Source organism: Ovis aries, chromosome 2 (assembly GCF_016772045.2).
Source record: "Ovis aries strain OAR_USU_Benz2616 breed Rambouillet chromosome 2, ARS-UI_Ramb_v3.0, whole genome shotgun sequence".
Classification (NCBI taxonomy): domain Eukaryota; kingdom Metazoa; phylum Chordata; class Mammalia; order Artiodactyla; family Bovidae; genus Ovis; species Ovis aries.
The window spans coordinates 20,164,445-20,236,533 of NC_056055.1; the positions used below are offsets into that span (position 1 = coordinate 20,164,445).

The 72,089-nt window shown below is 36.6% G+C and overlaps 1 protein-coding gene and 1 non-coding gene across 2 annotated transcripts; one reads left to right on the forward strand and one right to left on the reverse strand.

Moving 5' to 3' along the window:
* The first annotated feature begins 11,085 nt into the window (after positions 1-11,085).
* On the forward strand, positions 11,086-11,189 carry LOC114113308 (U6 spliceosomal RNA). Its single transcript, XR_003588369.1, has one exon. It is a non-coding gene; the product is annotated as a U6 spliceosomal RNA (small nuclear RNA).
* A 20,943-nt stretch (positions 11,190-32,132) lies between these two features.
* On the reverse strand, positions 32,133-50,392 carry CYLC2 (cylicin 2). Its single transcript, XM_060411548.1, has 4 exons — positions 50,388-50,392; positions 42,937-42,977; positions 34,964-35,085; positions 32,133-33,308 (listed from the first exon to the last, which is right to left on the reverse strand). Exons 1-4 carry the CDS (start codon positions 50,390-50,392, stop codon positions 32,133-32,135), a joined length of 1,344 nt encoding a protein of 447 aa, XP_060267531.1.
* Between the last annotated feature and the right edge of the window lie 21,697 nt (positions 50,393-72,089).

The window sequence follows — 72,089 nt, forward strand, 5'->3', positions numbered from 1 at the left end:
TTTCTCAAGACTGCTTTTGTTATTTGGGGTCTTTTGTGAAACCATATGAATTGTGAAATTTTTTATTATAGTTCTGTGAAAAATGTCTTTGGTAATTTGATAGGGATCACATTGAATCTGCAGATTGCATTTGATAATATGGTCATTTTCACAATATTGATTCTTCCTACCCAGGAACATGGAATATCTCTCCTGTTATGTATTCTTTGATTTCTTTCATCAGTGTCTTTTAATTTACTGTGTACAGTTCTTTTGTCTCCTTCAGTTCAGTTCAGTTCAGTTCAGTTCAGTTGCTCAGTCGTGTTCGACTCCTTGAGACCCCATGAATTGCAGCACTCCAGGCCTCCCTGTCCATCACCAACTCCCAGAGTTCACTTAGGTAAGTTTATTTCCAGATATTTAACTCTTTTTGGTGTGATGGTGAATGGGGTTGATTCCTTAATTGCTCTTTCTGATTTTTCATTTTTAGTATACAGAAATGCAAGTGATTTTTGTGTATTGATTTTGTATCCTGCACTTTTGCTAATTTCACTAATTAGCTCTACCAATTTTCTGATGCTATTTTTAGAGTTTTCTGTGTACAGTATCATGTCATCTGCAAACAGTGAAAGCTTTAATTCTTTTCCAATATGGATTCCTTATATTTATTTTTTTATTCTCTGATTGCTGCAGCTAGGACTTCCAGAACTATTCTAAATAATAGTGGTGAAAGTGGACACCTTTGTCTTGTTCCTGATCTTAGGGGGAATGCTTTCAGTTTTTCACCATTGAGAATAATGCTTGTTGTAAGCTTATCATATATAGCTTTTACTATGTTGAGGTAGGTTCCCTGTATGTTCATTTTTTGAAGAGTTTTAATCATAAATGGTGCTGAAATTTGTCAAAGGCTTTTTCTGCATCTTTTGAAATTATCATATGGTTTTTATCTTTTAATTTCTTAATATGGTGCATCACACTCTTTGATTGGCATATATGGAAGAATCCTTGCATTCCTGAAATAAATCCAACTTGATCATGGTGTATGAGCTTTTTGATGTGTCGCTGAATTCTGTTTGCTAAAATTTTGTTAGAGATTTTTGCATCTGTGTTCATCAGTGGCATTGGCCTGCAGTTTTCTTTTTGTGTGTTGTCTTTGTCTGGTTTTGGTATCAGAGTTATGGTGGCCTCATAGAATGAGTTTGGAAGTGTTCCTTCCTCTGTAATTTTTTGAAAGAGTTTTAGAATAGGCATTAGTTCTTCTCTAAATGTTTGATGGAATTCTCCTGTGAAGACATCTGGCCCTGGACTTTTGTATTTTGGGAAATTTTTCATCACAGCTTCAATTTCAGTGCTTATAATTGGATTGGTCATAATTTCTATTTCTTCCAGGTTCAGTCTTGGAAGATTGAACTTTTCTAAGACTACGTCCATTTTTTCCAGGTTATCCATTTGCGTGCTAGTTGTTCATGATAATCTCTTATAATCCTTTGTATTTTTGCATTGCCTGTTGTAACCTCTTCTTTTTCAATTCTAATTTTGTTGATTTGATTCTTCTCTCTTTTTTTCTTGATGAATCTGGCTAAAAGTTTGTAAATTTTGTTTATCTTCTCAAAGAACCAGATTTAGTTTTATTAATCTTTACTATTGTTTCTTTCATTTCTTTTTCATTTATTTCTGCTTAGATCGTTTTTATTTCTTTTCTTCTACTAATTTTGTTGTTGTTGTCATTGTTGTTGTTCTTTTTCCAGTTGTATTAGGTATAAAATTATGTTGTCTATTCAATGTTTTTCTTGTTTCTTGAGGTAAGATTGTATTGCTACAAACTACCCTCTTAGAACTGTTTTTGCTGCATCTCATAGGTTTTGAGTTCTCATGTTTTCAATGTCATTTTTTTCTAGAAGTTTTTTGATTTCCCATTTGATTTCTTCAGTAACCTATTGGTCATTTAGAAATGTGTTGTTAATCTCCATGTGTTTGTGTTTCTTACATTTGTTGTTGTTGTAATTAATATCTAATCTCATAGCATTGTGGTCGGAGAAGATGATTGATGTAATTTCAATTTTTTTTTTTTTTTTTAATTTACTGAGGCTTGATTTGTGACCCAAGATGTGATCTATCCTGGAGAATATTCCATGTGCACTTCAGAAGGTGTATTCTTCTGCATTAAGATGGAATGTCCTGAAGATGTCAATGAGATCCATATCATCTAATGTATCATTTAAGATTTATGTTTCTTTATGAATATTCTGTTTTGGTCATCTGTCCATTGGTGTGTGTGGGGTGTTAAAGTCTCCTACTATTATTGTGTTACTGTCAATTTCTCCTTTTATGTCTGTTAGTGTTTGTCTTACTTATTGAGGTGCTTCTCTGTTGGGTGCAAGGATATTTGCAATTGTTATTCCTTCCTCTAATATAGATCCCTTGATTATAATGTAGTGTCCTTCCTTATCTCTTTAATATTTTTTTCCATTAATATAATTTTATTTATTTATTTTTAATAAAAATTTATTTATTTTAATTGGAGGTTAATTACTTTACAATATTTTATTGGTTTTGCCATACATCAACATGAATCTGCCACAGGTATACACGTGTTCCCCATCGTGAACCGCCCTCCCTCTTCCCTTCCTCTTTCAGTTCAGTTCAGTCACTCAGTCGTGTCCGACTCTTTGCGACCCCATGAATGGCAGCACCCCAGGCCTCCCTGTCCATCACCATCTCACAGAGTTCACTCAGATTCACGTCCATCGAGTCAGTGATGCCATCCAGCTATCTCATCCTCTGTCGTCCCCTTCTCCTCCTGACCCCAATCCCTCCCAGTATCAGAGTCTTTTCCAATAAGTCAACTCTTTGCATGAGGTGGCCAAAGTACTGGAGTTTCAGCTTTAGCATCATTCCTTCCAAAGAAATCCCAGGGCTGATCTCCTTCAGAACAGACTGGTTGGATCTCCTTGCAGTTCAAGGGACTCTCAAGAGTCTTCTCCAATACCACAGTTCAAAAGCATCAATTCTTCGGCATTCAGCTTTCTTCACAGTCCAACTCTCACACCCATACATGACTAGAAAAACCATAGCCTTGACCAGACGGACCTTAGTCAGCAAAGTAATATCTCTGCGTTTGAATATGCTATTTAGGTTGGTCATAACTTTCCCTCCAAGGAGCAAGCGTATTTTAATTTCATGGCTGTAATCACCATCTGCAGTGATTTTGGAGCCCCAAAAAATAAAGTCTGACACTGTTTCCACTGTTTCCCCATCTATTTCCCATGAAGTGATGGGATCGGATGCCATGATCTTCATTTTCTGAATGTTGAGCTTTAAGCCAACTTATTCACTCTCCTCTTTCACTTTCACCAACAGACTTTTTAGTTCCTGTTCACTTTCTTCCATAAGAGTGGTGTCATCTTCATCTGAGGTTATTGATATTTCTCCTGGCAATCTTGATTCCAGCTTGTGTTTCTTCCAGTCCAGCGTTTCTCATGATGTACTCTGCATAGAAGTTAAATAAGCAGGGTGACAATATATAGCCTTGACGTGCTCCTTTTCCTATTTGGAACCAGTCTGTTGTTCCATGTCCAGTTCTAGCTGTTGCTTCCTGACCTGCATGCAGACTTCTCAAGAGGCAGGTCAGGTGGTCTGTATTCCCATCTCTCTCAGAATTTTACACAGTTTATTGTGATCCACACAGTCAAAGGCTTTGGCATAGTCAATAAAGCAGAAATAGATGTTTTTCTGGAACTCTCTTGCTTTTTCCATGATCCAGCGGATGTTGGCAATTTGATCTCTGGTTCCTCTGCCTTTTCTAAAAGCAGCTTGAACATCAGGGAGTTCACGGTTCACGTATTGCTGAAGACTGGCTTGGAGAATTTTGAGCATTACTTTACTAGCATGTGAGATGAGTGCAATTGTGCAGTAGTTTGAGCATTCTTTGACATTGCCTTTCTTTGGGATTGGATGAAAACTTACCTTTTCCAGTCCTGTGGCTGCTGCTGAGTTTTCCAAATTTGCTGGCATATTGAGTGCAGCACTTTCACAGCATCATCTTTCAGGATTTGAAATAGCTCCACTGGAATTCCATTACCTCCACTAGCTTTGTTTGTAGTAATGTTTTCTAAGGCCCACTTGACTTCACATTCCAGGATGTCTGGCTCTAGATGAGTGATCACACCATCATGATTATCCGGGTCGTGAAGATCTTTTTTGTGCAGTTCTGTGTATTCTTGCCACCTCTTCTTAATATCTTCTGTTTCTGTTATGTCCATACCATTTCTGTCCTTTATCAAGCCCATCTTTGCATGAAATGTTCCCTTGGTATCTCTAATTTTCTTGAAGAGATCTCTAGTCTTTCACGTTCTGTTCTTTTCCTCTATTTCTTTGCATATATCGCTTAAGAAGGCTTTCTTATCTCTTTTTGCTATTCTTTGAAATTCTGCATGCAGATGCTTGTATCTTTCATTTTCTCCTTTGCTTTTTGCTTCTCTTCTTTTCAAAGTTATTTGTACCATCCTTCTAATCTTTATTTTAAGCTATTTTGTCTGATATGAGAATTGCTACTCCAGTTTTCATTTGCTTCCCATTTTCATGGAATATATTTTTTCTCTCACTTTCATTCTATATGTGTTTTTTGGTCTGAAGCGGGTTTCTTGTAGATGGTATATATATGGGTCTTGCTTTTGTATTCATTCAGCCAGCCTGGGTCTTTTGATTGGAACAGTTAATTCATTTACATTTAAATTAATTATTGATATATATGTTCCTACTGCCATTTTCTTAATTGTTTCATGTAGATTTTGTAGATGTTTTTCTTCTCTTATATATCATGGCTGTATAAGTCCTTATAACATTTGTTGTAAAGCTGGTTTGGTGGTCCTGAATTCTTTTAACTTTTGCTCATCTGAAAAGCTTTTTATTTCTCCATCAATTTTGAATGAGATCCTTGCTGTGTACTGTAATCTTGGTTGTAGGTTTTTCTCTTCCAACACTCTAAATATATCCTGCCATTCTCTTTTGGGCTGCAGAGTTTCTGCTGAAAGATCAGCTATTAAGTGTATGGGATTTCCCTTGTATGTTACTTGTTTCTTTTCCCTTACTGCTTTTGATACTGTTTCTTTGTATTTAGTCTTTCTTAGTTTGATTAGTATGTGTCTTGGCAAGTTTCTCCTTGGGTTTATCCTGTATGAGACTCTTTGTGCCTCTTGGATTTCATTGATTATTTCCTTCTCCATGTTGGGGAAATTTTCAACTATAATATCTTCAAAAAATTTTTCATACCCTTTCTGTTTTTCTTCTTCTTCTGGGAGCTCTATAATTTGAATGTTGGTGTGTTTGATATTGTCCCAGAAGTCTCTGAGACTATCCTCAGTTCTTTTTGTTCTACTTTATTCTGTTCTTCAGAAGTTATTTCCACCATTTTATCTTTCAGCTTACTGATTCATTCTTCTGCTTCATATATTCTGCTATTGATTCCTTCTAAAGTATTTTTTATTTCAGTAATTGTGCTGTTTTTCTATGTATGCTTATTCTTTAATTCTTCTATAACATTGTTAATTGATTAATTTTCCCCATTTTGTTTTCAAGGTTTTTGATCATCTTTACTATCATTATTCTGAATTCTTTTTCCAGTAGTTTACCTATTTCCTCTTCATCTATTTGGACTTCTGTGTTTCTAGTTTGTTCCTTCATTTGTGTATTTCTCTGCCTTTTAATTATATATATATATATATATATATTGACTTATCGTGTATGAGGTTTCCTTTTCCTAGGCTTCAAGGTTGAATTCTTTCTTCCTTTTGGTTTCTGCCCTCCCAAGGTTGGTCCAGTGGTTTGTGCAGGCTTTGTATAGGGTGAGACTTATCCTGAAGTTTTGTTTGTTTTTCCTTTAATGGGTAAGGCTGAGTGATGTGGTAATCCTGTCTGCTGATGATTAAGTTTGTATTTTTGCTGTTGTTTAGATAAAGCATCCTGCACAGCATGCTACTGGTGGTTGGATGATGCTGGGTCTTGTATTCTAGTCGTTTCCATTGTGTGAGTTCTCTTTGATACTCCCTAGAGCTAGTTCTCTGGTAGTCTAGGGTCTTGGAGTCAGTGCTTCCACTCCAAAGCCTCAGAGCTTGATATCTTGAAGCCAGAGTGAATCTTGAATGCCCTGGATCCAGATCATGTTCCTTGGTACTAGGCTTCCTTCATACTTCCCTAGTTATCTGTGTTGTAGGAAAACTGTCTGAAGCAAGTTCATGGAGTGACAGCTCACTGAGTGGGGCCTTAACTTTTTAAAATTGTGAATCACTATTTTACACACTTGAAACTTGTATAATAGTATAAATCAATTATACTTTAGTTAAAAAAATCTCTAAAGAGAAATCTTGTGATGTAGAGGTTAAACGCATAGACTCTAATTGGAGAGTCATGACACAATCCTGACTGTTAAACTTGTAATCAATTTGAAAGAGTGCAAATCACCTTTCTGTCCCTTAATTTCCTTATCTATCTAATGATGATATCTGCTTCAGAGTAGTTTTATGTTGAATAAAAAATTGTCTCTTACACATTTAATGCTAAGTGTTTGAGATTATTTTTGTGCCAGTTAGTTTTTATCCTTTTTCTCTCCAGCAGAAGGAGAATAGAAAATTCACATATCTGAGTTGAGTTCTTATACCTACTGAATCAGCACAATAGTTGGAACACCCTATTCTTATGGGTTATCCCTGTTTTGCACCATGGTGCACTTCTCCAGTAGATTTCCCTTTACTTAGTTGCTCTTCCCAAAATTATTGTTCAAGCCTGTACTTTATTTTTATTGACCATTGGGAGATATTTTATTGAACAGTACTATATGCTGTTGTTATTATTTAGTCATTGAGTTGAGTCCAACTATTTTGCCAGTCCTTGGACTGTATCCCACCAGGCTCCTCTGTTCATGAACTTTCCCAGGCAAGAATATTGGAGTGGGTTGCCATTTTCTTCCCCAGGGGATCTTCCCAACCCAGGAATATAACCTGCTTCTCCTGTGCTGGCAGGTGGATTCTTTGCCACTGAGCCACCAGGGAAGCCTTAATATATGCCATTACTATTCAACAAAAAGTTCTTCAAATGTCTCTGAGTAATTCTCACTAACTATTAATAATCATGATGTGTTAATTATATCATTTTCTGTCTTTGATTCCCACCCCCCCTTCTTTTTTTTCCCACCCCCCCCCCTTCTAAGGGCTATATTTACTTTCCTTAGGTGTTCCTGTAAAATCTAAATTTCTCACTTAATTTTTAAAATTAATTTTTGTGTGTGTGTCAGTGTTTTTATTTCCAGGCCATGCCCTGTGTGATATATTTTAGGAGTTATTTAGCAACTCAATGTGCTTTTCTGAGTTAATAATAGAAGATAATTGCTTTACAGTAAAAAAGTAATTAAAATTTACTGAGCATCTGTCAATAGTTCATTTCAGATTTAAACAAACAAAAATAAGGAAAAAATATGATATTTGGAAGCCAAGTAATATTGCAAGAATAAACATCTAAAAAGTGGTGGGTCCAAAGTCAGGACACACAGTTTATATATTGCACTATGTTTAAATCTCCCTTTGTTACTTCTATACATATAACTTTTTTCTCAAAATATTCCTTTATACTATATCTATATCTATATCTACATATATATCATACCTTCAGAGCTGTCTTAGTTTGACATGATAATACTGTGTATTGAAACCATTCAGGAGAAAAAAAAAGATATATATATATAATCAGTGGCTGTGGAGTGACTTTATCCCTCTGTGTTTCTCTTGTTTAATTTTAAATGTTGAACTGTGTGAGTGGCAGTGTGAGAAGGAGCTTCACTTACCTCAGAATAATTGGTATGGAGTGGTTCTTTGCTCATTCATTGGAGGTATTCATTGTAATTCATTGGAGGCATGACTTACTACATAACGTGAGGGACCCAAGCCAAAAAAAAAAAAAAAGGAAGGCTCTGGCTGGGGGCAAGACATCAGTTTCCTTTTCCCTAGACTCCACCACCCTGATACTTTCAGTCTCAGAAATGGATTGCAACATCCATGAGGGATGTACTAAGTGTCTGGATAGGGATTAGGAGAAAAGCCCTCATTAAGTCCCCCTTGAAATCACCATGGAGCTGTCTGGACTAGTCAGGGATGGGCAGCAACTTATCTAGGCCCAGATGCTGCAGGGCTCTCATTTAAATTTGACCCTTCCCACTCCCATTCTGCATTTTTTGATAGGATTTATTTATAAAACACACAAAGACAAAATTTCAAAACAATGATTACAGAATATTCAACTCCAAGTACAGCACACAATTTTGAGTGCTAAACGCTATGCAAGTTCACTGGTCCATGAAGCCAAATTTGATGAGAAGAATTTATGGAGTTAAACACTGTTCTTTGGACCAATTATACTGCTATCCATAACTTACCCTGATTTTTGCTTATGAAAATTAAGAGAGCTCAATATTTCTTTAGTATACACCCACCTGGGGCCTTAAGCTCAGATTATAGGACTGGAAACTTGTTGTGAAGATAACTGCTTAAATAGGAACACTGGAGGATACTAAGAAAAAAAAAAAAAAAAAGGACAGAAACAGTGAAAGAAAATGATATTCTAGGTCAAGTCAATAGCATGATAAAAACACCAAGAAAGGAAATGTAAACCATATTTTGAGGGTAAAAAGAACATTGACATATCTTGTTGAATTAAGGAAGAGAGGTAAAATAATAGTATCAAATTGAAAAAATAAATTGCTTTGGTTATAAATCATTTTTACTCAAAGACTATATGAAACTCAAAAGTGATCTACTAAAGGGAATTATATGGCCTGATATTAATTGGTTGATAGAGATTTCAGTTTTATTGATAAGATCTGGTGTTTTGTTTTGTTTTCTCTCTTAGCCTATATTAATAACTACCACTGTGGCTGGACTGACCTTATCGTTCTCATTATGATTTCAAGACACCCTTCAGTAACATCATCAAGAAACTTTGAAAAACTAAAGGTTGATTAATTATAATGAAAGTGAAAGTCATTCAGTTGTGTCTGATTCTGCAACATGAGCCCACCAGATTCCTCTGTCCATGGAATTCTCCAGGCAAGAATACTGGAGTATGTAGACCATTTCCTTCTCCAAGGTATCTTCCCAACCTAGGGATTGAATTCAGGTTTCCCACATTTCAGGTAGATTCTTTACCACTGAGCCACCAGGGAAGCCCAAAGTGTTAGTCAGTCAGTCGTGTCCAACTCTTTGAAATCCCTTGGACTGTGGCCCACCAGGCTCCTCTATCCATGGAATTCTCCAGGAAAGAATAATAGAGTGAGTAGCCCTTCCCTTCTCCAGGAATCTTCCTGACCCCGGAATCAAACTCAGGTCTCCCACATTGCAGGCAGACTCTTTACCATTGAGGCACCAAGGAAATCCTGATTAATTATAAGACCTAGAAAATACACAGTGCAACTGGATGCCGGGAGCCGGTGTGAGGAATCCCGCCCGTGACAAGGTCATGAGGAAGGAAGCTGACATACACAAGGCGTGCTCAGACTTCAGGGACCCCTCTGGAAATTCCTAAGCATGTACCCCAACAAAAATCTGCCCGTTTTTGTGCTCTGCTTTTCCACTCTTCTGACATTTTCTGGAAAAAGTCAATTCAGGGGTTTAGTCTTCCACATTTGAAAGAGTGTTTCAATTCAAATACCCCTCTGATGGCTTTCTAGCCTGCCTGCAGGACTCTTACAGCTGCGAGTGTGATTGTTTGAGGCCTCCTGACCGCAGGAGGCACAGGAAGCTTAAAACATCCTAGGAATGTAGGGGCTTCCGAGGAGTCAAAATCTTTAGAATAGGACTGATTAAAGGTTTCATTTGTTGAGTCAATACCTGCTGCCAAATTTTCATATCCTTTATTTTTAAATATAGTTGGTATATAGAAAAACAAGTAGTAGACCTTGTATTAGCAACATTAGATCTTTAAGTACCTTCTTTGTTATATCCCACTGCACCTTTGTTCTATAGAGATGTAACTTTAATGCTTTAAGGAGATGTAGATTAAAGAAAAACACTTCAGGGGAAACAAAATTAACATTCATTAAGGAAGCGAGCCAAAAAGTGTTAACAAGCCTCTTGGCCAGAAGATAATGTAAATCACCTGAGACCTTTTGTATACAAAATGATGTATAGAAAGAGTCTGAGCTACATAATTTTGTGTTACCCATTGATCTCCATGTTTTATCAAAAGTATAAAAGGCCTTCTGAACAATAAAGGATGGGGCCAGCTTCTCGGACCAGTTTCTCGAACTAGTCTCTCGGCCTGGTTTCTTGGGACTCTGGCTCCCCCCATGTCTTTCTCTCTCTTTCTTCTTCTCTCCTTTCCCTCTCTCTGCTCTTTACTTTAACTTCAGGCTGAATCTCCACCTGGGGCGCGGAGGCTCGCCAGGTCTACTTACTTGCCCTGGCTGTTAAGACTCGCACGAAAGGGAGCTTAAGGCGAGGCACCCTTAGATATTCAAGCGGGCACCGGTGGCCCAACGTAGATGGCGCAAATTCCTTGTCTGGAATTGGCTATTCAGCCCTCTTCCTCCACTTAATCTTCTTACTACACTATAGTTTCCTAATCTAATCTTATATTAATAAATAAGTCTTTCCACGCCAAGGCTGTCCACCCTTCGAATTCCCTGGATCCACCAGGGCTGGACCCCGGCAACTGGAGTCACACAACAGGGAGCTGGGAATGGGAAATGTGGAGAGTGACGGAGAATCAGAGCTAGGGCAGGTAAAAGAGTGCACTAGTCTGAGGTTCTGCTTTTACTGAGGATGAAGGTAATAGTCTAGTTTTGTGGGCTTACTATTGCTGAATTTAAAACAAAAGTGGTAATTGAAAGTGTAGGGGGAAAATAAAAAGTGGCCCAAATGATCAGTTATGGAAATCAACCAGGATTTATTAAAAAAATAAGCCTCATTGCTGAGAGGTGGCCTGGTATTTTATTTAGTCAAGTTTCTGGGGATGTAGATATTTATTCTAGATAGCTGACTTTGGAGTAGATAACCCTTGAAATGTTTGTCTCAACAATCAAAGTTTAAGCTAGGCACTTGCATCAAAAGAAAAGAAAAGAAAATGCTCGTTTTGGCAGCACATATACTAAAATTGGAATGATACAGAGATTAGCATGGCCCCTGTTCTAGGATGAAGCACAAATTCATGAATCGTTTCATATTTTTTCAAGGCAAGATCCTCTATGACCCACCTCCTAGAGTAACGCAAATAAAAACAAAAGTAAATGAATGGGACCAGAATTAAACTTAAACACTTTTGCACAGCAAAGGAAACTATAGTGAAGTCACTCGGTCATGTCCAACTGTTTGTGATCCCATGGACTATAGTCTCCCAGGCTTCTCTGTCCATGGGATTTTCCAGGCAAGAGTACTGGAGTGAGTTGCCATTTCCTTCTCCAGAGGATCTTCCTGGCCCAGAGATTGAACCCAGGTCTCCTGCACTGCAGGCAGATGCTTTGCCCTCTGAGTCACCAGGGAAGCAAGGTGAAAAGACAACCCTCAGGATGGGAGAAAATAATAGTAAATGAAACAACTGACAAAGGATTAATTTCCAAAATATATAAGCAGCTCATACAACTCAATACCAGAAAAACAAACAACCCAATCAAAAAGTGGGAAAAATACCTAAACAGACATTTCTTTAAAGAAGACATTCAGATGGCTAACAAACACCTGAAAGGATCCTCAACATCACTCATTATTAGAGAAATGAAAATCAAAACTACAATGAGATATCACCTCACACTGGTCAGAAAGGCCATCATAAAAAATCTGCAAACAATAAATGCTGGAGAAGGTATGGAGAAAAGGGAACACTCTTGCACTGTTAATGGAAATGTAAATTGATACAGCCACTATAGAAGATGGTATCAAGATTCCTTAAAAAACTAGGAATAAAACTACCACGTGACCCAGCAATCCCAGTCCTAGGCATATACTCTGAAGAGACCAAAATTGAAAAAGACATATGTATCCCATTGTTCATTGCAGCACTATTTACAATAGCTAGAACATGGAAGCAACTTAGATGTCCATTAATAGATGAATGGATAAAGAAGTGGTGGCATATATACCCAATGGAATATTACTCAGCAATAAGAAGGAACACATTTGAGTCAGTTCTAATGAGGTGGATGAACCTAGAACCTATTATACAGAGTGAAGTGAGTCAGAAACAGAAAGATAAATACCGTATGACAACACATATGTATGGAATCTAGAAAAATGGTACTGAAGAATTTATTTACAGGGCAGCAATGGAGAAACAGCCATAAAGAATATATTTATGGACATGTGGAGAGAGGAGGAGAGGGTGAAATGTATGAAAAATGTAACATGGAAACTTATATTACCATATGTAAAATAGATAGCCAATGGAAATTTGCTGTATGGCTCAGGAAAACTCAAACAGGCACTCTGTATCAACCTAGAGGGCTGGGATGGGGAGGGAGATAGAAGGGATATTCAGGAAGGAGGGTATATATGTATACCTATGGCAGATTCATGTTGAGGTTTGACAGCAAAGAACAAAATTCCGTAAAGCAATTATCCTTCAATAAAAAACAATTAATTTAAAAAATACATGATTTACATTCTACTAATAATGGTTTGAGACTTCCTTGGTGGCTCAGATGATAAAGAATCTGCCTGCACTGCAGGAGATGTGGGTTTGATCCTTGGATTGTCAAGATCCCCTGGATAAGGGAATGGCAACCCACTCTAGTATTCTTGTCTGGGAAATCATATAGATATAGGAGCCTGGCGGGCTACAGTCCATGTGATCACAAGGGATCAGACATGACTTAGCAACTAACACAACAAAAAATGATAATTTTGAGTTAACTCTGAAGGGTTACATGTCACAAAACTCATTAGCTAAATTTCAAACTGTAAGTTATGTGTTAGAGGTGGGTAAACTAGAAATTAAGAACCTGAGTACTAGCATTTTGAGAAGGTGGGAATCCCTAAATTCCCAACTAGAAATAAGCCTTGTGGATGGGAATTTTGTAAAAGAATAAAAGTGTAAATTTTCAAATTTATGGGAACTGACACAAATTACGTGAGGAAAAAAATGACAAATTCAGTGCTGAAATTAGAGAATGTGTTGAGAATAAAGTCAAACACATAACTGCAAATTTTGAAGGACATCTTGAAACTTCTGACAGGAATCATATGGTGAAGGAGATCAGGATCCATTCATATCTGAGTCTTGATGAGCAAATGCTGACGGCAAAGTCAAGGTAGACCAGTAGGAAAAAAAAAAAAAAACAGATAATTTTAAGTAAGACTGGTTTAATAGTTTGGCAAAACAGAAACCACATGAAGCTGTGTGCAAGTAGTTGTAAGTTTCATCAGAACACACAGGGAAATAGGGAAATAGACACACATAGTACAGAAAGTAGATTTTTTTTAAGTTGATATATTCACCATCGTGGTCAGTGTGTTCTTTGAAAATTAGAGCTGGCAAATCACCAAATGAGTGGGGTATTAGACTCTTCCAGTGTGGTAGAACTTTCAATACATCTTCATGGCAGTCCTGAAATATAAGACCAGAATCTAGTAAGATACTAAAGTTTATCTCCAGGGGCAACAATTTATACCAAAAGAATAAGTACAAATTCCTCTACTGCAGTTGTAAGTTCCAAACTTCCTGACTTATGGATCTGAGTGATTAAAACTATTAAATGAGTTAGTCTTATATATCCACTTTCATGGGCCAAGCTATGTCTTCCGAAACTCATGTGTTGAAATCCCTGTCCCCAGTACTTCAGAATGTGGTTTGGAGATAAAGGACATTAAATAGATGATTATGATTATATGAGGTCATTAAGGTGGCCCCAATCCAATATGAATGATATTCCTATAAAAGGAGGTTAGGACACACACATACACAGAGGGAAGACCATATGAAGAAAGAGGGAGATGACTCAGAAGAAATCAACTATGCAGAAAACCTGCTCTCAGACTTCCAGCTTCCAGAACTGTAGGAACATAAATTGATGTTGACTAGGCTACCTAGTATGTGGTACTTTACTATGGAAGCCGTAAAGACAAATATATCCTTCCTATATAAATTCTAAGAAAGAGTTATCAATTATATCTAGAAAAGTTAAAGGAGGGTCCAACTGATATTTGGTTATGCCAGTTTAGGAAAATGCATGTTTTGAATATATTTCAGTTCAGTTCAGTTCAGTCGCTCAGTCATGTCTGACTCTTTGCAGCCTCATGAACTGCAGCATGCCAGGCCTCCCTGTCCATCACCAACTCCCAGAGTCCACCCAAACCCATATCCATCTAGTTGGTGATGCCACCCAGCCATCTCGTCTTCTGTCATCCCCTTCTCCTCTTGCCCCCAATCCTTCCCAGCATTAGGGTTTTTCCAATGAGTCAACTCTTCACATGGAGTGGCCAAAGTACTGGAGTTTCAGCTTTAGCATCATTCCTTCAAAAGAAATCCCAGGGCTGATCTCCTTTAGAATGGATTGGTTGGATCTCCTTGCAGTCCGAGGGACTCTCAAGAGTCTTCTGCAACACCACAGTTCAAAAGAATCAATTCTTCGGTGCTCAGCTTTCTTCACAGTCCAATTCTCATGTCCATCCATGACTAGAAAAACCATAGCCTTGAATGTATGGAACTTTGTTGGCAAAATAATGTCTCTGTTTTCAACATGCTATCTAGGTTGGTCATAACTTTCCTTCCAAGGAGCAACTGTCTTTTAATTTCATGGCTACAATCACCATCTGCAGTGATTTTGGAGCCTAAAAAAATAAAGTCTGACACTGTTTCCACTGTTTCCCCATCTATTTCCCATGAAGTGATGGGACCAGATGCCATAATCTTAGTTTTCTGACCGTTAAGCTTTAAGCCAACTTTTTCACTCTCCTCTCGCTTTCATCAAGAGGCTTTTTAGCTCCTCTTCACTTTCTACAATAAGGGTGGTGTTGTCTGCATATCTGAGAATATTGATATTTCTCCCTGTAATCTTGATTCCAGCTTATGCTTCTTCCAGCCCAGCATTTCTCATGATGTACTCTGCATAGAAGTTAAATAAGCAGTGTGACAAATACAGCCTTGATGTACTCCTTTTCCTATTTGGAACCAGTCTGTTGTTCCATGTCCATGTTCAATGTTGCTTTCTGACCTGCATACAGGTTTCTCAAGAGACAGGTCAGATGGTCTGGTATGTCCATCTCTTTAAGAATTTTCCACAGTTTATTGGGATCCACACAGTCAAAGTCTTTGGCATAGTCAATAAAGCAGAAATTGATGTTTTTCTGGAACTCTCTTGCTTTTTCAAATATACTTACTTACATTCAAATATGTATAAATAGAAGAAAATGCCATGAAAGAGAAGTTTCTGAATAGATAAGCAGAATATATAATTGATGACTCTATTTTTTTCAGATCAACTCGTTATTTAAATTAGAGGCAACAGCTAAAGAATGCTTTCCTTAAAAATTAAATAACTGTTTATGAAATAAATATATTTCTGATGACACCAAACCTTAAGCAATCTGTCTATATCCTTTATGTCTTAATAAGAAACCTATAACTATACTCACATGAACCCTAAGATTTTCTAACTCTGTAATATTAGTTTGACTTTTAGGAGTTTTTCAGTATTAATAGAAAATATTTTAATAGTTCATTTTTAAACTTGTTTCACAGCTGCTGCCCACTTTACATTTAATTTTAAAAAATCTTTCTCTGTTCTCCTTATTATTTCCTAACATTTCATTTATTCTCCATAAATATTATTAAAACAAGTATAATGGTAGAAATTATTTTTATTGCAGATATAGGACAACAGATGATGACAATAGATATGGCAAGGAAAAAAAAACATACTAAACATGATTGTCTTAAAATTAGATCTTCATTACACATAAAGGGTAATTTAATATTTTTCCTGGTTTTCTTCTGTCTTTTTTTGCTACTTTACCCTTAGCCACTTAGGATAACTTTAGCACTAGCTGCCAGCTTCCCTCCCTCCATCTCAAACAACAACAAGGACAATGATTTCCTTTTTATTTCTTATGTAGAGGAATTGACTTTTCTAATGTAAATATCTTTTATCTGGGCTATGCTTAGAAGACCTCATCTCTCATGCTTAATTATCTTATTATTCTATTTCAAGGTATTTTATTTAAGATAAAGAAAACTTTTCCTCTTAATTCAACTAAATCAACTAAATCAATCAGCATGCAGCTTTTTTCACTTGATAACAAGAAAATTATTTATAATCAATAATTACTGAGAAGCTGGGTGTGTGCCAAGTTGCTTCAGTCAGGTCTTTAACTGGAGACTGAAAAGATAATAGAATAATCTAAAACAAAAAGCAAAGAAAGTCTTAAACTACAATGCAATGTCCTTAGAAGTAGTAAAAGCAGAAAGTGTAACAATAATGGGGTGACTGGGTAGCACATACAAAAATTCTATTAAAATTCTGAAGGGAAGGATAAATGAATAGCATGAATAAGAATAATATAATTGATAAGAATGCACTGATTTAAGATTTAATACACTTCACCCAGTTCATGATAGGGCTCCCGATGGATGGAGACTTTTCACATAATCATAGTATTGATTACCCTCTTTTGCTTCACTCCCATTATGTGGTTCAGGGAACCACGCTCATTAAGAGCTGTTCTCCTTAGCTGGCTTTACAATCCTAAAGGGATTAAAGGACAGGAGAAGAAGAATCGTCCTACACTGATGCTACCAACACCTCACAGTAACTATGACATCGCTTTGCACCATTTTTCTGCTCAGAGGGAGCAGCAGCATGCAATGATCTTCCCATGGCAAAGTGCTCAAGACAAAAGCTGTCCAATTATCTGACCTTTTTTCTGCCCATGATGATGAATTTCTGCTTCCAGAGATTGCTGCTTTCCTTCAATCTTAGGCCACTCTCTTTGCTCAGTTTTGAGTTCTTTATCAGTTTTCATTTGATTTCCATTCACTCAGTCATTCACTTCTGTCTCCAAAGCTGAGCTTGGACTGGGTCTGAGCAATTGAGATTTGTCTCTATCTTTCCATTTTGTCTGGTTTAATGCATACTTAAATTTGAATGAATACAGTTATTTGGGGCAAAGCAACAGGTGAAACTAGAAGGTTAGAATCTGCATAGGGACAGTGTATAGCTAGATGTAGGGAGAATGTCTTCTAAAAGCCGTAGATATACAGAGACAGAAATGCCCTATCCTGAAATCTAGTAATCCATATCACTTGACATGCTCACATAGATGCTCCAAGGAATACTTAACAGATACATTTTAGAGATATTCATGTTGAAAATATCTCAAGGATTATTATTCTAAATTTATCCTTAGATTTTTAAACATATTACATGATACTTAATCTTGGTATCAATAAAATCACATCTTTACTTCTTTCTCTAAAAAATGTATTTCCAATGTTTATGTATGTTTTTGATTGAACATTCTTTATCCCAAGACTGTGTTGAACAATTCAGTGTTCGGTCACTATTACCCACTCAGCACACTCTGAAACTTATTTTATTTCTAACTGTAAGAACTGCAAGTATAATTACCATGGATGATATTTGCTTTTGCATTCAAGAACTTAGAAGATGTAAAATTATCACCTGTATTATAACTTTCTGAGAACCATAAAATTAATTCTTGGACAGATTCAGCACTCCAAATAGATTTCCTGTTATTTGTGACCTACTACCTCAATCTGGTAAGAAAACTAGAAGTCACTATCCAGATACCTTCCTCTTACATTTATTCATAGTAATATTTTTCATTCATAACATGCTATATTTGTTTCATATATTTGTTCCATAATTGCCTATGGAAGCACTTTTTTTTAATAGGCAATTTCAATTTTACAATACACTACTGACTGTGTGGATCACAATAAACTGTGGAAAATTCTGAGAGAGATGGGAATACCAGACCACCTGACCTGCCTCTTGAGAAACCTGTATGCAGGTCAGAAAGCAACAGTTAGAACTGGACATGGAAAAACAGACTGGTTCCAAATAGGAAAAGGAGTACATCAAGGCTGTATATTGTCACCCTGCTTATTTAACTTATATGCAGAGTACATCATGAGAAACGGTGGACTGGAAGAAACACAAGCTAGAATCAGCATTGCAGGGAGAAATATCAATAACCTCAGATATGCAGAAGACACCACCCTTATGGCAGGAAATGAAGAGGAGCTAAAAAGCCTCTTGATGAAAGTGAAAGAGGAGAGTGAAAAAGTTGGCTTAAAGCTCAACATTCAGAAAACGAAGATCATGCCATCTGGTCCCATCACTTCATGAGAAATAGATGGGAAAACAGTGGAAACAATGTCAGACTTTATTTTTTTAGGCTCCAAAATCACTGCAGATGGTGACTGCAGCCATGAAATTAAAAGATGCTTACTCCTTGGAAGGAAAGTTATGACCAACCTAGATAGCATATTCAAAAGCAGAGACGTTACTTTGCCGACTAAGATCCGTCTAGTCAAGGCTATGGTTTTCCCCGTGGTCATGTATGGATGTGAGAGTTGGACTGTGAAGAAGGCTGATCGCCGAAGAATTGATGCTTTTGAACTGTGGTGTTGGAGAAGACTCTTGAGAGTCCTTTGGACTGCAAGGAGATCCAACCAGTCTATTCTGAAGGAGATCAACCCTGGGATTTCTTTGGAAGGAATGATGCTAAAGCTGAAGCTCCAGTACTTTGGCCACCTCATGCTAAGAGTTGACTCTTTGGAAAAGACTCTGATGCTGGGAGGGATTGGGGTCAGGAGGAGAAGGGGAGGACAGAGGATGAGATGGCTGAATGGCATCACTGACTCGATGGACGTGAGTCTGAGTGAACTCCGGGAGTTGGTGATGGACAGGGAGGCCTGGCATGTTGCGATTCATGGGGTTGCAAAGAGTCGGACATGACTGAGGGACTGAACTGAACTGTTTGAATTATTTACCAAGGAGAGTCTTGCAATCAGAGCTATGTTTTCTTAGAAATTATTAGATTTCTCCAGATACCATGTTCAGTGATGACCAACACCAGAATTCTTCCATCTGGTGTGCCTGAAAGTGAAAGTGAAAGTCACTCAGTCATGTCTTACTCTTTGCTATCCCATGGACTATTCATTCCATGGAATTCTCCATGCCAGAATACTGGAGTGGGTAGCCTTTCCCTTCTCTAGGGGTCTTCCCAACCCAGGGATCAAATGCAGGTCTCCCACATTGTGGCTGGATTCTTTACAAGCTGAGCCACCAGGGAAGCCCAATAATTACTAGAGTGGGTAGCCTATCCCTTTTCCAGCGGATCTTCCTGACCCAGAAATCAAACCAGGATCTCCTGCATTGCAGGTGGATTCTTTACCAACTGAGCTATCAGGGAAGCCCATCTGATACTGAAGCCCAGCTGTACTTCAGTTCAGCTCAGTTCAGTTGCTCGGTCCTGTCTGACTCTTTGCGACCCCATGAATCACAGCACCCCAGGCCTCCCTGTCCATCACCAACTCCTGGAGTTCACTCAGACTCACGTCCATCGAGTCAGTGATGCCATCCAGCCATCTCATCCTCTTTCATTCCCTTCTCCTCCTGACCCCAATCCCTCCCAGCATCAGAGTCTTTTCCAAAGAGTCAACTCTTCGCATGAGGTGGCCAAAGTACTGGAGCTTCAGCTTTAGCATCATTCCTTCCAAATAAATCCCAGGGCCGATCTCCTTCAGAATGGACTGGTTGGATCTCCTTGCAGTCCAAGGGACTCTCAAGAGTCTTCTCCAACACCACAGTTCAAACGCATCAATTCTTCAGCGCTCAGCTTTCTTCAGAGTCCCACTCTCACATCCAGACATGACCGCAGGAAAAACCATAGCCTTGACTAGACAGACCTTAGTCAGCAAAGTAACGTCTCTGCTTTTGAATATGCTATCTAGGTTGGTCATAACTTTCCTTCGAAGGAGTAAGCATCTTTTAATTTCATGGCTGCAGTCACCATCTGCAGTGATTTTGGAGCCCCAAAAATAAAATCTGACACTGTTTCCACTATTTCCCCATCTATTTCCCATGAAGTGATGGGACTGGATACCATGATCTTCGTTTTCTGAATGTTGAGGCTTAAGCCAACTTTTTCACTCTCCTCTTTCACTTTCATCAAGAGGCTTTTTAGTTCCTCTTCACTTTCTGCCATAAGAGTAGTTGTCCAATGAATAAATAAAATTGAAATAACAAGGCATGATGTAAAAATACTAAAATAACTGAAAGCAGACCATAGAGATAGATGGCAGGTAGGTAGACAGGTAGGTGTATATGTCGATAGGTATGCCAGTGGATGGATGGATGGGTAGACAGATAAATATATAGGTGGAAGGATATTCCTCACTAGTGACCTTTAGAGAAATTTGTTATAACAATGATTACCCCTCTCTCATTTTCACAGAGATTGATCCAGATTTTAGCAAGTTATTCCTTTCCTACCTGAGAAAAGTATACATTGCAAAGGGAATTTGAATAATACCTTTGGAGAAGAAAATGGCAACCCACTCCAGTATTCTTGCCTGGAGAATCCCATGGACAGAAGAGCTTGGTAGGCTACAGTCCGCGGGGTCACACAGAGTCGGACATGACTGAATGATTTCATTTTCACTTTATTCAAAATTGCTTTCATATTTACCCTGAGCTGTCACTTTCTTGATGAGGCCAAATTTTATGTTAAAAAAATCATGCATGCCCACAAAACCATCGTGTAAGTTTTGGATACTTATAGGCTTTGTATTAATATCTCCTTCTTTGCAGGTAAACTTTATATGTATACTTCATGAAGAAAATTTAGAGACTTTATTGTTTTGTTCTTCTGGATGCTTGTCTTTACTCAGGGTGTGCTGGCCATTATCTCTTTGACAGAAGGTGTAGTTGGTGTTGATTTATCTGAAGCCTGTGCAGGATATGAGTCAGGGCTTCCTCTCTGTTATATCTGCCAATGTCCTTTTGGGTGTGAAGTCTGCCCCTCAGTTGTTGGATAATAAGCTTTGAGGGTCAGGTTCCACCAGGTTTGGTTACCCATGAATGTGCACCTTGCCCCAAAAGAGGGATTGGTAATGCAGGTAAGGCCTGTGTGGTCACCCAGGACCTATGAATCATTTCTGTATGTGTCCATGGTTCTGCTCAGAAGCAGTCCCCATCACAAACCTTTCTCTCTTATATTCATCACAGATCTAGTTAGTGCAAAGCTGTTGTGTTTAGTAGTCTGGACCTAGAGCTGGTGGTTTGGAGTTGTGGCTATGCAAGAATTGAGGCAACTGAACTGCTGCCTGAGATCTTGGCTGTCGCTGTGGCAGTCTTCTCCCAGGACCTGTCTGCCCCAGATTTAGCAAGCTTCAGTGTGGAGTGAGCAAAACTGGAGTATTCTCACTGGGAGACAAACCACTGTGTACTTTTGAGTGTGCTGACAACGACTGCCACCCTCTTACTGTAACCACAACCCAGATCCTCCAGGCTGTCTCTGTGTAGCTAAATGAGTCCTATGACAGGGGCTCTCTGCCCTAGATTCAGCGGTTAGCCTTGGCTTACTCTTGGGTCACCAACTCCCTCTGCTCACACTGGCAAAGTCCAATTTTGACTGTGTTGGAGCTCTTCTGTCAGTTTCCAGTTAGTTTTCCATGAGAATTATTCCACATGTGTGTGCATCATATATGTGTGTGTATCATATATGTGTGTGTATATATATATATATACACACACATATATATATATACATATATTACTATTGCTACATTGTGATGAAGCTAAATACAGATATATTAGCAGTAATGGTTTGGTCAGGACCTGATGGTAGTTTTTACTCATACGCATTATTGGAGATGAGATTTGAAGGCTACTCAGGAATAACCAGGACTTCCCTGGTGGCTCAGATGGTAAAGTGTCTGCCTACAATGTGGGAGACCGGGTTCGATCCCTGGGTCAGGAAGATGCTCTGGAGAAGGAAATGGTACCCCGCTTCAGTACTCTTGCCTGGAAAATCCCATGGATGAATGAACCTGGTAGGCTACAGTCCATGACATTGCAAAGAGTCGGACACAACTGAGCGACTTCACTTCATTTAGGAATAACCATAGAACTCAAAATTGAGTTGTGTTGCAAAAGTAGAAGATGAGATATTGTACTTATTGTTGGAGTCTGAAGTTCAAATAATGTCTTAAAGTAAATAGTGATATTTTCCTCATTAAGATCTTATGACAGATGAATAATACTTTTTTTTTTTTGCCCACTTGATTTAATGATTTATTTTCCTCTGAGGAATTTTTTTTCCAGTTTTATTGAGGTATAATTGACAAAAGTACACATCATGGTTATTTGATATACATATACATTGTGAAAGGATTCCTCCCATCTACCTAATTAGCATATTCATATTTGTTAACACTGTATTGTTTAATGAAAATTACTGAGAGAACTGATATATTAACACCCCTCCTTGTTCCAACATTGATGACTATGACCAAGCACTGACACTATTAAACATTGTCTTTCTTTAATATTTTGTATCTTCTAGTTAATATCATGACTGATTTTGTGTATAACTGAGGAAAAAAATATCATGTTTACTTAAAACATGTAGCAGAATAACAAAGCTAATGCCTATAACTACTGTGCTTTTGAAGTTATCCCAGTTTTATTCATAACTTTAATTGAAGAATTTGCCTGTTAACCAAATATACCTCACATGCTGTGCATTTTGAAAGATCAAATCTGTGGAAGAATTTATTAAATTAATCACATTTAGTGATGCTAATAAAAATAGTCTCTACTTTAAAGAGGATGGCACATACATGGCCCACATGCTGGGCCATTTCCATGTTTTGGTTGCTAATTGACAAAGATACAATTTCCTACTGAGCCTTTTGAGAATCCTCCTCAACACAGCACTGTGCAACCAGTTAATCAGAGATGGTATGAGAGTTGGAATTCATTTGTCATCCCCATTTTGTGCATACTTGTTCAGTTGCTTCAGTTGGGTCTGACTCTTTGCTATCCCATGGACAGTAACCCACCAGGCTCCTCTGTCCATGAGATTGTCCTGATGAGTAGGTTTCCATTTCCTCCTCCAGGGGGATCTTCCCAACCCAGGAATTGAACCCACAGTCTCCTGTGGTTCCAGCACTACAGGCAGATTCTCTACTACTTAGCCATGAGGGAAGCCCATCCCCATTTTAACAGTAAGCAAATCCTTTGTTCCCCCCCAAATGATCACTTTAAGTGTGGATCATCTAGGTTTTTCTCCCACCACAGTATAGTTTTCTGGTTTTTGTCAACAAGATCTGCTGTCCCTTATCTTCTCAGCTCATCTGAGCTCACAGACAGCTGTGGATGTTTCTAGCAAACTGATAGTCCTACCTTAAACACCAGAATCTCTTAGTCTCTGCTTCAGAACTTTCTCTGGCACTACAAGTTTCTCTTGATTAGGGACAACCCAGAATTGTGGGAAAGTGCAGTTTGGGAGACCAATACTCAGTGAGGAGCAATCTATTTCCCCAAGTAGGAGAGAAGAATCAGAGGATAAATGTCCTGGCCTTGCCATTCCCTCATGGCTCAGCTGGTAAAGAATCCCACTGCAATGTGGGAGACCTGAGTGTGATCCCTGGGTTGGAAAGATCCCCTGGTGAAGGGAACAGCTACCCATTCCAGTATTCTGTCCTGGAGAATTCCATGGACTGCATAGTCCATGGGGTCGCAAAGAGTCTGCCACTGACTGTCTTTCACTTTCATTTTCACTTGCCATTCCACAGTAGGAAGGTCCAGTATGTGTTCTCCATGGCTTATCAGAAGTTCCAGAGGGGGGCTGAGTGATTACCTGCTCATTAGTGTTTCGTTTCCCTGATTTTCTTTCTTCATTCTTCATTTGTGTTTCCTAGCATCACCCAAGTCCTCTTGTCAGGGTCTGCTCTTAGAACTAAAACTAAAATGGTGTCTTTTGTCTTCATGTTATGTAGAACATTTATTCACAAACAGTCAGTGACGTTCCTGCTGATGATCCATAGACTGAGAGGTAAGCTCTAACTCACTACTCCATAGACGATCCAGTAAAAACGTCTTTCTTTCCTCTATAAAAAGTCCCACAGGAGAATTATCTGATAGCACTATAGGTCAGAAATCCAACAGGATTCTCACTGGCAAAAATCAACATGTCAGCACAGTAGCTTTCTCTTTTGGTGCCTCTAGAGGATACTCGGTTTCCTTGCCTTTTCTAGTTTGTGAAACTGTGCACACTTGCCATCTCTGTCTCTATAGATGTATTTTTGATGTTGCTTGTTATGGGGAGGTGAGCTCTATGTCTTCCTACCCTGTCATCTTAATCCCCCTCCTTTTTACTATTGATTTTTATTCCTGTATTAGAATTATTGATAATAGTGATTTTAGTGAAGTTGGAGGAAACTGGTAATATCTAAAATCTATTATTTCAGAAAATCAGTGGGTATTTTATATTGGGCATACTGTAATGTTTGTTTTCTCTTACAGAAAAAAAAAAACAATTAAAGTCAATCAGTTATTTCATCTTTAATGATATTCACTTTTAACATTTTTTTATTTGCTCTCTAACATTGACAAAATTACATAAACACAGACACACACATATACACACAGAGAAGAAAAAAATCTTCAAGCCAGGAATACCTTGCAAATATTCATACCATTGCAGGTAATGAAGCATATTGTGGAGTATCTGTAGAATTCTATAATATCAAACATGACTAAAGAATGATTTATTGTACTACCTTAATTTTCCACACAAGGAGGCCAGAGGAATTACATATTTTTTCCCAGACATATACATTGCTAAAGATAAGATTTCCTTTTTCTTTAAACAGTAACTGCTAATGTGATTTCAGTCATACTGAAAATTTTTAGCCATCACTGCAAGTCATCCCAGTGATTTAATCATATATCCACTGATCACAAGCTGACAAAAGTAACAATTTTTTAATATCTGGATTTTAATTTTACAGCTCTAAACTTTACTCAAGAAAAATTAACCAGTAAGAGAAGAAGACAATCTTCCACATGCAAACTGTGTGATGAAAAGTCAAATTGAAAATTGAATCATATGTTAAGATTATTGAGATGAATGTTGTCCTACACATGGAGTTCTCCCTTTGAATTGATATCCCATCCTGTTTCACTTTCTGTTTGGCTTTAGTAGGAGACCAGGTCAATAAGGGTTAGAGAAACAACCTATAGTTAAACAATCAATCATCTTTGCTGCTTATTGTTAGAAATAAAGAAAAAGCAAATGACTAAAAGTTAGAAAACTGGATATATCTTAGAGACAGGTATAATCCTCATTGATTGGAGAGTTTTCTTAATATATATTTTTTATGTTAATGGCCAAAAGCCTTTTTTATATATGAATTACAGGTTTATTTTTTATCATTTCCATATATTTCTAACAGAACTCACAGTCCACATTTGGCTCATAAAATATAGCATTAGGAAAAAAACAAGAGCCTCTGCTATAGATCAGAGTCTAAATTGATAAGTAAAGTTGTTTTTAGGGGATGCTAATAGCCTTCATGGAAGAATTAAGTACATAGGTTAGAAATCAGAGCTACAAGTAATGACTCAAAAAACTGAGCCTGTACTTTTTCTTCATACTAGATTTGGAGGGGATATTATCCTTAATTGTTTCTATGTAGTGGAAACCTTTTTTTTTTTTCCCCCCAAATTCTAATCTATTATACCAGATCATAAATAGGAAGGGTGCGAAACTAGGTAACATAACTTCTAAGTTGAGCTAACCATTTGAGAGTGAATATAGTAACGTTGAGAGGAATCTTATCAAATGAGATTAGGCCATATCCTTGTGAGCTAAACAGCAATTGGAGAATTAGTTTGATTTTTCTAAGTCATATTTTTCAGTTTAGGATCTTGGAGATGCCTACCCCAAGTAAGTAATTACAAGTAGATACTCCAACTGACACATTCATTTACCAGACATATGGTTTGAGTGTGTACTTCATGTACAGTGTAGTATACACTGTATACTAGAGATAGCATACATAAGTCCAATAATTTTCCTTCCCTAGTGGAGTTTTTATTCTTATCAAGAAAACAGGCAGAATGCAATAAATGTTTTGACTAGAGAGAGAAGTAGATAGATTAAAGATAAATTAGATTGGAAAAAAATAAAATTGATAGATATAGACAAACAACAGATGGTTATATATGTTACACAGAAGAATATAGCATGTTAGAGGAGAGAAGTAGCTGGTTGAAAGGGATGTGAAGGACAAAAAGATGTACAGAGAAACATGTCTGGATCAAATGGATCACAGACCTCAATAGAAAATGTAAAACTCGAAAAGTCTTAGAATATAAGAAAAACTAAATAATCTTGGGTTTGGTAATAACTTTTTAGATACAAAACCAAAGAAATTCATGAAAGAAAGAATTGATAAGCTAGACTTCATTAAAACAAATTTAAAAACTGTGCTTTATGTAAACATTGACTAGAGAATAGAAAGATAAGTCACTGAGTGGGAGAAAATATTTGAAAAAGATATATCTGATAAGTAATGTCTATCAAAAATATTCACAGAATTCTTGAAAATCAACAATAAGTAAACAGACAATCTGTTTAAAAAATGAGTCAAAACCTTGACCTCATCAAAGAAGATAGATTGCAAATAGCATATGAAAGGGTTCTCACCTGTGTGTCTTGGAAGATATGCAAATCAAAACTATGAGGTACTACACCAATTAGAATGGCCAAAATCCAAAACACTGATGCTGCCAAATGCTAAGAAGTGTGTAGAGCAAGAGTAACTCATTCATTGCTGGTGGGAATGCAGAACTGTGAAGCTCACTATAAAAAGTAGTTTTCAAATTTCTTTTGTGTATGTGTGTATATGAGCATGTGTAATAAGTAAAGTACACATACATGCATGTGTGTCTGGCTCAGTCACTCAATTGTGTCCAACTCTTCGCAACCTCATGGACTATAGCTCGCCAGGCCCCTCTGTCTGTGGGATTTTACAAGCAATACTGGAGTGGGTTGTCATTTCCTTCTCTGGGAGAGCTTCCCAATCCAGGGATTGAACCTGTACCTGTATACATCTGTATGTATATACATATATACATACATACATACCTTTTTGACTTACAAAGAGCTATAGATATTTAATGTAGACACCTTGATGACTTTATGAGTTTGGAGATAAATATATATCTTAGAAACCATCACACCAGTCTTCACTATAAACATATTCATAACCTCCAAAAGTTTCCTTTCACTTTCTTTATATATTGTTACCACTTTTAATATGATAAAACAAACCTATCCTTTTAGCAAATTTCTAAGTATATAATATAGTATTGTTACAAAACTAAACATTCTTACCATACAATCCATTAATTTGCTCATGGTTTTTACCCAAAGGGGTTGAAAATGTATGCCTATGAAAATATCTACATATGCATGTTTATAGTAGCTTTGTACATAATTGCTAATGTTTAGAATCAACTAATATATTTTTCAGTAGGTGGTGGTGGTGGTAGTTTAGTCGCTAAGCTATGTCCGACTCTTGTGACCCCATGGACTGTAGCCTGCCAGGCTCCTCTGTCCATGGGATCCTCCAGGCAAGAATCCTGGAGTGGGTTGTCATTTCTTTCTCCATTTCAGTAGGTAATTAGATAAATTGTGGTATTTCTAGGTAATAGAATATTATTTAGCATTACAAATAAATGAGCTATTAAGCCATTCAAAGACATGGAGGAATCTTAAATGCATATTGCTAGATGAAAGAAGCGAGTCTAATAAAGGCTATTAATATTCCAACAATATGATATACTTGAAGAGGAAAAACTCTGAAGACAGTAAAAAGATCATTGGTTGCTAGGGGTAGGGGGCAACAGTGAGATGAATCAACAGAGCACAGAAGAGTTTTAGGACAGTGAAACTATTATGTGTCATTATGCATTTTTTAAAACCCACAAAATGTACACCACCAATGGTAAACTATTGGTTTTATGTAGTAATGATATGTAAATGTAGGTTCATCAGTAGTAACATGTATTACCCTGGTGAGGGGTGTTGACAATGGGGAAACCTATGCATGTGTAGGTACAGGGCATGTATGGGAAATCTCTGTACTCAGAGTTTAATTTTTTTGTAAACCTAAAACTGTTCTAAAAGTAAAATCTATTTTAAAACACTCAGGTAAAATTTAAGCTGAAGACAATTAATTTGAAGATGCCAACAGTGTGAAGCATGTGGAGATTTGTGTTATAAGCAGAGGGAACAAGTGTGAAGCCTAAAAACCTTGCTGGTCTGCATAGTTAAATATAGAAAGAAATCCAGTGTGACAGGACCATTGTAGGCAATTTTGATGCAAGAGGGCAGAGAAGTAATGAGCAGTCAGATTATTAAAGACTTTATAAGCTAGAGCAGAAGGAAAGTTTATGCTTAATGTGATGGAAATAGACTGGGAAGTTTGAGTAATGGAGGAACATCATGACTTTTTGTTAAGAATGATTTACAGCATAGTGGTGAGACATGATAGAGGGGGCTTCCCCTAAATTTGGTGGAATTTGGGAGGTATCCAACAGAGATATAATAGCTAATTGAACTTCTAGTGTGAAAGTAATAGAAATGCAGTGAAAAAGACCAATTCAATTATCTTGGAGGTAATCACAAATAATTTGTTAATTAATAAGTAGGATAAAAGGAAAAAAAATTATGAATGACCCATCAATTCTGGATTGAGTCAGCAGGTTAGATACCACTGTCATTTACTGATTTGGTGAAACTTTGGAGAACCACAGGAGGGGTATCATGAGTTCTATTTGGGAAATGTTAATTTGAGGAAATGAAGAGCTCCTTGGAAGAATAGCTATGACAAAGCACCTAGACAATGTATTAAAAAAGCAGAAATATCAATTTTTTGACAAGTATCCATATAGTCAAAGCCATAGTTTTTCCATTAGTCATGTATGAATGTGGAAGTTGGGCCATAAAGAAGGCTGAGCACTGAAGAACTGACATTTTCAAATGTGGTGCTGGATAAGACACTTGAGAGCTCCTTGGACAGCAAGGAGATCAGTCAATCCTAAAGGAAATCAACCCTGAATAGTCATTGGGAGGACTGATACTAAAGCTGAAACTCCAGTATTTTGACCACCTGATGTGAAGAAGAGTCCCATTAGGGGCGATGCTGGGGAAGATTGAGGGCAAGAGGAGAAGGGGACGAGGATTTCATCTCAACCATTGAGGATGAGATGGTTGGGTGACATCACTGACTCAATGACCGTGAGTTTGAGCGAACTTAGGGAGATAATGAAAGACAGAGAAACCTGGCATGCTGCAGTTCACGGTGTCACAAAGAGTCAGACACAACTTAGTGACTGAACAACAAAAAAAATGAGATGGGCTTCCTTTACCATCAGCGGGAAAGAATCTGCTTGTCAGTGGAGAATGTGCACATTCAGTCCCTGGGTCGGGAAGATCCCCTGGGGAAGGAAATGGCACCCACTCTAGTATTCTTGCCTGGGAAATCCCATGGACAGAAGAGCCTGGTGGGCTACAATCAATTTGCTGCAAGAGTCTGACATGACTAGAAACTAAACAAAACAATTTTGAGTTGCCTGGAAGAGAGTGATGTAGATGCTTTAATTTAATATTTGGATATATGAATTTGGAGTTGAGTGGAGAAATCAACATTATGTTTAAAATGCAGGATTCAACAGCGTAAGAATGATCTATAAATCCCTTTGAATGGATGGGATAACTCACGGAAATATACAGATAGAAAAGAGACAAGCTGTCAGGATGAAAATATACTGCTGTTTGATTTGGCTATATGGAGGTTTCCTGATGACCTTGGTGCAGTTCAGTAGAATGGTAAAAGCAAATGTTCAGATGTTCTTTTACTAGATATTAAATCTGAATCTAAAATTTGACTTTTGAATATTATGTTAGAAAATTTTAAGGGTATTTTTAGAGGTAAATGGGGGACTTTAAATGATTTCCTAAACTAACACAACATTGTAAATTAACTACACTTCAATAAAGTTTATTTTTTAAATGTTTTCCTAAATTTTCAGACTGATGCTAATATTTTCAGAAACGGTTGGATATCTGAACACAGAATTTTACTATAAGCAGAAGGAGAATGAGGAGTTTCCTGGAAGGGGGAGAGGAAACCAATGGGGCAAGATTCAACTGTTTGTCATCACAATTATTTCAGATCAGCAAGGTAAGACCACCTGGAAGACCATGAGCTACAATAGCCATTAACCCCTGAGTAGTTGATATATGGAGACAGGGGCCAATATTTTAAGAACAGGCAAAGAAACTACACTTCACTCTTAATAGAAAGTTAGCTTTTGAGTGCATATGGAATAGGAGACCCTTCCTTTAATGTTAAAGCAGAAGCTTTATCTTAGATCTAGAGTTTATATTGGGAATAAGAAAAGGCAGAGAAAATCACTTAGCAAGTTCTGCAACATTGTTGAGTTTATCTGAGAGAGTATGTTTTAAATCAAAAAAAGATTTAATTGACACTAATTGGCAAGTTCAAGGTTTTGACTTTTGTTTTACATAGCTTTTTAATTTTTTCACATTAATAAGACACATGGGATAGAAGAGAGTTAATATAGTTATAAAATTAACTATTTTCACATGATAATAATATCATGGCAGTATTTTCACTCTGCTAGTGAGTGAGTGAAGGTCACTCATTCATGTCTGACTCTTTGCGACCCCATGGACTATACAGTCTGTGGAATTCTCCAGGCCAGAATACTGGAGTGGGTAGACTTTCCCTTCTCCAGGGGATCTCCCTGACCCAGGGATTGAACCCATGTCTCCCGCATTGCAAGAAGATTCTTTACTAGCTGAGCCACAATGGAAGTCCAAGAATACTGGGGTGGTTAGCCTATCACTTCACCAGCAAGTCTTCCCGACCCAAGAATCGAATCAGGGTCTCCTGCATTACAGGCAGATTCTTTACCAACTGAGCTATGAGGGAAGCCCCTGCTAAACTCTGTTTAATTCTGGCTCTTTTGCTTTTATATATGTATTTATCAGATTATCAAGAATCAATATGTCTCGTTTAAATTTACTCACATTTGTAATTTGGACAATTTTGATTTACATCATTCCTTAAACGGAGAGAAGCTGGCCACCATTTTCTGTTAAGACAATCAAATACATAAAATTTTTGGTAAGTAATTATGCTATGTATCATAAACCAGTCTCTTCTCCCTCACCTTAAATAATTCTGCTTCCTTAACCTTTCTACTGGCACTTTAAAAACCTTCATTCATGTGGTGTCCCCACCACATTCTTAAATATTTCTAATGAAAATGTTCAAACCTGATGAAAATCTAGGAAAAATCCAATCAGATTACAGAGATTTTATAAGAATGATAAATTTCAATTCAAACCTTTAAGCTAGTTCAATTGATTTTTAATCTTATTTTATTTAAAAGGAAGCAAAACTAACTTACCAAGTATGTTTATCTTGTCTTGGAAGCAGAGTATTCAATATCCATCAACTTGTTTTTGGCTGGTTATTCTTCAGAGATGGTATAGGCTCACAAAAAAGCAGTAATTTTTTTTTTCTTTTTCCTTTTTTTTTTTTTTTAGGAATGCTACTTTTAATTTGTATTTGTGCTTATTTGAAAGTAGATTTTATGAAATTTGTTTGACTTCCCCTCATAACTTTTACAATTATTTATTTAAATCTGTGGGTATTAACTTCAAGTTGTTTAAATCTATGGATTCAACATCTGTATCCATGAATTTTTTGACTCCTTTGTTGATTTTGTTTCTTCTTTGTATCTATAGATTCAACATCATTAACTTCTACTTTCTTATTTGAATATTCTTTTTGAATCTTTCTGGGGGTCTTTCGTTGAATCCTCATCTCTCCAAATTTTGTGTAATTAACCGCCAAGTCCTTCTAATGTTTTACCTTATTTTTATTAAATGAAGCTTTTCTGAGTCCATCTTTTGAATTCGTCTTTCCCCCACTTTACAAATTATATCATTAGTTCTTTGGATACCACTTCCACTCATAGATGGAGTTTCAGACTACTAAAATTGTTTCATCAAATGTGCTTTTGAATTTTCATCCAAGGCCTACTTTCCCTTTTTGGCATCTTTCTTGGCGTCCTTCTTGGCGTCCTTCTTTGCATCCTTCTTGGCATCCTTCTTGGCTGCATCCTTTGGTTCACTTTCTGCCTCGCCAGGCTTCTTCTCATCCTTCTTTTCTTTTTTACTATCCTTCTTCTTCAAATCTTTTTTGTCCTTTGATTCATCACCTTTCTCACCGGCTTTCTTTGGATCTTTTTTCCCTTCCTTATCCTTCTTTGCATCTTTCTTTTCACCTTCTGATTCTGTAGCAGACTCCTTGCCCTTCTTTGAACCTTTCTTACCTTTACCTTTTTTGTCATCTCCTTTTTCACCTTCTGATTCTGTAGCAGACTCCTTGCCCTTCTTTGAATCTTTCTTATCTTTTTTGTCATCTTTCTTTGCATCTTCTTTTTTGCCTTCTGCCTTTGAATCAGACTCCTTGCCCTTCTTTGAACCTTTCTTACCTTTACCTTTTTTGTCATCTCCTTTTTCACCTTCTGATTCTGTAGCAGACTCCTTGCCCTTCTTTGAACCTTTCTTACCTTTACCTTTTTTGTCATCTCCTTTTTCACCTTCTGAATCTGTAGCAGACTCCTTGCCCTTCTTTGAATCTTTCTTATCTTTTTTGGAATCTTTCTTTGCTTCTCCTTTTTCACCTTCTGATTCTGTAGCAGACTCCTTGCCCTTCTTTGAATCTTTCTTATCTTTTTTGGAATCCTTCTTTGCATCTCCTTTTTCACCTCCTGAATCTGAAGGAGACTCCTTGACCTTCTTTGAGCCCTTCCTATCTTTTTTAGCACCTTCCTCTCCACCTGCTTTTTCATCTTCAGATTCTGTCGCTGATTCCTTGCCCTTCTTTGAACCTTTTCTCTCTTTTTTTAAGTCTTTCTTTTCATCTGGTTTCTCTTCTTGAGCTTTTGAAAGTTTCCTGGATTTTTCCTTCGAATCTGTGGCCTCTGCTTCTGAATCTGATTTGTCCTTGTCTTCTTTACTTTTCTTAGGCGTCAAAGATGAAGGTTTAGCTGCCTTTTTAGCATCCTCCTTGGAGGGAGAAGTTGCTTTCTGGGGATGCTGACTCCTGGCAGCTAAATAAACAGATGGTCTCTCAGAAATTCTCATTAAAGAACGGTGCATCCATAAAGGTCGTTTACGATCTCCCCTTAACTTCTCTGCATCATAATTCTGAAATATTGGTTAGAATAATGATGAACAATTTGTGTGTGAATTACACAGCCATTTTTACCAGATATTGAATGCATTCAACTTTGACCATGAAAATATTTTAGATTTTGATTAATAGAGGATAAATGGTAGCTTACATAGTTTATTGTGCTTTAAAAAAAAAATTTGTTCCTTGTTGTACTAAAGGACAGTCATACCTCATTTTGGGGCTAATTTTAATTTAGAGGACCTTCATAATTCCCTCAAGATTTATGTTAAAATGCTCAGAAACCTCCACTTTCTAATGACATATCATAAGCTCTTTTCACAATCATGAGAGACTTTTATTTTTTTTTAAACTCTATGTTCTTGAAGCTTGTTGGAATATCTTAACCACTTGCCATTTCTATGCTAACTCAGGAACTAATTATTCTCTAATATCTAAAAGTTTTATGTTCAAGCATATCCTGGTCTCTATTGTCACGTTCAAGATTTCTGGAAGTTTGAATGCTACCTGTGGTTAAAATTAAAAGCCTGGTACTCTTCTCCTTGACAAGATATAATTTGAACATCAGCTAAGAACCTGTAATAATGAAAGCAATAATCTTTCATTGACAACTAGTTTCTGCAGAATGGTGTATTCTGTTTTCAACTCCTAGTCAAATATTTTTAAAAAGTTAATTGCAAAAATAACAAATTTTGGAAAGAATGTTAATGAATCGTAAAACAAACAAGAAAGAAAAAAGAAAGAAGAACATTAAAAAAAAAAAAAACAGAAGAAATTGGGTTACATCAACAAGAGTTGAAGATACATCATTTGGTGAAAACTTTTCTTGAAATTTTTCATATTCCATGATGATCCCAGAAACATTGGGAAATATTAATCTTCTAATGCTCAGAATTCTGAATTATGCATTTCTGGAAATGAGAAAGCATTGAAACTTTCTCAGTGTATGATGTAACTCCATGATTCTAATGAGGGGATATCTCCAGCTCTGGAATATTTTCTGAATGTTCATACTAACTGTAATATTAGGATATCAAGATTTCTATGTTTCTTGGATACATATTTTCTGTAATGTGATATTGCTGAACTAATATTTGATAGAAAATATGGGAATATTTTTTTATATAGTGAAATGCAAAGAAAATAGATCTACTTTCTCCAAGTAGTAGAATTGAATTACCTTTAACTGTACTATTCATGGACTGCCCAGGTGGCACTAGTGGTAAATAAGCTGCCTCTTAATTTAAGAGGCATAAGAGATGGGGATTAGATCCCTGTGTTGGGAATATCCCCTGGAGAAGGGTATGGAAGTACACTCCAGTATTCTTGCCTGGAGAATCTCATGGAGAGAGGAGTCCAGTGGGCTACAGTCCATAAGGTTGCAAAGAGTTAGAAACTACTGAAGCGACTTAACACACATGTATGGTCCAGTATGCTAGTTAAAAGCCTCATGTGAACTGAATCCAATTACATTATAAGATCCAATTTCTCAGTTGCACTAGTCCCATTTCAAATGTTCAGTAGCAATATTGGAATTAGAATGTAAAGATATAAAATACTTCCATCATCACAGAAATCCCATTGGTCAGCCCTGATCTATAACATATATAAAATATTCATGATTTTAAGACTATTATGAGTAACATTATATAACTTTTTCAATACTCACAGGACTTATATTTTCTCGTAGTTGGGAAGGTTTTGATCTCCTTCTTTTTCCTGGCCTTGGTGGTTTGGGAAATACCAGAGCAAAGTGTTGCTGATTCCATGATTTTTTGCTTAATTCACTGACTGAAATAAAAAACAAAAAATAAGTATACATCTCAGAGTAAATAGAATTTTATCAGGTCTAAAATGGCAGTAAGGTAATTGTATGTAAATGAATAAATAAATAATATAAATTATGGTTTCATGCATTTGGTAATATTTGAAAATTATTATTATTAATATGAGGAAATTAAATTTGATCATTTTAAAATTTTCACCAGCTTTATGGTTAGCTATATAGTCACTGTGAAACTAATATAGTCTATAATGTAAATAGAAAGAAGCAGTTTTACTGTTTTGTCTTCATCCTTCAATCTCTCCATTCTAGATTTTTATTTTTAATACTCTTTTGGTTGGAATACAATTCTGCTGAGAACAGAAGATGTGGTAACTACTTCTGTAGCTTCCAACGCACTTAGCACATTTCTTGTTTAAAATAATCAGTAAATATACAATTGGGTCTATGATATTCTTTTTTTTTTGTACTTTATTTCTGCTTTTTATTTATTTTATTTTATTTTTTTATCATGTACATATGCTTTTATTTCTTCATAGATTCCCAGAGTATGGCCACAGAATTAAACATTACTGTGCAAAATTAAATTGTTAAAGATACTTCCAGTTTACATTTTCAAAATATTTAGTCATTGTCCCACCATTAATATATTTTTGTGTTCCCTCACACTCTTTTTTTTTAAATTTTTTAATTTTTTTTTAATTTTAAAATCTTTAATTCTTACATGTGTTCCCAAACATGACCCCCCCTCCCACCTCCCTCCCCATAACATCTCTCTGGGTCATCCCCATGCACCAGCCTCAAGCATGCTGTATCCTGCGTCAGACATAGACTGGCGATTTGATTCTTACATGATAGTATACATGTTAGAATGCCATTCTCCCAAATCATCCCACCCTCTCCCTCTCCCTCTGAGTCCAAAAGTCCATTATACACATCTGTGTCTTTTTTGCTGTCTTGCATACAGGGTCGTCATTGCCATCTTCCTAAATTTCATATATATGTGTTAGTATACTGTATTGGTGTTTTTCTTTCTGGCTTACTTCACTCTGTATAATCGGCTCATTTCATCTATCTCATCAGAACTAATTCAAATGAATTCTTTTTAAAGGCTGAGTAATACTCCATTGTGTATATGTACCACTGCTTTCTTATCCATTCATCTGCTGATGGACAGCTAGGTTGTTTCCATGTCCTGGCTATTATAAACAGTGCTGCGATGAACATTGGGGAACATGTGTCTCTTTCAATTCTGGTTTCCTCGGTGTGTATGCCCAGCAGTGGGATTGCTGGGTCATAAGGTAGTTCTACTTGCAATTTTTTAAGGAATCTCCACACTGTTCTCCATAGTGGCTGTACTAGTTTGCATTCCCACCAACAGTGTAGGAGGGTTCCCTTTTCTCCACACCCTCTCCAGCATTTATTGCTTGCAGATTTCTGGATCACAGCCATTCTGACTGGTGTGAATTGGTACCTCATAGTGGTTTTGATTTGCATTTCTCTAATAATGAGTGATGTTGAGCATCTTTTCATGTGTTTGTTAGCCATCCGTATGTCTTCTTTGGAGAAATGTCTATTTAGTTCTTTGGCCCATTTTTTGATTGGGTCATTTATTTTTCTGGAGTTGAGCTGCAGGAGTTGCTTGTATATTTTTAAGATTAGTTGTTTGTCAGTTGCTTCATTTGCTATTATTTTCTCCCATTCAGAAGGCTGTCTTTTCACCTTGCTTATAGTTTCCTTTGTTGTGCAGAAACTTTTAATTTTAATTAGATCCCATTTGTTTATTTTTGCTTTTATTTCCAGAATTCTGGGAGGTGGATCATAGAGGATCCTGCTGTGATTTATGTCAGAGAGTGTTTTGCCTATGTTCTCCTCTAGGAGTTTTATAGTTTCTGATCTTACATTTAGATCTTTAATCCATTTTGAGTTTATTTTTGTGTGCGGTGTTAGAAAGTGATCTAGTTTCATTCTTTGACAAGTGGTTGACCAGTTTTCCCAGCACCAATTGTTAAAGAGATTGTCTTTACTCCATTGCATATTCTTGCCTCCTTTGTCAAAGATAAGGTGTCCATATGTGTGTGCATTTGTCTCTGGGCTTTCTATTTTGTTCCATTGATCTATATGTCTGTCTTTGTGCCAGTACCATACTGTCTTGATGGCTTTGTAGTAGAGCCTGAAGTCAGGCAAGTTGATTCCTCCAGTTCCATTCTTCTTTCTCAAGATTGCTTTGGCAATTCGAGGTTTTTGTATTTCCATACAAATCTTGAAATTATCTGTTCTAGTTCTGTGAAAAATGTGGCTGGTAGCTTGATAGGGATTGCATTGAATTTGTAAATTGCTTTGGGTAGTATACTCATTTTCACTATATTGATTCTTCCAATCCATGAACATGGTATTTTTCTCAATTTATTAGTGTCCTCTTTGATTTCTTTCATCAGTGTTTTATAGTTTTCTATATATAGGTCTTTAGTTTCTTTAGGTAGATATATTCCTAAGAATTTTATTCTTTTCGTTGCAATGGTGAATGGAATTGATTCCTTAATTTCTTTTTCTACTTTCTCATTATTAGTGTATAGGAATGCAAGGGATTTCTGCATGTTGATTTTATATCCTGCAACTTTACTATATTCATTGATGAGCTCTAGTAATTTTCTGGTGGAGTCTTTAGGGTTTTCCATGTAGAGGATCATGTCATCTGCAAACAGTGAGAGCTTTACTTCTTCTTTTCCAATTTGGATTCCTTTTATTTCTTTTTCTGCTCTGATTGCTGTGGCCAAAACTTCCAGAACTATGTTGCATAGTAGCGGTGAAAGTGGGCACCCTTGCCTTGTTCCTGACTTTAGGGGAAATGCTTTCAATTTTTCACCATTGAGGATAATGTTTGCTGTGGGTTTGTCATAGATAGCTTTTATTATGTTGAGGTATGTTCCCTCTATTCCTGCTTTCTGGAGAGTTTTTATCATAAATGGATGTTGAATTTTGTCAAAGGCCTTCTCTGCATCTATTGAGATAATCATATGGTTTTTATTTTTCAATTTGTTAATGTGGTGAATTACATTGATTGATTTGCGGATATTGAAGAATCCTTGCATCCCTGGGATAAAGCCCACTTGGTCATGGTGTATGATCTTTTTAATGTGTTGTTGGATTCTGATTGCTAGAATTTTGTTGAGGATTTTTGCATCTATGTTCATCAGTGATATTGGCCTCTAGTTTTCTTTTTTGTGTGTGACATCTTTGTCAGGTTTTGGTATTAGGGTGATGGTGGCCTCATAGAATGAGTTTGGAAGTTTACCTTCCTCTGCAATTTCTGGAAGAGTTTGAGGAGGATAGGTGTTAGCTCTTCTCGAAATTTTTGGTAGAATTCAGCTGGGAAGCCGTCTGGACCTGGGCTTTTGTTTGCTGGAAGATTTCTGATTATAGTATCAATTTTCGTGCTTGTGATGGGTCTGTTAAGATTTTCTATTTCTTCCTGGTTTAGTTTTGGAAAGTTGTACTTTTCTAAGAATTTGTCCATTTCTTCCACGTTGTCCATTTTATTGGCATACAACTGCTGATAGTAGTCTCTTATGATCCTTTGTATTTCTGTGTTGTCTGTTGTGATCTCTCCATTTTCATTTCTAATTTTATTGATTTGATTTTTCTCTCTTTGCTTCCTGATGAGTCTGGCTAATGGTTTGTCAATTTTATTTATCCTTTCAAAGAACCAGCTTTTGGCTTTGTTGATTTTTGCTATGGTCTCTTTTGTTTCTTTTGCATTTATTTCTGCCCTAATTTTTAAGATTTCTTTCCTTCTACTAACTCTGGGGTTCTCCAATTCTTCCTTTTCTAGTTGCTTTAGTTGTAGAGTTAGGTTATTTATTTGACTTTTTTCTTGTTTCTTGAGGTATGCCTATATTGCTATGAACTTTCCTCTTAGCACTGCTTTTATAGTGTCCCACAGGTTTTGGGTTGTTGTGTTTTCATTTTCATTAGTTTCTATGCATATTTTTATTTCTTTTTGATTTCTTCTGTGATTTGTTGGTTATTCAGAAGTGTGTTGTTCAACCTCCATATGTTGGAATTTTTAATAGTTTTTCTCCTGTAATTGAGATCTAATCTTAATGCATTATGGTCGGAAAAGATGCTTGGAATGATTTCGATTTTTTGAATTTATCAAGTTTAGATGTATGGCCCAGGATGTGATCTATCCTGGAGAAGGTTCCGTGAGCACTTGAAAAAAAGGTGAAATTCATTGTTTTGGGGTGAAATGTCCTCTAGATATCAATTAGGTCTAACTGATCTAATGTATCATTTAAAGTTAGCATTTCTTTGTTAATTTTCTGTTTAGTTGATCTGTCCATAGGTGTGAGTGGCGTATTAAAATCTCCCACTATCATTGTGTTATTGTTGACTTCCCCTTTCATATTTGTTAGCATTTGTCTTACATATTGCGGTGCTCCTATATTGGGTGCATATATATTTATAATTGTTATATCTTCTTCTTGGATTGATCCTTTGATCATTATGTAGTGACCTTCTTTGTCTCTTTTCACAGCCTTTGTTTTAAAGTCTATTTTATCGGATATGAGTATTGCCACTCCTGCTTTCTTTTGGTCTCTATTTGCGTGGTATATCTTTTTCCAGCCCTTCACTTTCAGTCTGTATGTGGCCCTTGTTTTGAGGTGGGTCTCTTGTAAGCAGCATATAGAGGGGTCTTGTTTTTGTATCCATTCGGCCAGTCTTTGCCTTTTGGTTGGGGCATTCAACCCATTTACGTTTAAGGTAATTATTGATAAGTATGATCCCGTTACCATTTACTTTATTGTTTTGGGTTCGGGTTTATACACCCTTTCGTGTTTCCTGTCTAGAGAATATCCTTTAGAATTTGTTGGAGAGCTGGTTTGGTGGTGCTGAATTCTCTCAGCTTTTGCTTGTCTGTAAAGCTTTTGATTTCTCCTTCGTATTTGAATGAGATCCTTGCTGGGAACAGTAATCTGGGCTGTAGGTTATTGTCTTTCATCACTTTAAGTATGTCTTGCCATTCCCTCCCGGCCTGAAGAGTTTCTATTGAAAGATCAGCTGTTATCCTTATGGGAATCCCCTTGTGTGTTATTTGTTGTTTTTCCCTTGCTGCTTTTAACATTTGTTCTTTGTGTTTGATCTTTGTTAATTTGATTAATCTGTGTCTTGGGGTGTTTCGCCTTGGGTTTATCCTATTTGGAACTCTCTGTGTTTCTTGGACTTGGGTGATTATTTCCTTCCCCATTTTAGGGAAGTTTTCAACTAGTATCTCGTCAAGGATTTTCTCATGATCTTTCTTTCTGTCTTCTTCTTCTGGGACTCCTATAATTCGAATGTTGGAGCGTTTCATATTGTCCTGGAGGTCTCTGAGATTGTCCTCATTTCTTTTAATTAGTTTTTCTTGTTTCCTCTCTGATTCATTTATTTCTACCATTCTATCTCCTATTTCACTAATCCTATCTTCTGCCTCCATTATTCTACTATTTGTTGCCTGCAGAGTGTTTCTGATCTCATTTATTGCGTTATTCATTATATTTTGACTCTTTTTTATTTCTTCTAGGTCCTTGTTAAACCTTTCTTGCATCTTCTCAATCCTTGTCTCTAGGCTATTTATCTGTGATTCCATTTTGATTTCAAGATTTTGGATCATTTTCACTATCAATATTCGGAATTCCTTCTCAGGTAGATTCCCTACTTCTTCCTCTTTTGTTTGGTTTGGTGGACAACTCTCCTGTTCCTTTACCTGCTGAGTATTCCTCTGTCTCTTCATCTTGGTTATATTGCTGTGTTTGGGGTGGCCTTTTTATATTCTGGTAATTTGTGGAGTTCTCTTTATTATGGAGCTTCCTCACTGTGGGTGGGGTTTTATCAGTGGCTTGTCAAGGTTTCCTGGTTAGGGAGGCTTGTGTTGGAGTTCTGGTGGGTGGAGCTGGATTTCTTCTCTCTGGAGTGCAGTGGAGTGACCAGTAATGGGTTATGAGACATCAAAGGTTTTGGAATAATTTTGAGCTGCCTGTATATTGAAGCTCAGGGGAGTGTTCCTGTGTTGCTGGAGAATTTGCGTGGTATGTCTTGTTTTGGAACTTGTTGGCCCTTGGGTGGAGCTTGGTTTTGGTGTAGGTATGAAGGCATTTGATGAGCTTCTATTGCTTAATGTTCCCTGAATTCAAGAGTTCTCTAATGTTTTCAGGCTTTGGATTTAAGCCTCCTGCTTCTGGTTTCCAGTTTTATTTTTACAGTCGTCTCTAGACTTCTCCATCTATACAGCACCGATGATAAAACCTCTAGGTTAAAGATGAAAAGTTTCTCCACATTGAGGGACACTCAGAGAGGTTCACTGAGTTACAAGGAGAAAAGAAAATGGAGGGGGTAGTTAGAGGTAACTGGAATGAGATGTGGTGAGATCAAAAGAGGAGAGATCGAGCTAGCCAGAAGTCACTTCCTTATGTGCGCTCTATAGTCTGGACGGCTCAGATGTATTTACAGAGTTATACGGGGAAGAGGAGAGGGAGGAAGTAGACAGAGGTGTCCAGGAGGATAGGAGAGAGGAATGAGAAGTAGAGAGACAGATCCTGCCAGTAACCAGTTCCTTAGGTGTTCTCCACTGTCTGGAACACACAGAGATTCACAGAGTTGGATAGAGACGAGATGGGGGAGAAAAGAGACAGAGGCCACCTGGTGGAGAAAAAGGAGAGTCCAAAGGAGGAGAGAGTGGTCAAGCCAGTAATCTCGCTCTCAGGTAAACCTGGGTAGTGAAGTTTGGGTTTTTAAATGAACAAAATTGACAACAAAAACCTAAGAGCAGAGATTAAAAATCTGTTTTTGAAGACAATGGTCTGCTTTTCTGGTTGCCTGATGTCCTCTGCCAGCCTACAGCAGTTGTTTTGTGAAGTTTGCTCAGCGTTGTAATGTTCTTTTGAGGAATTTGTGAGGGAGAAAGTGGTCTTTCCATCCTATTCCTCCGCCATCTTTTCCTCTCTCGCTAAGATATTCTTAATTATTAATCATTTTCTAAGCTACAAGAGTAAATGTTATATGCCCAAGAACTGCACTGTTATAAGTGATATACTAATGAACAAAATTGATAAGGAGTACCTACAGAATTATGATTATGATGATTGAGTTATATAGAAACTATAATATAAACAGTTGAAAACATTAAGGTTACCAATGAGATCAGTGAAAGAGATATGTTTACTCAATTTAAATATGTACAAAACATGCTATATATGAGACTTGTCATTCTAAAGACAGAATCAGGATCAGTGAGAAAAATGCAAAATGAAAAATGAGTTTAAGTTCAATATATGGGTTAAAATTGATTACTTGATATCAGAGAAGGAGAAGGAAATGGCAACCCACTCCAGTACCCTTGCTTGGAAAATCTCATGGACAGAGGAGCCTGGTGGGCTGCAGTCCATGGGGTCACAAAGAGTCGGGCATGACTAAGCAACTAACACTTAGTTACACTTCAACATCAGGTTGACTGGCCTTGTCAAGTAATGAATTCTTTGTCAGTTATAAGTCTGGTACAGAGTATCAGGAATGTAGCATAAGACATTTCTGACACAGATGAGAAGTTGTTTATCCATTTTTTACACTGCTTTTCATGTAAGATTTTCTGATTTTTTTGAGTTCTAACATGTAAATTTGTTCTTATTTATGTTGCTAAACATATTTACTTAATTTTCTTTGAATTAAAGACAAAATATCTTTAGAAGGTATTTACTGAACCCGTCATAAAAGTGCTTGAAAAATTAAAAGTTGATTTTTAATAATGCTCCATAACAGCTGTTGTTATATTACTTATCCCTAAAATTACTTACACATTTTTTAAAAAATGAACTCTTTCTTACCTGGAACGTAATTATCATATGCTCCAAAGTTTATTTTTTGGCTATTAAAATAAGAGGGAAAAGTTTTAATCAATTTATATAAAATCACTCTATTTAATTATCATTATTACACACAAACACTAGCCACTGCAAGCTAGAGAAATAGTTTGCATTCTTTCTGTTTATTATGTAAGATCACAGAAAAATGGAGAGCGGTAAATACATGTTTTTAGCACAAACTTCAACATAATTAAAATAAGGTGGGTAAAGATTTTTCAGAAAAAACTCAATTGACATATCTTAAATATTGACATTTATGATTTATTTTTAATGTGAAACCATGAGTGAAATTTTCCCCACTCTGTGTTCCAAAGACTCTTAAAATTGAACTGTAAGACACTACAAGAATTATAAGATATAGTCTTAAAAAGACTATGCTTAGGTAAGGCCAGATCCTCAAAATAATCTCAGAATTTAACCGAATCCAAATTAATAAATGGTTTTCCCATGAGATGCGAATGTGTGTATGTGTGTGTTGGTCAGTGGTTACCACAATTATTGATATGGATTTTGATGTTTTCAAGATAAATAAAACTGGTGTTATAAAGTAGTTTCTATTTGTCTTAGCAGTATAAATGCATGTTTATGCTGACAAAGAAACATTTTACATCTAATTCTTATTTATTTTAACTAAGGCACATAATATGATCTGTTAAAGGAATATATTTATACATTAGCCCATTATATTATAAAAATAAAGTCACTGATGATCATGAGTTTCAGTTTTACACACACACACACATGCATCCACCTAAAAACACACATGACAACAAAGCATTTTACTTTTTTTGACATTGCATAAATAATACTAATAAAATATAGTAAAAAAAAAAAAGTATCTTGGTAGCTTCATTACAATTTTAGTTCCCAGCAAAAAACCTGGCACACGTTTGCCACTCTACAAAAAATTTGAATTAATTAATTGAATAAAATTGAAGATGTATTGACTATTAAGTTATCTGACCTAGTATTTCTTGACTGGAGATGTGTATTAAAATTACTTGTCCTACTATATCTAAATCTCTAAGCTTAGATCTAGCCAATGTACATTTATACACTGGTGAAATTTTTTTTTTCAACCATGGTTATAAACTTTTTTTTTTCTAAGTGTTCTGAAACAGGAAACACGTTATTATATATGAAATTTTAAAGTGGTACATAAGCATGGTCCATGAAATTGTATGTAATCTCTGAGGAATATTCTTTGATCATAAAGAAATTGAATTAAAAATCAGTAACAAAATTACAGTTGACCCTTGAACAACAAGGATTTGAACTCATCAGTTCAGTTGCTCAGTCATGTCCAACTCTTTTGTCTCCAACACACCAGGCTTCTCTGTCCATCACCAACTCCCAGCTTGCTCAAACTCATGTCCATTTAGTCAGTGATGCCATCCAACCATCTCATCCTCTGTCTTCCACTTATCCTCCTGCCTTCAGTCTTTCCCAGCATCAAGGTCTTTTCTAATGAGTCACATCTTCTCGCAGGTGGCCAAAGTATTGGAACTTCAGTTTCATCATCAGTCCTTCCACTGAATATTCAGGACTGATTTCCTTTAGGATGGACTGGGTTGATCTCCTTGCACTCCAAGGGACTCTAAAGTGTTTTCCAGCATCACAATTCAAAAGAATCAATTCTTCAGCCTTCTTTATGGTCCAACTCTCATATCCATACATGACTACTGGCTAGAGAGACCTTGCTGGAAATATCTTTGCTTGTTAATATGCTGTCTAGGTTGGAAATAGGTTTTCTTTCAAGGAGCAAGTGTCTTTTAATTTCATGGCTGCAGTCACCATCTGCAGATTTTTCGAGCCCAAGGAAAAAAGAAAGTCTGTCACTGTTTCAATTGTTTCCCCATCTATTTGCCATGAAGTGATGGGACTGGATGCCATGACCTTTGTTTTCTGAATGTTGAATTTTAAGCCTGCTTTTTCACTCTCCTCTTTTACTTTCATCAAGAGGCTCTTTAGTTCCTCTTTGTTTTCTGCCATAAGGGTGATGTCATCTGTGTATTTGAGGTTACTGATATTTCTCCCAGCAATCTTGATTACAGCTTGGGCTTCCTCCAGCCTGGAATTTCACATGATGTACTCTGCATATAAGTTAAATAAGCAGGGTAACAATATACAGCTTTGACGTACTCCTTTCCCAATGTGGAACCAGTCCTGTTGTTCAGTGTCCAGTTCTAACTGTTGCTTCTTGACCTGCATACAACTTTCACATGAGGCAGGTAAGGTGGTCTCGTATTCCCATCTCTTGAAGAATTTCCCACAGTTTTCTGTGACCCACACAGTAAAAAGCTTTAGTGTAGTCAATGAAGCAGAAATAGATGTTTTTCTGCAATTATCTTGCTTTTTCTATAATCCAACAGATGTTGGAAATTTAATATGTGCTTTCTCTGTCTTTTCTAATCCAGCTTGAACATCTGAAAGTTCACGGTTCATGTATTGCTGAAGCCTGGCTTGGAGAATTTTGAGCATTACTTTGCTAGCATGTGAGATGGATGCAATTGTGCAGTAGTTTGAACAGTCTTTGGAATTGCCTTTCTTTGGAATTGGAATGAAAACTGACATTTTCCAGTCCTGTGGCCACTGCTGAGGTTTCCAAATTTGCTGGCATATTGAGTGCAGCACTTTCACCACATCAGGATTTGAAATAACTCAGCTGGAATTGCATTGCTTCCACTAACTTTGTTCATAGTGATGCTTCTTAAATCCCACTTGACTTTGCACTCCAGGATGTCTGACTCTAGGTGAGTGATCACACCATCATTGTTATCTGGGTCATTAAGATCTTTCTTGGTATAGTTCTTTGTATTCTTGCCACCTCTTAATATTTTCTGCTTCTGTTAGGTCCATACTGTTTCTGTCCTTTATTGAGCCCATCTTTGCATGAAATGTTCCCTCGGTGTGTCTAATTTTTGAAGAGATCTCTAGTCTTTCCCATTTTATTGTTTTCCTCTATTTCTTTGTACTGATCACTGAGGAAGGCTTTCTTATTTCTCCTTGCTATTCTTTGGAACTCTGCATTCAGATAGTATATTTTTGCTTTTCTCCTTTGTCTTTTGCTTCTCTTCTTTTCTTAGCTATTTGTAAGGCCTCCTCAGACAACCATTTTAATATTTTGCATTTCTTTTCTTGGGGATGGACTTGATCACTTTTAGAATTTGAAGAAAGTGTTCCCATAATTATTTGATACTTACAGAGGAACTTAATTGATATTGGTAGAACATTCCATCATAAGCAGAAGAATGTGTTGTTGTTGTTGTTTTTTAAAGGTACATGGAACATTCCTCAGGATTGATCATATTCTGGGTGTCAAAATGAGCCTTGGTTAATTTAAGAAAGTTGAAATCATATCAAGCATATTTTCTGAACACAAGACTATGACATTAGTAATCAATTTTTTAAAAAGCCTAAAAAACATAAACATGTAGAGAATTAAAATAAAAAAAAAAACTTCTACTAAACAATCAATTGGCCATTGAAGAAATCAAAGAGGAAATTAAAAAATACCTAGAGACAAATGACAATGAGAGTATCACAATTCAAAACCTATGAGACAGAGAAAAAGCAGTTCTCAGAGGAAAGTTTATAGCAATACAATCTTACATGAGGCAACAAGAAAAATCTCTAATAAACAATCTAACCTACCCTAAAGTAACTAAAGAAGTAACTAAACCCAAAATTAGTAGGACAAAATTCAGAAAGATAACAGCATAAATAAGGTGAATTAGAGATGAAAATACAATAGAAAACATTAATGAAGCTAAAAGCTGGTTCTTTGAAAAGATAAACAAAATTTGATAAACTGTTAATGAGACTCATCAAGAGAAAAAGGAAGAGGACTCAAATCAATAAAATAGCAAATGAAAAAGAAGTTAGAACTGACACTAAAGAAATATACAGTATCATAATAGATTACTCATGGCATTATATATCAATAATATGGACAATCTAGAAGAAATGGACAAATTCTTAGACAATTACAATCTCCCAAGACTGAACTAGGAAGAAATAGAAAATACGAACAAACCAATCACAAGTACTGAATTTGAAATGGTGCTTTATAAATTCCCAACAAACAAAAGTCCAGGACCAGAGGGTTTCACAGGCAAAGTCTCTTAAATATTTAGAGAAGAGTTGGTGGGTTTTCATTTCCTTCTTCAGGGGGTCTTTCTGACCCAGGAATTGAACCCATATCACCTGCATTGGCAGGTGGATTCTTTGCCACTGAGTCACCAAGGAAGCCATTCTCCTGAAACTATTCCAAAACAAAATACAGAGAAAGGAACATTCCAAAGTTCATTCAATGAGGCCACCATCACCATGATGCCAAAACCAAAGACACTACAAAAAAATAGAAAATTACAGGCCAATAAACTGATGACTATAGATGCAAAAATTCTTAACAAAATACTAGCAAATGAAATCCCTTCAGTACATTAAAGGATCATCAGTTCAGTTCAGTTCAGTCTCTCAGTCGTGTCCGAGTCTTTGCAACCCCATGAATTGCAGCACGCCAGGCCTCCATGTCCATCACCAACTCCCGGAGTTCACTCAAACTCACGTCCATAGGGTCGGTGATGTCATCCAGCCATCTCATCCTCTGTCGTCCTCTTCTCTTCCTACCCCCAATCCCTCCCAGCATCAGAGTCTTTTCCAATGAGTCAACTCTTCACATGAGGTGGCCAAAGTATTGGAGTTTCAACTTTAGCATCATTCCTTCCAAAGAACACCCAGGGCTGATCTCCATTAGAATGGACTGGTTGGATCTCCTTGCAGTCCAAGGGACTCTCAAGAGTCTTCTCCAACACCACAGTTCAAAAGCATTAATTCTTCGGCGCTCAGGTTTCTTCACAGTCCAGCTTTCACATTCATACATGACCACTGGATAAACCCTAGCCTTGACTAGATGGGCCTTTGTTGGCAAAGTAATGTCTCTACTTAAAGGATCATACACCATTATCAAGTGGGATTTATCCCGAGAATACAAGCAGTTTTCTATATCCACAAATTAATTAGTGTGTTACACCACAATAACACATTGAAGACTAAAAACCATATGGTAATCTCAATAGATGATAAAAAGCTTTTGACCAAATTCAACCAGCATTTATGATAAAAACTCTCCAGAAAGTGGGCAATGAGGGCACATGCCTCAACATAATAAAGGCTACATATTTCAAAACTACAATTAACATCATACTCAATGTTGAAAAGCTTGAAAGCATTTCCTCTAATCTGTGATGAAAAATCAAGAATATACAATGGAGAAGACACAGTCTTTTCAATAAATGATTCTGGAGAACTGGACTGCAACATGTAAAAAAATGAAATTAAAACATCAGATCACACCATACACAAGAACAACTCAGAGTGGATTAAAGACCTAAATCTGAGACCGGATACTATAAAACTCTTAGAAAAAAACATAAGTGCACAGTATATTACAATGCTTTTTGACATAAATTGCAGCGATATATTTTTGATCCATCTCCTAGAATAATGGGAATAAAAATAAACAAATGTCACCTAATTATGCTCAATTATTTTTCACAGCAAAAGAAACCATAAACAAAAAGAAAAGAAAATCCACAGAATGGAAGAAAATATTTGCAAACAATACATCCAAGAAGGGATTAACCTCCAAAATTTACAAACAGCACACTCAGCTTAATGCCAAAATAATGAATAACTCAGTTAAAAAGTGGTAACAAGACCTAAATAGACATTTCTCTAAAGAAGACATAGAGATGTCCAAAAGACACATGGAAAGATGCTCAGCTTCACTAATTATTAGAGAAATGCAAGTGATAACTACAATGAGATCACCTCATAGCAGTCAGAATGTCCATCATCAAAAAGTCTACAAAACATGCTGGAGAGAATGTGGCAAAAAGGGAACCCACCTACACTGTTGGTGGGAATGTAAATTGGTATAGCCAGTATGGAGAACAGTATGAAGGTTCTTGAAAAAAAAAACTAAAAATAAAGCTATCATATGATTCAACAATCCCACTCCTGGGCATATATTTGAAGGGAAACATGGTTTCGAAGTGTACATGCACTCCATTGTTTATTACAGCATTGTTTACAATAAGTAAGACATGGAAGCAGCCTAAATGTCAATTGATGAAGGAATGGATAAAAAAGATATGGTACACATATACAATGGAATATTAGTCATTAAAAAGAATGAAATAATGCCATTTGTTAACAACATGGAGGGACCTGGAATTTATCATATTCAATGTGTTAGATAATGATAAACATCATAATCACTTCTATGTGGAATCTTAATAAAAAGATACAACTGAACTTTTTTACAAAGCAGAAAGGAACTCACAGACTTAAAAACAAACTTTATGGTTACCAAAGTGGAAAAGTAGGGGGATGAATAAATTGGGCTCCTGTGTTGCCATATACATACTACTGTATTTAAAAGTAGATAACCAACAGAGATCTACAGTATAGCACAAGAAACCTTGATCAATATTCTGAAATAACCTCAATGGGAAAAGTATTTAATAAAGAGTTTGTCCATGTATATGTATAACTGAGTTACTTTGTTATACACCTGAAACCTGCAAATCAGCTATTTTCCAATACAAAATGATAATTGTAAAAAACTAGAGCAAATATAAAAATCCAATGTCTCCTTTTTGAAAAGATTATTAAAATGTATTGACTTTTAAAAAGACTGATTAGAAAAAGAGAGAGAATACACAGATTACCAGTATCAGGACAGACGAAGGTTTTATAATTACATATATTTTAAAGGATAATGAGCTATATCAGTAATAATTTAATTACAGTAGATTTAACAACTTAAGTGAAATAGATGAGCTCCTTGTAAAATTTTTTTATTTGCTAATAAGTGTGTTAGTCTCTCAGCCGTGTCCAACACTTTGTGACCCCATGGACTGTAGCCCACCAGGCTCTTCTATACATAAAATTTTCCAGGCAAGGATACAGGAGTGGGTTCCCTTCTCCAGGATTGTTTACCAGTACTGACACTCAATGAAACAACAAAATGGTGAATAGTCTGATGACTCAAATAAACTTCATCTATTATCTTAAAGCTTCCCAGAAAGCAAAGCACAGGTTCATAGCATTTTATTGATAAATCAAATTTAAAACTTAAGGAAAAAATATTAACTCTACAAAATTTTTTCAGAAACAAGAAGGAGCAGAGGTTTATACCCATTCTTGAGACTGATATAAAGAACACTGTCATCAAAATGTCTCAAGAACATTACTAGAAATGTATATTAATAACTAATACTATGCATACTATAGACTATATGATAATAATACTATAGACTATGCATTATTACAGACACAAAGTTCCTTAACGATTTCTTAATTATTCTTGCTGAACAATATGTAATATACATAAAGTCTAATACGTCATGATCACTGAGGTTTACTCTCTGGGATGTAAATGTGTTAGTTTAAGGTATATGAATTAATCAGTGTAATTACTTAAAAAATATAAGAAAATCCTCTTGATCATCTCAAAATATTTAGAAGTTTTGAAAATAAGTAACATTCATTCATGATTAAAGAGTCTGAGAAAGCAAAGAATAGAACACATCTTCCTCAAATTGATAAAATGAGTCTAGACAATACTTACTATTAAAATTAAATCAATGGTGGAATATTGACTGTCTTTTCTCTAAAATCTGTAAACAAGTTATGGATATTCACTTCATTCCTTCGTTGTAACTTAGACCCTGTTTTGTTCTATAAGGCACTAAAAGCATTAAGACTGGACAGGAAGCAAAATGGCCTTTATTCACAGAACGCATGATTGAGTAAATACTATATTGCATGACAGCTAAAAAATAATTACTTAGAGATATTTAGTGAATGTAATAAGATCATATAAGCTCTAATTATATAAATCAATTATATTTCTATAATTAGAAAATAATTTACATTTAAAGAAACAATAGAATATAACTTGTAATAAATTATTTTAAAACAATTTTATTGAAATATATGAGACCTATGTAAAGAAACCAAAAAAAAAAAATCCTCTGGGAAATGAAAGATGAAAAGGAAAAAATTATACATGTAAAAATATATATTTCTCTGATTAGAAATAAAAGAACACTTTAAACCCACTAGAATACCTAAAGTTTTAAGGATTAATGACACCAGTCATTAGCTACAATACAGAGCATCTGACATGTTCTTCATCAATGATGTATACACAAATAGTACTATCAATTTTGAATGTAATTTGATATTTTAAAATAAAGTTAAGCATACACATGTTTTACGGTTCAGTATTTTCACTAGTAGCTTACCCAAAAGAATTCTACCAAAAACTTGGGGAAAATATTTATAGCAGCTTAATTCATAACAACCCAAAACTGAAGTACCCCATAATAATAAAAAACTAAAGCAATCAATTGTGGAATGGGTAAACTAACTATGGTATATCCATGTAATGGAATACTACTCAGCAATGTAGAGGAATGAATTACTAGCATATGCAACATGGCAACATGGGTGATTTAAAAAAAATGCTATACTGAAAGAAAAAAAAAATTCCAGAAGCCAAAAATTAAAGCATATAAATGTTATGATTTAATTTGTATGATTTTCAGGAATAGGAAAGATTTTCAGTGGTAACTTAGCAGCCATTTATGAAGAGGGGAGGAATGGACTGAGTATAAACTCGCAAAATGTAACAATGATATGGTTGAAATTCCTGTTTCTTAAGGTTGCCTAGGTTAGGGTTAAAAACAAGTCAATGAATTTAATTTTGTTTTAACTGAAGAGAATTTATAGGACCCTAAAATAGCAATGATCCAAATATAGTTCTCACTCACTATGTAAATTTACACACATCATAAGCAGTTAAATCAATTTACTATTTTAGGACTCGATAGTTCCCCTAAGTCTGGTTCTGCTAGTAATTGAATTTCTCTCGTTGCCTCTCTGTAACAGTCAAGAAAGTTTTTTAGACCAGGATGTATTCAGATTTAATTTTTGAAGTTTCTTATGAAAAAAAAAACCAAAACTGCCAGTATATGTTTTAATCGGTTTAAAAAACCAAAACTGCCAGTATATGTTTTAATCGGTTTTATTTAAAAACCATTTTTATGTGAATATAAATTTATTTCTATCCTGCATTAAAGAAGTCCCTCAAAAGTTTGGAAATGGTCTAATTTAATTACTTAAAAAAAAAAAGAAACATGACATGTAAGTCGAAAGGCTGTTATTTTGTGATACAATTAGTGTTTGAATTAAGGTCTTTGAATACATTATATTAAGGTCTTTGGGCTTCCCCGTGGCTCGGATGGTAAACAATTCACCTGCAATGCGGGAGGTGTGAGTTCTATCTCAGGGTAGGGAAGATCTTCTGGAGGAGAGTATAGCAACCTACTCTAGTATTCTTGCCTGTAGAATCCCCATGGACAGAGAAGCCTGGTAGAGTCCTCCATAGGGTCACAAAGAGTTGGATACAACTGAAGCAACTTAGTGCACTCACACGCGCACGCACTCACACACACACACACACACACACACACACACACACACACGATGTATTATACATACATACAGAATAACTAACACTTCATCTTAACTAAGATTAAACGGAATACAGAAGCCACAATTCTGTCTTTACTTCCGATCCACATATCTAATTGTTAGAAAAAAGTTTGAGTATCTGTGAGTTTTTTTATATGAAGAATATACACACTGTCAGCATTAGGGAAAATAATATGTTCAGGACTTAACAAAGGGAAGCTAGCTTTAGATTTTCCTGAATAAAAGGTTGAGATCCCAAACTAAGAGACATGAGGAGATATTTTAAGAGAAAAATCTGTTTCTATATTACCACTGGAAATTGTACTTTATTAAAGGGTTACACATTGAACCAAGTTTGTAGGATTTAGTTCTGGCCTGGAAACTTAATATAAGAACAAAATACACCTGCTTTTACTTTTTCCTTTAATAGTATCTCTGTTTGGAAATAATTATAAAAATGAATAATAAATTCATAGGGTAAGGACACTCAATAATATAATATTGCCTCCAATTTCATTTTGTTGAAGTCTTTATGTTATAGTAGAAGTACAATTTTAAAGGTTATGTTCCATTTCCATTTATACTAATTATAAAATATTAGCTATATTCACTATGTTTTACAATATATCATTGTAGCTTATTTATACTAGTTTGTGCAACTCTCATTGCTTCCCTCTTTATTGCCCCTCCTCACTTCCCTCTCCACACTGGTAGCCACAAGTTTGTCTTCTGTATTTCAGAGTCTGTTTCTTGTTTGTTATATTCACTAGTTTGTTTTATGTTTTTAGGTTCTATGTGTGATATCATGCAGTATTTTTCTTTCTTTAACTTATTTTACTTAACAAAACATTCTTCAAGTCCATCTATTTTGTTAGAGTAGCACAATTTCATTCTTTCTTTGTGGCTGAGCCATATTCTATTTCACATATATATATATATGAAATACATATATGTGTGTATATACATAAATATATAAATGAGTACAAGTCAAACATGTGCTGAGTTGTGTCTGACTCTTTGCAGCCCATGCACTATAGTCCACCAGGCTCCCATGTCTGTGGGTTTCTCCAGGCAGGAACACTGGAGTTGGTCACCATTTCCTTCTCCCTATGTATAATATTAACTATATATATATATATATAATATTAACTATATATATATAATATTAAATATATATATTATATATATATATATATATATATATATATATATAGTGGCTTACCAGGTACCACCACAGTGGTAAATAATCTTCCCGCCAATTGAGGAGACACAAGGGACCAAGGGACACAGGTTTGATCTCTGGATCAGGAAGATCCCTTGGAGTATGAAATAGAAACCCACTCCAGTATTCTTGCCTAGAAAATTTCATGGACAGAGGAGCCTGGCAGGCTATAGTCCATGGGGTCACAAAGAATTATATGTGACAGAGATGTGGCATATATATCATCTTTATCCATTCATCTGTCGATGGGTATTTACATTGCTTCCATATCTTGGTGCCTGCAGTTTCATTTGAAATGCCCATAGACAACCTTTATGTGTGAATATCCCAATATATCCAGTCAACAGGTTTTGGATTTGGGGGTTCTGTGTCAATTGCATAGTAAATAAGGGCACAGAAGAATTAGCAAAAAGTTTTCCAGGGACTGACAGGGGACTGAATCAATCTTGTATTTGCAGAGGGGTCTCTAAATAAAGGCAAATGTCAAGAGCCACATGGGATTTTCTGGTGAGGAATGGCTCTAAGTGCACGCGCACACATGTACACACACACACACACTTGCTGATACTGACATCTAGTAGGTAAGAATACTGCAACACATCTTAAAATACACAGGACTCCCATTCCTCTGTGCACCCCCACTACTCTGTCTTCAACTCCAAAAAAGAGTTATCCCTCCTAAAATGTCACCTGTACCAAGGCTGGTAAACCCTATTCTATATACCAAGGTGGATCTCTAGGCCACGAGAGTATGAAAGAACTTATTAATGCAATGTAAGGAGAGATAAGAGCCTTTTTCAGTGATCAATGCAAAGAAATAGAGGAAAACAACAGAATGGGAAAGACTAGAGATCTCTTCAAGAAAATTAGAGATACCAAGGGAACATTTCATGCAAAGATGGATTCTATAAAGGACGGAAATGGTATGGACCTAACAGAAGCAGAAGATATTAGGAAGAGAAAGCAAAAATACACAGAAGAACTGTACAAAAAAGATCTTCACGACCCAGATAATCACGATGGTGTGATCACTCATCTAGAGCCAGACATCCTGGAATGTGAAGTCAAGTGGGCCTTAGAAAGCATCACTATGAACAAAGCTAGTGGAGGTGATGGCATTCCAGTTGAGCCATTTCAAATCCTGAAAGATGATGCTGTGAAAGTGCTGCACTCAATATGCCAGCAAGTTTGGAAAACTCAGCAGTGGCCACAGGACTGGAAAAGGTTAGTTTTTATTCCAATCCCAAAGAAAGGCAACACCAAAGAATGCTCAAAGTACCACACAATTGCACTCATCTCACACGCTAGTAAAGTAATGCTCAAAATTCTCCAAGCCAGGCTTCAACAATATGTGAACCATGAACTTCCAGATGTTCAAGCTGGTTTTAGAAAAGGCAGAGGAACCAGAGATAAAATTGCCAACATCTACTGGATCATGGCAAAAGCAAGAGAGTGCCTAGTTCTGCTTTATTGACTACGCAAAGCCTTTGACAGTGTGGATCACAATAAACTGAAAGAAATGGGAATACCAGACCCCTGACCTGCCTCTTGAGAAATCTATATGGGGGTCAGGAAGCAACAGTTAGAACTGGACATGGAACAACAGACTGGTTCCAAATAGGAAAAGGAGTACGTCAAGGCTTTATATTGTCACCCTGCTTATTTAACTTCTATGCAGAGTACATCATGAGAAACGCTGGACTGGAAGAAGCACAAGCTGGAATCAAGATTACCAGGAGAAATATCAATAAGCTCAGATATTCAGATGACACCACCCTTATGGCAGAAAGTGAAGAGAAGCTAAAAAGCCTCTTGATGAAAGTGAAACAGGAGAATGAAAAAGTTGGCTTAAAGCTCAACATTCAGAAAAATGAAGATCATGGCATCCGGTCCCATCACCTCATGGGAAATAGATGGGAAACAGTGGAAACAGTGTCAGACTTTATTTTTGGGGGTTCCAAAATCACTGCAGATGGTGACTGCAGCCATGAAATTAAAACATGCTTACTCCTTGGAGGGAAAGTTATGACCAACCTAGATAGCATATTCAAAAGCAGAGACATTACTTTGCTGACTAAAGTCTGTCTAGTCAAGGCTATGGTTTTTCCTGTGGTCATATATGGATGTGAGAGTTGGACTGTGAAGAAAGCTGAGCGCTGAAGAATTGATGCTTTTGAACTGTGTTGTTGGGGAAGACTCTTGAGAGTCCCTTGGACTGCAAGGAGATCCAACCAGTCCATTCTGAAGGAGATCAGCCCTGGGATTTCTTTGGAAAGAATGATGCTAAAGCTGAAACTCCAGTACTTTGGCCACCTCATGTGAAGAGTTGACTCATTGGAAAAAACTCTGATGCTGGAAGAGAAGGGGATGACAGAGGATGAGATGGCTGGATGGCATCACCGACTCAATGGACATGAGTCTGAGTGAACTCCGAGAGTTTGTGATGGACAAGGAGGCCTGGTGTGCTGTGATTCATGGGGTCGCAAAGAGTAGGACACGACTGAGCGACTGAACTGAACTGAACTCAACTGAAGGAAGAGAAAGATAAAATGCACAATGGATATGAGGTTTGGAAACTAACACTGGAAGTTTTTGAGTTTCTGATTTTTAGAAACCATATGTAATGCTAAATTTTGGGGAAAACCTCTCCACTTTCTTCAGATGTCCTAGACAAACTTAAAATTACTAATGGAAGGGTAGAGTTGACTGACACAACCTGAATTAGAGGTGAAAGCAAAACGAGGTAAAATTCTTCAGGTTCGGATGAATAAAGATACAAAAGAAGAATAAATGGGAGGAAGGTACAGTGAGCTCAATGAGGAGAATTTTATTTATCAGGAACAAAATTGATAGCCATGGAACAGAAATGTAAGCCTAATATTAAGTTCCTATCATTGCCAGACAAATTCAGAGGAAAGAAAAAGTAGAAATTTATTTTCTGCATTTCAAAATGAGAATGAGAACTTGCCACTTGAGACAGAAGGTATATGATATTTTATTAAGGATTTTTGTTTGTCATTGGCCAAAAATGAAGCTATTTGATTATGAATTCAACCACACTTTTATTCTATAACAGCACAAGTGTTTGGGGATTACAGTAGAAACCAACATTACAAAAATAGTCCTAAAACTAAAAATAAAGTTCTTAACCTTTATGGTGAAATTCTCTGAAAGCTACACAATGCTCATGATAATAATAACATCGGTATTTTATTGCACTGAAACATTTTAAAGAAATTACAATATAATGTTATTCTGTCATGGTGTATGACTGAGCAGAGATTACTGTGAAATAGTTAGCAAGTCACCCAACATCTAAAAAGCAATCATGACAATTATAAACATTTTGCCAAAGATTGTTCTTTAAAGTAGTGATTACATTATAAAGAGGTAGGCACAGGGAAGCCTGTTTTATTTTCAAGATTTGTGTTTTATCTTTCCTTTAACAGTAGTGTCCAAAGAAAACCCAGTTACATTTTCCTTTATATTTCAAAGTTACATACTTTTGCCTTTGTTCCATGTCTTCACGGTAAAAATAAATAAATAAATAAAAGTTTTAAATAATTGAAAAGTTTTATTTTTCTAGCTCATTTTAACATAAGATAATTTAAGAATAAGTATACTATTATCATCCTAGGTCTGGATGCTGCTACTAAGTCACTTCAGTCGTGTCCGACTCTGTGTGACCCCATAGATGGCAGCTCACCAGGTTCCCTCGTTCCTGGGATTCTCCAGGCAAGAACACTGGAGTGGGTTGCCATTTCCTTTTCCAATGCATGAAAGTGAAAAGTGAAAGGGAAGTCACTCAGTCGTGTCCGACTCTTCGCGACCCCATGGACCGCAGCCTACCAGGCTCTTCTGTTCATGGGATTTTCCAGGCAAGAGTACAGGAGTGGCGTGCCATCTCCTTCTCCAAGGTCTGGATAATCTGCTTCAAATTGCAAAGTACTTTTGCACACTCAGTATTTCTCAAGGAGATACATTTAGTGTTTAACTGTTCTCTATTTTGGGCTGTGCCACTTACTACCAAAGTTTTTGCACCCTTGACCTATGTCCCCTAAATTTCAGTAACATTCCTTAGTCACTGTGACAAAGAATATGTTCCCATAAATTTCCAAATCGCCTCTAAGGAGATGATAGGTCTCTGAATATCAATCATGTATTCTTTCATTTTATATGATCCAAAATACAATATAATAAAAAATGAAGAATTGCATTGAAAAAGAATTATCCATTGTCATATATATATTTTACTTAAGTGAATGAACTAGTTAAGGCTTGGATCAAAACAACCTATGATGCTGCTTGAGAACATAAGTGTCTACTAAACACATGCTCTCAGTGGAATAAAATAATATAGCAAACATCTCTTTACACTGAAGAGAATAAATGTAAAGTTAACTAGAGCATTTCAGTTATTTTAAAAGATAAAATTTGACAAGAGGACTTACAATCTTGGTACAGACATTTCCCCCACCTATGATTTTCCAGGACTTAAGCATTGTGAGTTCAAATTAGTGATGCTGAGTAGTGACATCATAATTACCCAAGAACCCTGAGAGTTAAAAGAAAAAATAAAAAAACAAAACAAGAAGAGCCACTTTTACTTGTGTTTTATGTTTTCTACTACTCAGTCTAATATTGGTATTTACTTTCATAAACATGTACCGACTAAATAGTTTTAAAATAACCAATTGATTTACATCTTAATAAAAATTGTTGCAGTTTTTCATATAGGCTTAGTTTATTGGATGGTATGACAAAAATATGAATCTAAACATCTATCTGTTAAGCTTGGTTGTAATCCCAACTTCCCTGACATTCATGTGTCTTTTGCTAAATCCTTTGCATAATCTTACATTGCCTTTTACTTTTGTAACCTTATTGGTTGCACATGGATACAAGTTTTTAAAGAAGACTTGCACTCATGCTTAGTCGTTCAGTTATGTTAGACTCTTTGCAACCCTATGGGCTACAGTCCATAAGGCTCCTCTGTCCATGCAGATTCTCCAGGCAAGAATGCTGGAGTGGGTTGCCATGCCCTCCTCTAAGGGGTCTTCCCAACCCAGGGATCGAACCCAGGTCTTCCACTTTGCAGGCAGCTTCTTTACTGTCTGAGCCACCAGGGAAGCCTTAAAGAAATCTAGGTGCTTATTAACATTATCAACTTATTGATAGAGCTGAGTTAGAAAATTTTAATTCTACCTACCAGTCCATCCAACTAATATATATGAATAAAAATACTATATAGAATAGCATTTGCACATGTTGCCATTATTTAGCTCCTCAGGGAATTTCAGCTGACTCTTTTTCCCCTTAAATTATATAAATTATATATATATATATAAAATTCTTGAATCAATAATAAAATTGTTGTTTGATTTCTGCTCTACAAGAAAGTAATTCACATTCTTTTGCATTATGGATTATCACAGGATATTGGATATAGTTTCCTAGTGCTATACAGTTAGGACCTTATTGTTTTTATCCTCCATATACATAAAAATTTGCATCTGCTAATCCCAAACTCCCAGTGCTTTCCTACCCAACTCCTCACTCCCTTGGTGATGACAAGTCTGTTCTCCATCTCTGTGATTCTGTTTATGTTTCATAGATACATTCATTTCTGGTATATTTTAGATTCCATATATAAGTGATATCATATAGTATTTGTCTTTCTCTTTCTGACTCACTTGGCTAAGTATGATAAACTCTAGATTCATCCATGTTACTTCAGATGGCATTATTTTATTCTTTTATGGCTGAGTTATATTCCATTGTGTGTGTGTGTGTGTGTGTGTGTGTGCGTGTGTTTGTGTGTGACTTCTTTATCCATTTTCTGTTGATGGACATTTAGGTTGCTTCTATGCCCTGGCTATGGTAAATAGTGTTGCTATGAACATAAACATGCATGTATGTTTTTGAATTATAGTTTTTTTCTGGATGTAAGCTCAAAATGGAATTGCTAGATCATACGGTAACTCCATTTTTAATTTTTTGAAGAACCTCCATATTGTTTTCCATACTGACTGTATCAATTTACATACCCCCACCAGAATAGGAGGGTCCCCCTAAATTCCTCATTACCTTCAGCATCAGACCCTCACCCCATGCACAAAAATAAACTCAAAATGTCTTAAAGTCTTAAACATAAGACACGAAAACTCCTATAAAAGAACATAGGCAAAACATTCTCTGACGTAAATTGTACCAATGTTTTCTTAGATCAGTCTTCCAAGGTAATAGAAATAAAAGCAAAAATAAACAAATTAAGCCTAATTAAATTTAGAAGATTGTTCATAATAAAGCAAACCATAAACAAAACAAAATGACAGCCTATGAACTGGGAGAGTATATTTGTAAATGATGTGACTACTAAGTCCTTAATTTTCAAAACATAACACAGCTCATACAATACAATAACAACAACAAAATTAAATGACTCTGTTGAAAAAATGGAAAGAAGACCTAAATAGACATTTATCCAAAGAAAACATGCAGCTAGCTAATAACCACATTAAAAAAAAAACAATTCATCATTGCTAATAATTACAGAAATGCAAATCAAAACTACAGTGAGATGCCACCACACACCAGCTTGAATGTTGTTGTTGAGTCACTAAGTCATGTCTGACTCTGATATACTGCTTTACTATCCACTAATTCAACACTATTAATGCTAATGTTTTCTGGCAAAGTGCTTATTTAGTAAGAAAAGTATGAGTTTCTAAGCCCACAGTAAGTATTTTGTAGGCTATAAAGTAATTTTTATATTAATTATTTATTTCTTAAATAACAAAGTAAAAAGGTAAGGATAACTGGTTCTTGATATTAACAGTTATTTCCTAAGATTTTGCAAAATGTTGCTAATTGAAAATATGGCAAATAATTTTCCCCATAAAATATGTATATATAGATAGATAGATATTAATACATAAAAGTGGTTCTTAGATAAAAGAGGTTTTTCAAGCTTGTGATGGTTTCAGTGATTCACCTATTTATGTGTATATACCTGTAAAGATGTATATATGTATGATCTGTATATCTATCTATCCATAGATGGATTATCAATTTGGACATTTCCCTCTGTGTTGCAAAATGATTTCAGACACTAAACAATGGCACACAAAAGTCAAAATAAAATTACTAAGTGAATTCAAAGTGATTTTGTATAATAGCCTGTATTTTTGTTATAAAAAGTGACCCTGTAATTGTGCAAGTATCGGAAGTTTTCATTCAGTTCAGTTCAGTTCAGTCGCTCAATCGTGTCCGACTCTTTGAGACCCCATGAATCGCAGCAGGCCAGGCCTCCCTGTCCATCACCAACTCCCGGAGTTCACTCAGACTCATGTCCATAGAGTCGGTGATACCATCCAGCCATCTCATCCTCTGTCGTCCCCTTCTCCTCCTGCCCCCAATTCCTCCCAGCATCAGAGTCTTTTCCAATGAGTCAACTCTTCACATGAAGTGGCCAAAGTACTGGAGTTTCAGCTTTAGCATCATTCCTTCCAAAGAAATCCCAGGGTTGATCTCCTTCAGAATGGACTGGATGGATCTCCTTGCAGGCCAAGGGACTCTCAAGAGTCTTCTCCAACACCACACTTCAAAAGCATCAATTCTTCAGCCTTCAGCTTTCTTCACAGTCCAACTGTCACATCCATACATGACTACTGGAAAAACCATAGCCTTGACTAGACAGACCTTTGTTGGCAAAGTAATGTCTCTGCTTTTGAATATGCTATCTAGGTTGGTCATAACTTTCCCTCCAAGGAGTAAGCATGTTTTAATTTCATGGCTGCAGTCACCATCTGCAGTGTTTTTGGAGCCCCCCAAAATAAAGTCTGACACTGTTTCCACTGTTTCCCCATCTATTTCCCATGAAATGATGGGACCGGATACCATGATTTTCATTTTCTGAATGTTGAGCTTTAAGCCAAATTTCTCACTCTCTTCTTTCACTTTCATCAAGAGGCTTTTTAGTTCCTCTTCACTTTCTGCCACAAGGGTGGTGTCATCTGCATCTGAGGTTATTGATATTTCTCCTGGCAATCTTGATTCCAACTTGTGCTTCTTCCAGCTCAACATTTCTCATGAGGTGCTTTGTATATAAGTTAAATGAGCAGGGTGACAATATAGAGCCTTGAAGTACTCCTTTTCCAATTTGGAACCAGTCTCTTTTTCCATGTCCAGTTCTAACTGTTGGTTCCTGACCTGCATACAGATTTCTCAAGAGGCAGGTCAGGTGGTCTGGTATTCCCATATCTTTCAGAATTTTCCACAGTTTATTGTGATCCACACAGTCAAAGGCTTTGGCATAATCAATAAAGCAGAAATAGATGTTTTTCTGGAACGCTGTTGCTTTTTCCAAGATACAACGGATGTTGGCAATTTGATATCTGGTTCCTCTTCCTTTTCTAAAACCAGCTTGAACAACTAGAAGTTCACAGTTCATGTATTGCTGAAGCCTGAGTTGGAGAATTTTGAGCATTTCTTTACTAGCATGTGAGATGAGTGCAATTGTGCAAATAATTGATGATAAAGTTTCCCGACTGACTGCAGTCAAGGCATCCTCACCAGTTGCCAGTGCCCAGGAGTTGAGTGGTTTGGACTGGGACCCGTTTAAAAAAAAAAAAAAAAAAGGAAAGAAACGCTCTTCATTACCCAGATAACCACAATGGTGTGGTCACTCACCTAGAACCAGACATCCTGGAATGTGAAGTCAAATGGGGCTTAGGAAGCATCACTGTGAGTAAGGCTAGTGGAGATGATGGAATTCCAGTTGAGCTATTTGAAATCCTAGAAGATGATGCTGTGAAAGTGCCACACTCAATATGCCAGCAAATTTGGAAGACTCAGCAGTGGCCATAGGACTGGAAAAAGGCAATTTTCATTTGCATCCCAAGAAAAGCATTGCCAAAGAATTTTCAAATCACTGTACAATTGCACTCATCCCATATGCTAGCAAAGTAATACTCAAAATTCTCCAAGCCAGGCTTCAACAGTACGTGAACCATGAAATTTCAGATGTTCAAGCTGTATTTAGAAAAGGCAGAGGATCCAGTGATCAAAGTGCCAACATCCACTGGGTCATCGAAAAAGTGAGAGAGTTCCAAAAAAAAAAAAAAAATCTGCTTTATTGATTATGCCAAAGCATTTGATTGTGTGGATCACAACAAACTGTGGAAAATTCTTAAAGTGATGGGAATACTGGATGACTTGCCTCCTGAGAAATCTGTACGCAGGTCAAGAAGCAACAGTTAGAACTGGGCATGGAACAACAGACTGGATCCAAACTGGGAAGAGTATGTCAAGGCTGTATATTGTCACCCTGCTTATTTAACTTATATGCAGAGTACATCATATGAAATGCCAGGCTGGATGAAGAACAAGCTGGAATCAGGATTGCCAAGAGAAATATCAATAACCTCAGATATACAGATGGCATCACCCTTACAGCAGAAAGTGAAGAAGAACTAAAGAGCCTCTTGATGAAATTGAAAGAGGAGACTGAAAAAGTTGGCTTAAAACTCAACATTCAGAAAACTAAGATCATGGCATCCGGTCCCACCACTTCATGGCAAATAGATGGGAAAACAGTGGAAACAGTGACAGACTTTATTTCCTTGGATTCCAGAATCACTGCAGATGGTGACTGCAGCCATGACATTAAGACACTTGCTCCTTGGAAAAGAAGCTATGAACAACCAAGACAGCATATAAAAAGTAGAGACATTACTTTGCCAACAAAGGGTCATCTAGTCAAACCTATGGTTTTTTCAGTAGTCATGTATGGATGTGAGAGTTGGACTATAAAGAAAGCTACGCTCTGAATAATTGATACTCTTTTGAGATGGTTGGATAGCATCATTGACTTGATGGACATGAGTGAATAAGCTCCAGAAGTTGATGATGGACAGGGAAACATGGCATGCTGCAATCCATGGAGTCACAAAGAGTTGGACACGACTGAACGACTGAACTGAACTGATATATTTGCAATTTTTTCATAATTTCTCTACATATAATCATTTGTATAATACAGGGTTTCCAGATGTCACTAGTGGTAAAGTATCCACCTGTGAATGTAAGAGACCCAGGAGACTTGGGTTCAACCCCTGGACTGGGAAAACCCCTGGAAGAGGACACAGCAACCTACTCCAGTACTCTGCCAGAACAATCCCATGGACTTAGAAGCCTGCTGTGCTACAGCCCATTGGGTTGCAAAGAGCTGGACATGACTGAAGTGACTGAGTACACACACACACACACACACACACACACACACACACACACACTCACACACACACCAACTCTACATTTAAGAAGCAAGGATATCCAACACCCTTTGAGAAAATACTGTCTCATCGACTGTATGGATCACAGAAATTCAAGAAGTGGGCCTCACTGTAGCTCTCAAGAATTTCCTTTTTAAAGCTGAAGTTTTCTCTTTATGAAGCATCAGGAGCGATCTGGCCCTTACCTAGTGCCTGGGTTAAATTAAATATTCAGTAAACATTTGTTGAGTAAATTAATAAACTTGAAATTGACTACACAATTGAATTAGAAATCAAATCAGTAAGAGTCAGAGTTTCTACCCACTGTCTTTCTGGAAACAACATGGAATTTGAAAGAGGCAGTCAGTTTGGGCTTTACCACCCCCTTGTCTAAAGGTTTACAAAGTTAAGTGTTAAACTAGTCTCATAAAGCTGATGTTTTAATAACAACATTAGATTGTTTTCAGGCATTGAAAAATTTGACATATTGAAGAAATAAAAATGTTGCTGCATAACAAGCTATTTCCAAAGTGTTGATTAACTTAAATCAGTATATAATAGATCTAACCATTCTTGCCCTTGAATTTTTATGTGTAGCTGTAGACAAAATTAGTTATCTCTAAGAACTTTAGATGTTTAAAACAGTGATTTAGTGGGCCTCATTTACTCCGGTTTTTCCATATGTCACATATATCTACCAGAGAAGGCAATGACACCCCACTCCAGTACTCTTGCCTGGAAAATCCCATGGACAGGGGAGCCTGGTAGGCTACAGTCCATGGGGTCGCTAAGAGTTGGACACAACTGAGCGACTTCATTTTTCACTTTCATGCATTGGAGAAGGAAATGGCAACCTGCTCCAGTGTTCTTGCCTGGAAAATCCCAGGGACGGTGGAGCCTGATAGGCTGCCCTCTACGGGGTTGCACAGAGTCGAACACGACTGAAGCGACTTAGTAGCAGCAGCAGCAGCATATATCTACTCCCTTTCATTCAATTCTAATAGCAATATGCATATTTTTATTAGTGAATGTGTCTTTTGTGTGTGTCAAAATCATCTGGAGGACCCATTAAATATTGACTGTTGGAACCCAGTGCTAAGAGTCTCTGATTTAATATTACTCTGGTAGGGCTTGTGAATTTGCATATCTAACAAGACCCCAGGTGAATTAATAAGTTCTCTGGTCAAGGGACCACACATTGAAAATTATTGCTTTAGGCCTGTTATTATAATTTTATAAGTTTTTAAATAATTATTTAATCTTACAAGAGATAGATGGAGGAAACAGAGTCCTTTCAGTCCTCCCAACTATGAGATAGACGGAGGAAAGGAAAAAAATACATATTTTTTAATTTATGTAAAGATATATCAGTAATGACAAATAACATTGTCTTTTTAAAATTTTAAAAAAAGTTATACAGTTTTTCAAGGAGGAATTCCATCCACAGTTACCACAAAATATTGGCTACTTTCCCATGCTGTATGATGTATCCGGGAGTTGGTGATGGACAGGGAGGCTTGGCGTGCTGCAATTCATGGGGTCACAAAGAGTCGGATGACTGAACTGAACTGAACTGAACTGAACTGAACTGAACTGAACTGATGTATCCCTTAACCTTATACGTTCCAGAGTTTGAACCTCCCACTCCTCCAACCCTGTGGATCCCATCTTATACTCCCCACTGGTAACCACTAGTTTTTCTCTATATTTGTTTTAGGATTATTCTCCAAGTATAAATACATATCACATCCAAGTATCTTTTGTACTAATAAATGTCAAAACATTGTACTCTGAATATGGTATTCTAAAAAACCCCAGCTGCTCGGTTTCCCAGATGCGTCTCAAGTGCACTGTCTCAGTTGTGCCCTGTGTCTCCTCTGGAGAGCTGATCTCAGGCTGTGACCCTCCTGGCAGATGTCAACCGTCCAGGATCACAGGAAAATGTGGTTATCAATTGGGAGCCTGCTAACAGTTTGGTGGAAGATGCAATCTCTGGGGCCAAGATCTCAGCCAGCCTCTTGTCTTCCAGCTTGGGCTGTTGCAAGCCTATCTCTCTACCTCCAGTGGGGGAGAGGGGCCTGTACACAGCCAACTAGCTCTCCTTTGGTAATTGTCCAATCCTTTGTTCTGTGCACAGGCCAGGCTGTGCATTCTCTCTTTCATGGGAGCATTCTCTCTCTCTCTCTCTCTCTTTTTTTTCCTCTGGTGATCCCACAGTTTGGGTTATCTTATGTTAGCTCCCTCAGATTGTCCTCATGGCATTCAGGCCCAGTCCTTTCCCTAAGCAATGATTATGCAGCCTGTGCCTCCCTGTTCAGCCCCTTCTCACTGGTGGCAGACATGAGCATCTGAGCTACTTCTCTGCTGGCAGTTGCAGTTAGGTGCGCTTAATCTGTGTGTGTGTGTGTGTGTGTGTGTGTGTGTGTGTGTGTGTGTGTGTGTGTGTGCGTGTGTGTTTTCTCCCCATTATGTTGTCCTCTGAGATTCCAAAAGTCCCCACAGACCGGCCTGTGAGAGGGTTTCCTACTGTTTGGAAATTTCTCTTTCACAACTGCCTCCCCAAGATGGGTTTCCCTCCCCAACTCTTTTGTTTCTCTTTTGTCTTTTATATTTTGTCCTACCTCCTTTTGGAGAGAATGGGCGCCTTTCTGGGTGCCTGGTGTCCTCCGCCATCATTCAGTTGTTTCATGGAAGTTGCTCAGCATTCAAATGATTTTTTGATGAATTGTGGGGAAGAAACTGATCTCTTCTTCCTATTCCTCTGCCATCTTGGGACTGCCTTCCAAGGATTAGGTTTTAAAAGCTACAAGGAGGTTAGGAAATAGGCCATACTAAGTGGCAGAAAATAAATATCTGCATGAAGACAGAAAACTCAAATGGATGAATCATAAGTGTAAGAATTTTATGGGTGGAGGGAAGAAACCTGCTCTAATAGAAAAAAATAGAGCAAACCTAATTAAAGATATTAAAATTTAAAAAATGAAAAAAAATAAATTAAAAAAATTATTTGTTCTAACTTGTATGGAAGTTATCTGAAGTGCTTACACACAGCACTTGTCTTTGACCCCCACACAGTCGAAAAATGCAGACTTTACTGTCAGCTTCTATAGCTGCATTTCTGGCATTCACAGATCCAATCAATAACAGATCATGTAGCACTACAGTATTTATTGAAAAAAAAATCCATGTATAAGTTGACCTGTGCATCTCAAACTCTTGTTGTTCAAGGATCAACCGGACATCCTATTGGTTCTGTTTCTCTGAAGAACCCTAATACACCTGTGCTGTGGGGTGCTTCATTGTTCAGTTGTGTCTTACTCTTTGTGACCCCATGGACTGTAGCTTGCCAGGTTCCTCTGTCCACGGATCCTCCAGGCAAGAATACTGGAGTGGGTTGCCTGTGTCCTCCCCAACTAATAAACCTACGGCCTATTAAACAAAGCAGTAGCCTGATAAGCCAGACATAGAAGACTCTAGCTAGCCCCCCTTCCTCCTAGTTGAGCTTAACCCTTCAACTGAGCGGTAGTTGAGCCATGTTTCAGGATGTGAGGTTTGGTGCCAGAATGTCTGGGTTCACAGCCTGGCTCTACTAATAACTAATCATAAAACCTTGGGTAAGTTATGAAACCACTCTGCTTTGGTTTTTTCATCTGTAAAATAGGAATAATGTTATATTAGTACCTGTATCACAGGGTTGATATGAGGCAAATTATTTAATTCATACAGAACATTTAGAGTAGTGTTAAACTTACTAAAAACTCTCAATAGTTATTAGATATTATTATCTCCTGGTTACAGATTGAATTTCACAGGGATATTTTAATGGAAATTTGAAACTCTGAAGATAGCCTTATCTGAAAAATAGGGTCTTTGTAGATGTCATTAAAGTAAAACTTAACATGTGATCATATTGGACTATAATGAGTCCTAAATCGAATGATACAGTGCCCTTATAAGTGACAAAATAGAGCATACAGAAACACAAGGGAGAAGATGATGTGAAAATGGTGCCAGAGACTGGCACCAAGAAGAGGTATGTTGGGAAGCAGGAAAGCTACAAGGAAGGTATGAAACTAACTCTCTGAGCCTCCAGAAGGAACACACTCTTTTGACACCTTGATTTCAAGCATCTGACTGTCAGAACTAAGATAGGATGCAGTTCTGTTGTTATGAACCACCAAATCTGTACTACTTTTTTTTTTTTAATGGCAACCATTGGAAACTAATATAGAATTCTTTCCATAAACATTTATAGAATTGTTACCTTCCAAACACTGATGTGTTATCTGAGTATGTTATATTCAATAAAACCCAGGCCTAGACATCAATTTGTTAAGTTTAATTAAAATAAATTTGAGGAATAACAGCAGTATAAATAGATACAAATTGCTAAGTGATGGAGTTCAAGAAATAGAGTAATAAACAAGTTGCATTTTTTTTCTCTTTACATTTTACTACTTATTGCTTTGTTACGTTTACATTTTTTTGCATTTCAGTGACACTTCAGACCATTAAAATAGTGTCAGCTGCTTCTACAAATAACTGAAACCCCACTGTTCCCTCTATTGAAGGGTGAATGTAATATCTTGTGAGAATAGATGTGTAGCTTTAAATAAAACAAAATTATATTCTCTCTTTCATTAGAGAATATAATGGTATGTGAGCAGTTATGAATAGAATAGAATAATGTAATCTGGTTGTGAAGGAAAATATATGTATTTCCCTGTTAATTCAGTGTCAGACAAGTAGAAAAAAAATACATATAAAAAATACAAACAAATTGCTGGACCTCAAAGATTTAACAGTGCTTCACAGCTTTGTAAGCTCAAGTAACATATGAAACATAAAACAAGTTTTTTAATTTCTGGGAATATCAGACATAAAATTGATCATCTCACATTTTATATATATCTATATCTACCTATATATATATACACACACACATATGTACATATATATGTACATATCTCAACTTTTTAAAAAATATAACATTTTTGAAAATTGTATTAAGCATCAGTAGCATATGATTTCTTTTGTGTTTACACTTTCAGAAAAAATGCAAATTTTTTAACACACAGTCTATTTGAGTTTTCCAGGTTGGAATTCAAGTTTAGTTATCTGTTAATCCCTTGTGCTCTAAGCATGACATCAATTAAGTCAATATATTACCCCTATAGTGTCCTCTCACTATTTTTTTTCAGTATCTATAAATTTATATTTAAAAAATATAACATAAACTTTGGAACTACTCTAATCTGATGTAAGAAGAATAAAAATGTTCCTTATTATTGGAATAAAAAAGGTGAGATTGAAAAGAAATGTGCAGAATTAAAGATTTTAAAATTTAAAAAATAAAAAACTAAAAAATTAAAAAAAAAAAAAAAGAAAAGAAATGTGCTTAAAAGCTAAAGGGAGGTCTTGCAATAACATCCATTTGGATTGTAGATACCCTGGAGAAGGGCATGGCAACCCACTCCAGTATTCTTGCCTGGAAAATCCCATGGACAAAGGAGTCTGACAGGTTGCAATCCATAGGGTCACAAAGAGTGAAACACAACTGAAGCGACTTAGAACAGCACAGCACAGCTTTCTCCAAAGAGAGATATTGGTCATTTTTAAATGAACAATTTGAATATTCACAATTAGGACAAAAATCTAGGAGAAGGGCACTGTGGTATGGATTGATAGTGAGGATGGACTGGATATAATCCTTTGAAAAAGAGACAAGGAAAACCTAGCTGGACTCAAAGTCACCAATGAATGGCAAATGGGGAAAGCATCATTTGTTCTTTCCTTATCATTGAATTGTTATGGAGCAGCATTTGTTTTGATGAAAGTGACCTCAGGAGAGTCATAGAAGTAACATCAATGAGGTTTGCTAAATATTTGGGCAATGAGAAAAGCAATTCAGTCATCACTGAATTATTCAGGAGATGATTGTCTAAGTAATGGACTTTTTCAGAATTTGTTCCCCTGTTTTCCATCTGTTGCTTACAATGGGTCATTTCACTGCTCATTAGTCTCCTTATCAGAGGAAAGGGAATTATTGTGAAATTCCAGTGTCTCTTACTGCTACACCTTGTTTGCATCATGATGAAGATTGTCTTTGCTTTTGTGTCGCTGGTTCCAGTAATCCATTTCCTGGCATCAAGGACCACTTTAGAGCAAGAATAGCTCTTGAAAATAGTTTATTCCAATACTACCAGAGATGTTACATGAGTTGTCCTAAGTCACATAGCTGGAGGGGAAGTAAAGCAATGGGTCAAACCCTGTTCATTCCACTGAGGTCACTATCTGCCTTTGCCACATTATGATAATATTGAAAGTTAGCTTTAAAAAAATAGGGGCATTAGGGATTCTGTAGATATATCTACTGATATTTACTGCTTGGATCAATGTTGCCCTCTCACAAAAGCTGCTTCACATCTGTTTATGTTATAATGCTGGCTTTGGGTGTCTCCTACAAGATTTTATGTACCTTTTAAGCTTGGCTTTGGATTTCCAAGCAAATTTTCACATTTCTTTCTCTTCTTTAGTTCCATCAAAATAAACATACAAGTCCTTTACTTTGAAGATTATTTTAAATTGTTTGTGAATCATTACTACAGGAAAATAAGAAATTAGGGAAAATAATGTATTTAGAGATAAGATCTTTCTTGAGATGGTGGCTGGAGGTTTCTAAACTGGAGATTTCACTGAACTTTTATGCTCTCCATTTAGTTCTACACTTGAGACTCTCATTTGGTTCTCTTCTTTCTAACCACGTCATTTTCATTATTCCAGGATTCACTTCGGAAGAATGGCAGGTGTCCTTTGCTTCTAGCACAACTGTCACATTGGGTGGCATATACTTATTTGGGAAAGTAAAGACTTAAATTTTAAAGAGTGGCAGAAAAGGGCAAGAAGATAACAGTAGCATTGCCATAAGTATTATATTTTCTTTGAAGGACATTGCTGCACGGTGTGTGTATGTCTGTGGTTGTGGGTCTGTGTGTTTATAACCCAGTTTCTGTTTTGCAATTGAAATTAAATTAGTCATGCCAGGAAAGTAGAGTCACTTATGTAGCATTTTACTAGACTGACATTCAGTAATTTGCCTACCTCATTGCACTAACATAAACATTTTGCAAAGACTAGAACCTGTTGCCATCTCACTAGTAATAACTGACGCAATGAACTAAGGTAGAAATATATATATCAAAATTCATTCATCAAACATTTATTGAAGTGTAACTATATTCCGTTAATTTTTCCAATCACAATAATGTGATATTTCATTACACTTTCCTTTCAATTAACCCGTATCTTTTCACAAAACTTTTTTTTTCTTTTTAAGCCACTCAGTTATGTCTGACTGTTTGTGACCCCATAGACTGTACAGTCCATGGAATTCTCTAGGGTAGAATTCTGGAGTGGTTAGCCTTTCCCTTCTCCAGGGGATCTTCCCAACTCAGGGATCAAACCCAGGTTTCCCGAATTACAGGTGGATTCTTTACCAGCTGAACCACAAGGGAAGTCCTTCACAAAACTAGGCAGTCTTATATCCTACTTCACTATTTCACAAACATTTCCAGATCGAAAAGCCTGCCCTGTATTCTCAAAAGCCTTACGTTCACACTTTTTTGGCTTCCAGGAATGAACTGTTCCTGCCTATAAAAGCTGTATATATTTTAAAATTTGATTTTTATTAACATCCTCTTCCTTGGAAACACTCTTTCTTCCATGCCCCTAGATACATTCAAAGTAGAAAAGTGAACCCATATTAATCAAAGGCCAACCAAAGGCCGAACTTCTAACATGTGCCATCATTATTAATCTTAACTGAAATGGGTAAGTATAAATAATAACTTAACTTTTCTTCCTTAATCACAATTAATTTTTCCATACTCTTTTTTAAAGTAATTTTTATTGGAGTATGCTTCATTTACAAAGCTGTGTTAGTCTCTGCTGTATACCAAAGTGAGTCAGTTATACATACATATATATATATATATATATATATATATCACTCTTTTTTCTATTCCTATATTGATCATTGCAGAGTACTGAATAGAGTTCCCATGCTATGC

Coding starts and splice junctions, on each gene's coding strand:
- CYLC2 (XM_060411548.1), bottom strand. Junction 35,086..42,936: donor ATATGATAATTACGTTCCAG/GTAAGAAAGAGT, acceptor TTTTTATTTCAG/TCAGTGAATTAAGCAAAAAA. Junction 33,309..34,963: donor TACGAGAAAATATAAGTCCT/GTGAGTATTGAA, acceptor CCAATATTTCAG/AATTATGATGCAGAGAAGTT.